This window comes from Pristiophorus japonicus, chromosome 3 (assembly GCF_044704955.1).
Source record: "Pristiophorus japonicus isolate sPriJap1 chromosome 3, sPriJap1.hap1, whole genome shotgun sequence".
Lineage (NCBI taxonomy): Eukaryota > Metazoa > Chordata > Chondrichthyes > Pristiophoridae > Pristiophorus > Pristiophorus japonicus.
The window spans coordinates 323914597-323986685 of record NC_091979.1 but is presented as its reverse complement, the minus strand read 5'-3'; the positions used below and the strand labels follow the sequence as shown (position 1 = coordinate 323986685).

The following is a 72089-nucleotide window of genomic DNA, read 5'->3' as shown; positions in this document are numbered from 1 at the left end:
ATCTCCATGAGGGCCCCCCGGGGTGTTGGGGGTGGGGGGGGGGGGGGTGCGGAATCAGGACCGCTGGTGGGCTCGGCAATTATAGGAGCTAATGTTCAAAAGTGTCCCAGAGCAGATATTGAGCCAGGGCAGCTCTCCCCCAGTCCAGGCTGGCTCACTGTGTAAGTGACAGCAGCCGGAGAGACTGACACAGTCTGGGTAAAGGTAACTGGGCTCCTCATTGCTCAGTCATGCCCCATCCACCAATGTAACCCAAAAGGAGACGGTGTCCAAATTAGACTTAAAAAGGGCGCAGGTTCCGAACCCTGTCCAGATCTTAGCAGGGAATATATGCAAGAATAACCAGCTTAATTTCAATCTGGGAAATTTACGTATTATGTGGATCATTACAATTTAAAATCTATTTAATACTTACTCTTGCCAAAGCAACCAGGCTGTTCCAGCGCTTGCGGCACTGGTCCGACCCCCTTGCCTCATGGGACGCCGATGAGACCACGTCGGCGATCTCACCCCAAATATTCCAGTAGGCCCGGGGTGGAGGATTCCCACGCCCACCCCAGGTTAATTGGGCCCACCGCGAGTGTACCTCCTGGACGAGGGCCTCGTTAGCCTCGTTGGAGAAAGGTTTTGCCCTCCTTCTCCCCTCCACATCCTGGCCACTCTCCACCGATTCTTGCTCCAGGTTGGACATGATGTTGAACAATCTCTCCTGTCTGTCTGTCTGTCTGTATAGAAACATAAAAAATAGGTGTAGGAGTAGGCCATTCGGCCCTTCGAGCCTGCACCACCATTCAATAAGATCATGGCTGATCATTCCCTCAGTACCCCTTTCCTGCTTTCTCTCCATACTACTTGATCCCTTTACCGGCAAGGGCCATATCTAACTCCCTCCTGAATATATCTAACGAACTGGCCTCAACAACTTTCTGCGATAGAGAATTCCACAGGTTAACAACTGTCTGAGTGAAGAAGTTTCTCCTCATCTCAGTCCTAAATGCTTACCCCTTATTATGTGACCCCTGCTTCTGGACTTCCCCAGTATCGGGAACATTCTTCCTGCCTCTAACCTGTCCAAACCCGTCAGAATTTTATATGTTTCTATGAGATCCCCTCTCATTCTTCTAAACTCCAGTGAATACAGGCACAGTCGATCCGGTCTTTCTTCATATGTCAATCCTGCCATCCCGGGAATCAGTCTGGTGAACCTTCGCTGCACTCCCTCAATAGCAAGAACATCCTTCCTCAGATTAGGAAACCAAAACTGAACACAATATTCCAGGTGAGGCCTCACCAAGGCCCTGTACAACTGCAGTAAGACCTCCCTGCTCCTATACTCAAATCCGCTAGCTATGAAGGCCAACATACCATTTGCCTTCTTCACCGCCTGCTGTACCTGCATGCCAACTGTCAATGATTGATGTACCATGACAGCCAGGTCTCATTGCACCTCCCCTTTTCCTAATCTGTCGCCATTCAGATGATATTCTGCCTTCCTGTTTTTGCCACCAAAGTGGATAACCTTACATTTATCCACATTATACTGCATCTGCCATTCATTTGCCCACTCACCTAACCTGTCCAAGTCACCCAACAGCCTCTTAGCATCCTCCTCACAGCTCACACTGCCACCCAGCTTAGTATCATCTGCAAACCTGGAGATATTACATTCAATTCCTTTGTCTAAATCATTGGTGTATATTGTAAATAGCTGGGGTCCCAGCACTGAACCCTGCGGTACCCCACTAGTAACTGCCTGCCATTCTGAAAAGGACCCATTTATCCCGACTCTCTGCTTCCTGTCTGCAACCAGTTCTCTATCCACGTCAATAAATTACCCCCAATACCATCTGCTTTGATTTTGCACACTAATCTCTTGTCTGGGACCTTGTCAAAAGCCTTTTGAAAGTCCAAATGCACCACATCCACTGGTTCTCCCTTGTCCACTCTACTAGTTACATCCTCTATTAGCTACCCTCCAGTCCATAGGAACTGATCCAAAGTCGATAGACTGTTGGAAAATGATCACCAATGCATCCACTATTTCTGGGGCCACGTCCTTAAATACTCTGGGATGCAGACTATCAGGCCCCGGGGATTTATCGGCCTTCAATTCCATCAATTTCCCTAACACAATTTCATGATTAATAAGGATTTCCTTCAGTTCCTCCTTCTCGCCAGACCCTCGGTCCCCTAGTATTTCCGGAAGGTTATTTGTGTCTTCCTTCGTGAAGACAGAACCAAAGTATTTGTTCAACTGGTCTGCCATTTCTTTGTTCCCCATTATAAATTCACCTGATTCCGACTGCAAGGGACCTACGTTTGTCTTCACTAATCTTTTTCTCTTCACATATCTGTAGAAGCTTTTGCAGTCAGTTTTTATGTTCCCAGCAAGCTTCCTCTCAAATTCTATTTTCCCCTTCCGAATTAAACCCTTTGTCCTCCTCTGCTGAATTCTAAATTTCTCCCAATGCTCAGATTTGCTGCTTTTTCTGGCCAATTTATATGCCTCTTCCTTGGATTTAACAATATCCCTAATTTCCCTTGTTATCCACGGTTGAACCACCTTCCCCGTTTTATTTTTACTCAAGACAGGGATGTACAATTGTTGAAGTTCATCCATGTGATCTTTAAATGTCTGCCATTGCCTATCCACCGTCCTCCCTTTCATTCATTCGCCAGTCTATTCTAGCCAATTCACGTGTCATACCATCAAAGTTACCTTTCCTTAAGCTCAGGACCCTAGTTTCCGAATTAACTGTGTCACTCTCCATCTTAATAAATAATTCTACCATATTATGCTCACTCTTCCCCAAGGGGTCTCACACAACAAGATTGCTAATTAGTCCTTTGTCATTACACATCACCCAGTCTAGGATGGCCAGCCCTCTAGTTGGTTCCTCGACATAGGTCTAGAAAACCATCCCTAATACGCTCCAGGAAATCCTTCTCCACCGTATTGCTATCAGTTTGGTTAGCCCAATCTATATGTAGATTAAAGTCGCCCATGATAACTGCTGTACCTTTATTACACGCATCCCGAATTTCTTGTTTGATGCTGACCCCAACCTCACTACTACTGTTTGGTGGCCTGGACACAACTCCCACTAGCATTTTCTGCCCTTTGGTATTCCGCAGCTCTACCCATACAGACTTCATTCTACCAATTCCACATGATCCAAGCTAATGTCCTTCCTTACTATTGCGTTAATTTCCTCTTTAACCAGCAAAGCTACCCCACCTCCTTTTCCTTTCTGTCTATCCTTCCTGAATGTTGAATACCCCTGGATGTTGAGTTCCCAGCTTTGGTCACCCTGGAGCCATGTCTCCGTAATCCCAATTATATCATATTCGTTAATAGCTGCCTGCACAGTTAATTCATCTACCTTATTACGAATGCTCCTCACATTGAGGCACAAGGTCTTCAGGCTTGTCTTTTTAACACACTTTTCCCTTTAGAATTTTACTGTAATGTGGCCCTTTTTGATTTTTGCCTTGGGTTTCTCTGCCCCCCACTTTTACTTTTCTTCTTTCTATCTTTGGCTTCTGCCCTCATTTTACTTCCCTCTGCCTCCCTGCATAGGTTCCCATCCCCTTGCCATATTAGTTTAACCCCTCCCCAACAGCACTAGCAAACACTCCCCCTAGGACATTGGTTCTGGTCCTGCCCAGATGCAGACCGTCCGGTTTGTACTGGTCCCACCTCCCCAAGAGCCGGTTCCAATGTTGCATGAATTTGAATCCTTCCCCCCTGCATCGCTCCTCAAGCCACGTATTCATCTGAGCTATCCTGATATTTCTATTCTGACTAGCATGAGGCACTGGTAGCAATCCTGAGATTACTACCTTTGAGGTCCAACTTTTTAATTTAACTCCTAGCTCCCTAAATTCAGGTTGTAGGACCTCATCCCGTTTACCTATATCGTTGGTACCTATATGCACCACAACAACTGGCTTTTCACCTTCCTCCTCCAGAAGGCCCTATCTCACTCACTCTCTCTCCCTTTGTCTTCTGCGCATGACCCCTGACCTCTCGAATCGCAGGAAACCTTCTTTACAAAACAAAACCTCATGCGCAGAAAGGCCATTGCTAGGGACGCCTTGCCTTCCACATCGCAGAGGCCCATTTCACATCGTTGAGCTATCGCCCCCCGAAAAAAGCCGAAAGTAGCAATGGCTGGAACATCGGCCATTTTTGGGGGCGATAGCCAGCTAAGTGCAAAGTCTAGCCCTATTGTTTGTGTTCTCTTCATAAAGCAAAGATGTTGCAATATTGCAGCCGGCTTCATTCACTCTTAGATAGATCAGCCAGAAAGTCAGTCAGTGCAGCTCCCTTTCCTTCACCCAAACTGGTTGTGCCTCAAGTTGCCCCTGTTTACAAACCTATTGTGATGTCTTATCTCACTGTGATGCACAGTTTAGGGTCAGACTTGGTTTGACCCAACCAGTTAAATGCGCCTCACCTTGATGCAACTGTGTTTGGCCAAAAACCCTTGGGCTTTAGGTTACAATGACTTGATGCGCTAGAATGCAGTAACAGTTTTGCACTTGGTTACGACCCAGAGAACGCGGTACATGGGCAATGATAAGCTTATTTGCCTTCTCCGTGCCCCCATCTCTGGGTGGAGGATGATTCTAGCACTCCAAAGTTCTTCTGAAACAGCACTTGTGTTTCTTGGGTTTTGGAGTGCTGTAGAGCTGGATGCTCAGATCAACAGTGGTGCAGCACACCATTGATCAGGACACACTGATGCTGTGTTGGTGCCAGGGAGACAGAGCTGCTCGTGAGAGCTGCTGCGAGGATGCTTTATATGGAACTGAGGCCAATTCTTGCTGCGATCTACGTGTTGTTGGAGCCAACGCTTTTTAATAAGACTTGCCAAAGGAAGGCCACAGGGGATGAACCAGTTCCTTTAATCTGTTAGGTAGCTGCAGGTAGTTGGGGGTAAATGTTTGTCTAGGACTTTAGAGTGGGACCTAGTAAGAATTTGTGACTATTGCCTATCTGCCAGACTATCCGAGCAATGCCATGGGAGATCTACCAGTGATAAGTGGTTGTCCCTGACGACTACGTGTGCAGGAAGTGTATCTGCCTCCAGCTCCTGACGGACCGCGTAGCGGAATTGGAGCTGCGGGTGGATTTACTCTGGAGCATCCACGATGCTGAGAATGATGTGAATAGCTCGTTTAGCAAGTTGATCTTACCGCAGGTGAAGGGTCCACAGCCAGATAGGGAATGGAAGACCAGCAGGAAAAGCAGTGCAAGGAAGGTAGTGCAGGGAGCCCCTGCGGTCATCCCCCTGCAAAACAGATACACCGCTTTGGGTACTGTTGAGAGGGATAACTCATCAGAGGAGGGCAGCAGCAGCCAAGGTCATGGCACCGTCGGTGGCTCTGCTGCACAGGAGGGCAGGAAAAAGAGTGGGAGAGCGATAGTGATCGGGGATTCAATTGTAAGGGGAATAGATAGGCGTTTCTGCGGCCGCAACCGAGACTCCAGGATGGTATGTTGCCTCCCTGGTGCAAGGGTCAAGGATGTCTCAGAGCGGGTGCAGGACATTCTGAAAAGAGAGAGTGAAGAGTCAGGTGTCGTGGTGCACATAGGTACCAACGATGTAGGTAAAAAATGGGATGAGGTCTTACAAGACGAATTTAGGGAGCTAGGAGCTAAATTAAAAAGTAGGACCTCAAAAGTAATAATCTCAGGATTGCTACCAGTGCCACGTGCTAGTCAGAGTAGGAATCGCAGGGTAGCTCAGATGAATACGTGGCTTGAGCAGTGGTGCAGAAGGGAGGGATTCAAATTCCTGGGGCTTTCGAACCGGTTCTGGGGGAGGTGGGACCAGTATAAACTGGACGGTCTGCACCTGGGCAGGACTGGAACCAATGTCCGAGGGGGAGTGTTTGCTCGTGCTGTTGGGGAGGAGTTAAACTAATATGGCAGGGGGATGGGAACCTATGCAGGGAGACAGAGGGAAATAAAATGGAGTCAGAAGCAAAAGATAGAAAGGAGAATAGTAAAAGTGGAGGGCAGAGAAACCGAAGGCATAAAAACAAAAAGGGCCACATTACAGCAAAATTCTAAAGGGGCAAAGTGTTAAAAAGACAAGCCTGAAGGCTCTGTGCCTCAATGTGAAGAGTATTCGTAATAAGGTGGACGAATTAACTGCACAGGCAGCAATTAATGAATATGATATAATTGGCATCACGGGGACATGGCTCCAGAGTGACCAAGGCTGGGAACTCAACATCCAAGTGTATTCAGCATTTAGGAAGGATAGACAGAAAGGAAAAGGAGGCGGGGTGGCGTTGCTGGTTAAAGAGGAAATTAATGCAATAGTAAGGAAGGACATTAGCTTGGATGATGTGGAATCGGTATGGGTGGAGCTGCAGAATTCCAAAGGGCAGAAAACGCTAGTGGGAGTTGTGTACAGACCACCAAACAGTAGTAGTGAGGTTGGGGACAGCATCAAACAAGAAATAAGGGATATGTGCAATAAAGGTACAGCAGTTATCATGGGCGACTTTAATTTACATATTGATTGGGCTAACCAAACTGGTAGCAATGCGGTGAAGGAGGATTTCCTGGAGTGTATTAGGGATGGTTTTCTAGACCAATATGTCGAGGAACCAACGAGAGAGCTGGCCTTCCTAGACTGGGTGATGTGTAATGAGAAGGGACTAATTAGCAATCTTGTTGTGCGAGGCCACTTGGGGAAGAGTGACCATAATATGGTAGAATTCTTTATTAAGATGGAGAGTGACACAGTTAATTCGGAAACTAGGGTCCTGAACTTAAGGAAAGGTAACTTCGACGGTATGAGGTGTGAATTGGCTAGAATAGACTGGCAAACGATACTTAAAGGGTTGACAGTGGATAAGCAAAAGCAAACATTTAAAGATCACATGGATGAAATTCAGCAATTGTATATCCCTGTCTGGAGTAAAAAATAAAACGGGGAAGGTGGCTCAACCGTGGCTAATGAGGAAAATTACGGATAGTGTTAAAACCAAGGAAGAGGCATAGAAAAACCAGCAAACCTGAGGACTGGGAGAAATTTAGAATTCAACAGAGGAAGACTAAGGGTTAAATTAAGAGGGGGAAAATAGAGTACGAGAGGAAGCTTGCAGGGAACATGAAAACTGACTGCAAAAGCTTCTATAAATATGTGAAGAGAAAAAGATTAGTGAAGACAAACGTAGGTCCCTTACAGTCAGAATCAGGTGAATTTATAATGGGGAACAAAGAAATGGCAGACCAATTGAACCAATACTTCGGTTCTGTCTTCATGAAGGAAGATACAAGTAACCTTCCGATTGTACTAGGGGACAGTAGGTCTAGTGAGAAGGAGGAACCGTAGGATATCCTTATTAGGCAGGAAATTGTGTTCGGGAAATTGATGTGATTGAAGACCGATAAATCCCCGGGGCCTGATCGTCTGCATCCCAGAGTACTTAAGGAAGTGGCCCTAGAAATCGTGGATGCATTGGTGATCATTTTCCAACAATCTATTGACTCTGGATCAGTTCCTATGGACTGGAGGGTACCTAATTTAACACCACTTTTTAAAAAAGGAGGGAGAGAGAAAATGGGTAATTATAGACCGGTTAGCCTGACATCAGTAGTGGGGAAAATGTTGGAATCAATCATTAAGGATGAAATAGCAGGGCATTTGGAAAGCAATGACAGGATCGGACCAAGTCAGCATGGATTTATGAAAGGGAAATCATGCTTGACGAATCCTCTGGAATTCTTTGAGGATGTAGCAAGCAGAGTGGACAAGGGAGAACCAGTGGATGTGGTGTATTTGGACTTTCAAAAGGCTTTTGACAAGGTCCCGCGCAAGAGATTGGTGTGCAAAATAAAGGCGCATGGTATTGGGGGTAATGAACTGACGTGGATAGAGAACTGGTTGGCAGACAGGAAGCAAAGTGTCAGCATAAATGGGTCCTTTTCGAAATGGGAGGCAGTGACTAGTGGAGTGTCGTAGGGCTCAGTGCTGGGAGCCCAGCTCTTTACAATATACATTAACGATTTAGATGAAGGAATTGAGTGTAATATCTCCAAGTTTGCGGATGACACTAAACTGGGTGGCGGTGTGAGCTGTGAAGAGGACACTAAGAGGCTGCGGGGTGATTTGGACAGGTTAGGTGAGTGGGCAAATGCATGGCAGATGCAGTATAATGTGGATAAATGTGAGGTTATCCATTTTGGGGGCAAAAACACGAAGGTAGAATATTATCTGAATGACGGCAGATTAGGAAAAGGGGAGGTGCAATGAGACCTGGGTGTCATGGTTCATCAATCACTGAAAGTGGGCATGCAGGTACAGCAGGCGGTGAAGAAGGCAAATGGTATGTTGGCCTTCATAGCTAGGGGATTTGAGTATAGGAGCAGGGAGGTCTTACTGCAGTTGTACAGGGCCTTAGTGAGGCTTCACCTGGAATATTGTGTTCAGCTTTGGTCTCCTAAGCTGTGGAGGGATGTTCTTGCTATTGAGGGAGTGCAGCGAAGGTTCACCAGACTGATTCCAGGGATGGCTGGGCTGTCATATGAGGAGAGACTGGATCAACTGGGCCTTTATTCGCTGGAGTTTAGAAGGATGAGAGGGGATCTCATAGAAACGTATAAAATTCTGACGGGACTGGACAGGTTAAATGTGGGAAGAATGTTCCCGATGTTGGGGAAGTCTAGAAACAGGAGACATAGTCTTAGGATAAGGTGTAGGCCATTTAGGACTGAGATGAGGAGAAACTTCTTCACTCAGAGAGTTGTTAGCCTATGGAATTCCCTGCCGCAGAGAGTTGTTGATGCCAGTTCATTGGATATATTCAAGAGGGAGTTAGATATGGCCGTTACGGCTAAGGGGATCAAGGGGTATGGAGAGAAAGCAGGAAAGGGGTACTGAGGTGAATGATCAGCCATGATCTAATTGAATGGTGGCGCAGGCTCGAAGGGCCGAATGGCCTACTCCTGCACCTATTTTCTATGTTTCTATGTCTACATTTACAGAGCTTCGAGAGAGCACCAAACTCAAGGGCTAGGAGGAGCCATGCAATAGTGGATCTGAGAGCGGGGCTCAGTAACAATGCTGCAGGCTGCAGACTACCTGTGTGCAATGTCATGGAAGATCTACCAATAACAAAATTAACTATTCCACCCGACTGTGCATCAGTAATACTGCATCTGTTAAACTGTTCATGTTGCTCACTTTGACTTTCACAAAATACAAGATAAACAGGTTAAGACCAACCTTTCAAAGCTCACAACCTTCTCTCGAATCTGCTGGTTGATGATGTTTGTGTTCTGCTTGTTTGTGCTCTCTTCACAAAGCAAAGATGTTCAGATGTTCCAACAGGCTACAATCACTCCTAGAAAGATCAGCTAATTAGTCACAGTCAGTGCAGCTCCCTTTCCTTCACTTAAACCGACGGTGGAGCGGCCTGCTTCAACTTGCTCAGTTTACAAACTTATTCTCCCTGAAATCCCGGTCCTCTGCTTCCCGCGGGCACTCGACACAAAATGGTACAAAAGATGCGCACCTACCTTTGCCTGCTGCACCCACCAGTGATCTCTGAGGCCTTCTCTCCCTGCGTATCGGAGCGCATGCACGTGTGGACGGACGTATGTGGGTGCTGCAGTCACATGGCACTGGGCAGCCAATCCAAGTACAGTATTTTCTCATTCATAATAATGGGAACTCCATAAGTTGGAGTTCTCATTATGATTGAGAAACACGCCACAAACACCCAAACACAATAAAAATAGAAAAAATACATCACATATTTAAGATTAATTTAAAGTAAAGTTAATAAATGTCTTAGAAAAAAATATATTTTTCTGATTTTTAAAGACGTTTTTTAATTCTGGTTTAAAATAAACTTACCTTAATGGGCAGGGTTTTTAACATTAAAATGTGTTTTTTAAATTTTATTTTAATATGTTTTAAAACTCTTATGCCTGTAACAGTAGGCTAGTGTTACTAGACTCAAGAGATTTCAGGACATGCGCTGAACAAGAGATGGATAAATACCGCAATCTAGCCCATGCAAATGTCCTGGCTGTGGGGATATGGAGGATCTGTCAAGCCAGAGCTTGACAGATTGGAAAAGTTGGTTTTCAGCGCATGCGCATTGCACGACGAAAACTGGCTTTTGCAATGCCTTCCCGGGTCCGTGCACACTCCGTACGGACCTGTGGAGGCCAGGATTTCTGCCCCAATGTGATGTCTGATCTCACTATGATGCACTGTGTGAGGGTTCAGCTTGCTTAGTGATGTCATACAATCGTATGAACAATGACGGACAGGTAAAGATCATCTGGCCCATTGAGCCTGTCCCACACAATTGCAATACCTTGTGTATCACAACGTATACACTCCACCCCAGCCCAAATCATGGGATCTTCTGGGATAGGCAAAAAAACAGATATAAAACTGAAGCCAATTTCAGGAAAAAAAATCTGGGAAATTCCTCAGCGACACATCTAGGTAATCAAAACTAGTCTAGGAAATCACCCTGGCCGTGAATCCCCTGCAGTACCTACCTTCTGTAAGAGGTGATCACTGCTGCAGCCAGAACCAAATCCAGATTTCGCTTGAAGGAATTCAGTGAGTCTGCATCCACCACCGGAACAGCAGCTTGTTCCAGAGTCTACGATTCTCTGGGAAAAGAACCACCTCCTGATATTTAACCTAGGAGGGTCGATGAGGGCAGTGCGTATGATTTAGTGTATATGGATTTTAGCAAAGCTTTTGATAAGGTCCCACGTGGCCGACTGGTCATGAAAGTAAAAGCCCATGGGATCCAGGGCAAAGTGGCAAGTTGGATCCAAAATTGGCTCAGAGGCAGGAAGCAAAGGGTAATGATTGATGGGTGTTTTTGTGACTGGAAGGCTGTTTCCAGTGGGGTTCTTCAGGGCTCAGTACTGGGTCTCTTGTTTTTTGTGGTACACATCAATGATATAGACTTCAATATAGGGGGTATGATTAAGAAGTTTGCAGATGAGACTAAAATCAGTTGTGTGGTTGATAATGAAGAAGAAAGCTGTAGACTGCAGGAAGATATCAATCAACTGGTCAGGTGGGCAGAACAGTGGCAAATGGAATTCAATCCGGAGAAGTGTGAGGTAATGCATTTGGGGAAGGCCAAAAAGGCAAGGGAATACACATGAAATGGTAGGACACTGAAAATGTACAGGAACAAAGGGACCTTAGAGTGCAGGTCCACAGATCCCTGAAGGTAGCAGGCCAGGTAGATGAGGTAGTTAAGAAGGCATACGGAATGCTTGCCTTTATTAGTCGAGGCATAGAATACAAGAGCAAGGCGGTTATGCTTGAACTGTATAAAACACTGGTTAGGCCACAGCTGGAGTACTGTGTGCAGTTCTGGTCACCGTATTACAGGAAAGATGAGATTGCACTAGAGAGGGTACAGAGGAGATTTATGAGGATGCTGCCGGGAGTGGAGAATCTTAGCTATGAGGACAGATTGGATAGGCTGGGTTTGTTTTCCTTGGATCAGAGGAGAGACCTAATTGAGGTGTATAAAATTATGAGGGGCCTAGATATAGTGGATAGAAAGGGCCTATTTCCCTTAGCGGAGGAGTCAACAACCAATAAATTTAAAATAATTGGTAGAAGGTTTAGAGTGGATTTGAGGGGAAATTTCTTCACGCAGAGGGTTGTGGGGGTCTGGAACTCACTGCCTGAAAGGGTGGTAGAGGCAGAAACCATCACCATATAGGGCTCAAAATTGGCCAGGAGTTGCTCCGTTTTTTTTGGAGCAACTTGATTTTTCTGGAGTATCTTAAAAATCCCCATTTTGCACATTCAATTTGCGCCAGTGTAAGTGAGTTAGTTCGGATTTTTTTAGTTTAGTTGAGTTTTGTTCAAAAGGGGGTGTTACCAGCCACCTACGTCCGTTTTGCCCATTTCGGCCACTTTGGACAGCTAATAGTTGCTCCAAACTAACTTAGGCCAGCGTATGTGGCCACTTGTGGCCGCACAGAAAACCCTTGCGGAGAGTTAAGAAATCAGCGCAGGTAGGTACATCGGAGGCCAGCAGAACTTAATGACTTGACTAAAGAATGTGAATAGGATCAAACAGCTATACAGGACATCATATGACAAACTTCGCAAAGTTAATTTACTGTACAACAGAAGCATTCATGGAAGCTTAAACTACAAAAATAAAAGAAGTAAAGAGACAAAACATATTTACATAATGTTTTCAAAATATCCAAATAAAAAATAGGAGTACCTCCTGCTCGTAATTCTTATGTTCTCCCAGCCGCTGAAGCTCGCCCACCATCACAGAAATATTTTATACCATATAGCCAGGAAATTTACTGTTTGTTTTATGCTTTTAAATATTTTGAAAATTCAAGCGAAATTATTCCACCATATCTAATGTTCAAAAATTGATTATGATGTATTTGGAAGTATTTTCTATTAACTTGGTTAGGAAAGTATTTTCATCAACAGGGTTAAGTAACGTCTTGAGTAAGCTCATTAAAATTATTGGCTACACAGTTATCACCCCCCCGCCCTCCCCCGGGGATCAAAACTCGACCCTCGCCCCTCCCCCCCAGATCAAAACTCTCCCCCCACCCCTCCCCCCCAATCAAAACTCTCCCCGGCCCCACACCAACCTGTTCTAGCCCGGGCTGGCCTGTGCGGGAGGCCACTCAGACCCAGGATAGGGGCAGGATGCATCGGGTCCCATGCTACAGCACGCACACAGAGGCTAGGGGCAGGAGTTACTGCGCATGCGCGCACACTCCACCACGCATGTGCAGAGCTGCCGGCACTGTTTCTGGCACAGGGACTTAGCTCCGCCCTCTAATCGACTTGCCACGCCGCATCGAGCCCCGGGAGAGGCAACACAGCGGCCAGAACTGGGGGAGATTTTTTAGGTGCCGTTTTCAGCCCACAAAGTCAGCGCATCTCTGGTGAGTTTGCCAAAAAAAGGGATAGGCCAAATTTGAGCCCTTAAAAAGTACTTGAATGTGCACTTGAAGTGCTGTAACCTGCAAGGTTACGGACCTACATCTGGAAAGTGGGATTCGGCTGGATAGCGTCTCGTTGGCTGGCACGAACACGACGGGCCAAAATGGCCTCCTCCCGTGCAGCAAACTTCTATGATTCTATGATCTACTGGCTGCACTAGCAAGGGTGCCACAGAGTCTTGATGCACAACCTCAACTGTTGCTCATGCTTCTCAGCAGCAAACCGAGCTTAGCCTTGGTAGATACCAATGGATGTTCGAGGCAAACAGTGACCATTGGGTCCCAGACATGCAGGCACGGGCTATGGCCGACATTGCAGTGTCCATTGAGCACCAGGCCGATGCTATTGTAGGCTTGCAGACTGTAATGTTGTCAGTGCGTGGTGGTATCAATCAGCTCTGTATTATGCTGCAGATGCCATCAGCCTTAATGCAGAGGCAACTTGATTCCACAGATGCACTGACCGCTGCCATCCTGTCTGAGGGCCCATCACTGCAATGGGGACCCAACCTTGCCCAATGAGGGCAGCAATCTGTCTCACCCAGATTGCTGCAGCTGAGGAGGCTCTGCCCCGGGGGAGTAGCACCGTGTCGGGCCTGTTGGAACGTGATGTCATCTCTCAGGACTGCATAATTCTGCCTTTGCACCTGCAACCCACAACAGAATCCATGCTGAGGTGAGGCAGTCCGCAGCCGGGCCTTCCAGGCCCCGAGCTGGTCGGAGGGTCTTCCTGCTAGGCCATCAAGTGTGGCTGCGGCTCCAAGTCAGCAACCGACTACCAGCCTTGCTGCAGGCCCTGAGACCCCATTGAGGAGGAGCAGTAGGCGTGGGAGGGGGGAGAAGAGAAGGGGTCACATATCCTCACCTTGTTAAGATATGAACTAATGTAACTAGTTGCAGTTGTATGACCCAGCAAACAGTTGCTTGATAGTCAACAGAGATGGCTACCTTGTTGGAAAATGAACTGATGTCAATAGTTGCACTTGGATGTTGTTGAGAATGTTTAAAGGGGTCCTGTGGGTAAGATTATTTTGGGGGGGATGAAGGCATTGTCCTGTGCTTGTTTTCAGCACACCATGGTTTTTGTGCTAAATAAGCAATGTTTACATCCTTCACATTATTGTGCTGCGATTGATAAACATGGAGGGTTGCAGGGTGGGGACCGATGTGTTTAGTCGATGTCAAAGTGTACAGGTTGGCAAATCGGCACGTCTTGTGCCATTCACTGGAATCGATGGGCAATGAGTCTCTGATGAGCAGCCCTTCCAGCCGCAGTAGTGTCAGGCTGCCTCCTCCTTGGCTGAAACTCCTCGTTTCCCTCCTCATCATCGTCTTCCCTCCTGAGGTGGGTCATCCATCCCTAGTGGTAATGGCTGGCCCCTCACAGTGGCACACAATGCTGAAAATGGAGACTCTATCAGATGAGTAATGAAATGCCCCTCCAGAGCAGTCAAGGCAGCAGAAACTCCCCTTCAGGACCCCGATAGTTTGCTCTATAATGGTCCTGGTTACAATATGGCTGCTGTTGTAGTGCTGCTCAGCAGCAGTGGTATCATCAGCCAGGTGGCAACGCCGTATCCTTTGTCGCCAAGGGGCCAGCCGCAGCCTTCATGCGGTAGCTGGAACAGTCATGGCACAGTGCTCTCCCACAGGATGAAGGCATCGTGGCTGTCATGTATCTTACATTATTATATATAACTGTATCCTGACATGCTATACATGACTGTAATAAGATATGACCTTACCACCAGGGATGCACTTGCAAGAGACAGGTATATAAGGACAGGTCTCAGGCAAGTGCAGCATTCCAGAGCTGTGAAATAAAGGTGCAGGTCCAGAGTGACCTTGACTTCACTACATGCCTCGTGTGAATCTGTACTGAGGAGACAGGACTTTACAGTGGCGACAGGTTACGGGATTACAGAATCCACAGAATGGCGAACAACGGAGCAGATGAAAAGTACAATCCGGGAGAACAGGCTCTCGACAGCAGGCAGGAGCCATCAAGGGCCACAGCAACGGCCGTTCACACCTCATCAACCCACAATGCGAGCAATCAACTACAAACTGAGAGAAGCTCCAGAGAGATCAGCCAGACACAGCTCATTCTTTGGGAACACTTTAAACAATAGAACAGGACTGAGCAGGAGGTGTGGGGGTGGGCACTCATCAAGGGGATGTCGATTTCAGCAGGCTGTTTGCAGAAATTGTGAATATACAGCTCAGTTGGTATACGAATCGGATGGGTCGGAAAGCGGACCAGAAGATGGTGGGGACAGTTCCCGGGACACCGATGTACAGCGGGTCAACACGATCAATGGCCGCTGCTCCTACAACAGGACTCCTCCTATAATGATGAGGGTCCCACTCAACAGGATATCTGTCAACATGGAGCTGGATATGGGAGCGAGTCAATCTCTCATGGGCGCTCAACAATTTGAACAACTGTGGCCGCATAAAAGAGACAGACCAAAACTCACAAGGGTCGACACCAAACTAAGGACCTATACCAAAGAAATCGTACCGGTCCTCGGCAGCGCCATGCTCTCTGTCACACACAAAGGGACAGTGAACCGACTTGCCCTGTGGATTGTCCCTGGAGAACCCCCAGCACTGCTGGGGAGAAGCTGGCTGGCAAAACTAAACTGGAAATGGGATGATGTCCATGCCATGTCATTAGAGGAACGGACCTCCTGCTCAACAGTTATAAAGCGATTTGAATATCTCTTTCAGCCAGGTGTGGGCACTTTCAAAGGGGCTAAAGTCAAAATCTACATCACACAGGATGCTAGACCGGTCCATCACAAGGCCAGAGCTGTACCCGATGTAATGAGGGAAAAGATTGAACACGAACTAGACAGGCTTCTGCGGGAAGGCATTATATCACCTGTGGAATTTAGCGACTGGGCAAGTCCCATCGTCCCAGTCATGAAGCCTGATGGATCCGTACGAATCTGTGGGGACTAAAAATCTACCATAAACAGAGTCTCCCTACAGGACCAGTACCCGCTGCCCAGAGCGGAGGACTTATTTGCCACATTGGCTGGAGGTAAACTTTTCTCAAAATTAGACCTCACATCTGCGTATATGACGCAAGAATTGACCGAGGAATCCAAGCTACTCACCACCATCAACACACATCGAGGCCTTTTCATGTATAATCGATGCCCATTCGGCATCAGGTCGGCAGCTGCCATATTCAAGCGTAACATGGAGAGTCTGCTCAAGTCCATCCCGGGGACGGTTGTATTTCAAGACGACATACTTATCACGGACAGGGACACCGACTCCCATCTCCGTAATTTGGAGGAAGTACTAAAGCGGTTGGATCGGGTAGGCCTACGAGTCAAGAAATCCAAGTGCCTGTTTCTCACACCCGAGCTTGAATTTTTGGGCAGAAGGGTTGCCGTTGATGGAATCCGCCCAACAGAGTCCAAAACAGAAGCAATTCGCCTGGCACCCAGGCCCCGGAATGTCTCAGAGCTCGCGCCTTTCTCGGGCTACTCAATTAATTTGGGAACTTTATGCAGAACTTAAGCATGCTGCTGGAGCCTCTCCATGTGCTACTCAGGAAGGGGTGCGATTGGTTTTGGGGGGACGCCCAGGAACGCGCCTTCAATAAGGCACGCAACCTTCTGTGTTCCAACAGTGTTGACTTTCTTTGACCCAGGTAAAAAGCTAGCTCTCACATGCGATACGTCAGCGTATGGGGTCGGGTGCATTTTGCAACATGTCAATAGTGTGGGCAAATTACAACCCATAACTTATGCCTCCAGGTCACTTTCGCGGACGGAGCGCGGGTATGGAATGGTAGAGAAGGAGGCGCTCGCGTGCATGTACGGTGTCAAAAAGATGCACCAATATCTTTTCGGGGCCAAGTTCTCGTTAGAAACCGACCACAAGCCCCTCACGTCCCTCCTATCCGAGAGCAAAGCATAAACGCCAAAGCCTCGGCGCGAATTCAATGGTGGGCACGCATGCTGGCGTCCTATGACTACACAATAAGACACAGACAACTGTGCCGACGCGCTCAGCAGGCTACCCCTGGCGACCACGGAAGGGTCTGATGAACAGGACTGTGAGATAGTCATGGCAATCAATGCTTTTGAGTCCACAGGTTCGCCCATGACGGCTCGCCAAATCAGAGCCTGGACGGCCAGCGACCCCACGTTATCCTTAGTAAAAAGATGTGTCCTAACCGGTAACTGGGCAGAGGCTCGCGATGCCTGCCCCGAGGAATTAAAACCCTTTCACAGGCGCATGCATGAGCTATCACTACAAGCAGACTGCCTGATGTGGGGCAGCCGAGCAGCCATGCCTCTGCGAGGCAGAGAGGCATTTGTCCGGGAACTCCACCGCGAGCACCCGGGGATCGTTCTCATGAAGGCCATAGCCAGATCCCACGTCAGGTGGCCTGGTATTGACGCGGACTTGGAGCTCTGCGTCCGAAGGTGCACCATTTGTGCCCAACTCAGCAATGCTCCCAGGGAGGCTCCACTGAGCCCCTGGCCCTGGCCTACCAAACCGTGGTCGCGGTGCACGTAGACTATGAGGGCCCATTCATGGTCAAAATGTTCCTCGTAGTTGTAGATGCATTTACAAAGTGGATCGAATGCACCATTTTAAACTTGAGCACAACCTCCACTACTGTGGAGAGCCTCGCAACCATGTTTGCAACGCACGGAATCCCTGACACATTGGTCAGTGACAATGGTCCGTGCTTCACCAGCGCAGAATTCCAAGACTTTATAATTGACCACAGCATAAATCACGTCAAGACGGCACCGTTCAAGCCGGCCTCCAACAGCCAGGCAGAGAGAGCAGTGCAAATCATTAAACAAGGCATGCTTAAAATCCAAGGTCCCACACTGCAGGGTTGCCTGTCGCGACTGCTGCTGGCATACAGATCTCATCCACACTCATTGACTGGGATCCCCCCCCCCGCGCAACTGTTGATGAAAAGGACTTTAAAAACAAGGCTCTCATTAATCCTCCCAGACATGCACGAAATCGTTGAGGCAAAGCGTCGTAAGCTGACTGAGTACCATGACAGAAATTTGAGGGGGAGATGGAATGAGATAGGGGACAAAGTGTTTGTACTAAACTATGGCAGGGGTCCCAAATGGCTTGCAGGGACAGTAATGGGCAAGGAAGGAAACAGGCTACTGGTAGTACAAATGGACAATGGCAAAACCTGCCGGAAGCATGTAGACCAAGTCAAAAGCAAATTTACCAACAACACTGCGGAACCAGAGGCAGACTATAATGTGGAACTCGCATCACACCTGGTGGACAGACAGAGGGAACAACCTGAGGAAAGGGCAATCCCAACAGACAGCCCAGGTGAGTCAACAACAATCACACCAATCAAAACAGACAGCCCAGGCGAGATACCAGCAACCACACCCAAAGAAAAACAGACACCAAGGCAAACAACTGAACCACAACTCAGACGCTCCACGCGAGAGCGCAGACCACCTGAGAGACTGAACCTATAAAGACAATAAGACCTTGGGGGAGGGTGATGTCATGTATCTTACATTATTATATATAACTGTATCCTAACATGCTATACATGACTGTAATAAGATATGACCTGTAACCACCAGCATACCTTACCACCAGGAGTGCACTTGCAAGAGACAGGTATATAAGGACAGGTCTCAGGCAAGTACAGCATTCCAGAGCTGTGAAATAAAGGTGCAGGTCCAGAGTGACCTTGACTTCACTACATGCCTCGTGTGAATCTGTACTGAGAGGACAGGACTTTACAGTGGCAGCTGCCAGGATAGCATGCATTGACAGCGAGGATCATCTGCCTGTGATCGCAGACCAGCTGAACGTTGAGGGAGTGGTATCCATGTGATTCCGAAACAGCTCTTCATCTTGGGGCGGGGCCCTGAATGCCACATGCATACAATCATTGGCTCCCTGAACCCTGGGGAAGCCCACTATCCTGGCGAAGCCATGGGAACGCTCATCCAGGTCTTCCCTGGACATGCTGAACTTGATGTAGTCCATTTGTTTGGTGTATGGAGCGTCGGTCACCTGGCGAATGCAGCAATGTACTGCAAGCTGTGAGATGTTGTATATACCGCCTACAGGAGGCTGGAAGCAGCCGGCACGGAGAAGTTGAGGGTTACTATCACTTATACTGCCACTGACAGCGAGGTCCTGTTGTTGATGTCAGCTGCTAGGTATGTCAGCGGGAGGGGCCAGAGCTCCATCACGACCTCTTTGCGGATCCTCAGCCTTCTTAGGCACAGCTCCTCGGCCATGTTAAGGTAAGAATAATGCACACGGTAAACCCTGCGGCCCCTTGCCCCTTCGCCTGGGGTCTCTCCTCTGGTGAGCATCCACATTTGCCATAAGCCGTCTCTGCAACCTTTTAAGTCTTCATCGCAGGACGACCTGGTGTACGATCACTGATCCCGTAATTTTGCAGAGGTTCAGCGAGATGGTAGTTCCAAATTTATCTGGTATTGAGCACACCAATGTCTCCGAGATGCTGGTACTGAAGCTTAGGAGTCAGTACCCTGCTGGACGACAGCTCCTTTCGAACTGTGCGAGCAGCCAACGGAGCACGAACCGCGAGCTTTCTGGGCCAGCTGCAACTCCCTTTCAACAACGCCCCAGACTCATTTCCCCGCCTTATGCACACTAACTTTTTCTAACGTCATCGCTGCCAGCTGGGAAGTGAGGCAGCCTTTGGCGGCACCTGTGCCAAGGAGGTGTTGCACGCGTACTGATGTCATGATTTCCATGGCGGTAGACAGCGGGACGGCAAATCTTTACTCCCTTGAAAAAGGACAACCAAATTTCCCATCAAGCGGCATCCACTCATGACGCTGGTGGCAAGCTGTTCACACCCCTCGCTCAGGCGGTATCAGCTCGGCAGCAAGCAAATTTCGACCCCTAAATGTTTTTAATTTATAGAAACATTTCTGTTTACAGCTTATTTGGCTTTGGACATAGCCAGTCAGCCACCTTGGCTTTTTCTTACCACATTTCCTTCTTTTGATTTTGGGTACATGTTTGTTTCCCACATTTTTAATTTTGTTCATAAAAACTTACCATTTATATTCAGCATCGGTCACATCACCACTGCCAATTTACCCATTCTAAGTCATCTGCCATGTGGGAGAAGTTTGTTCTTCTGAAATCCGTTACGAGTTGCAGGTTCTCAGTACCTTTAGTTCCACTAGTCAGTTGGTACCACATAATGTTGTGATCACTGTTGCCCAGATGTTCCCCCACATGGAGGTCTGATACGAGGTCAGGCTCACTACTGAAAACCAGATCCAATATATGATTATCCCTAGTTACTTCAGCTGCACTGCCCACCACAACAGCAGGTAGACCATCGTGGCATTGAATGCCAGGAAAAGTAAAATCACCCACCAGACAAAGGTGGCATTTTATATAAAACATGAGTGATCTGTTTCCATAATAACTCATTGCGCTAATAAAATAGCTCCGGGGGTGGATGCTCCTTTCTGACCTGCACAACTGTATCCGTGATCATCCATGGCTATCCTCTGCTCTTCCCCAAATCTCCTTTCTTACACAGCTTATGTTCTGTAGCCTCTGATAGGCATTTCAGCCCAAACTATGTTAAACCTGCAAGTTTAAAGCTCCAAGTTCATGCCTCCAGCAGCATGCCTTTGTTCTTTGCATCAGAGCTTACATTGGCTGGATCGCTGAAGAAACATGATTTCCTTCAGTCGTGAACAGGACTTCGTTGCTCCAATGATTACATTGTTTGACTCATCGGCTGTGGCTTTGCTCTGCTTTCTGCCAACTTCAAGTCTTTGCTCTGAATTATTATCTCAAATTGGTTTCCGATGTCCTGGACTTCGGTGGACATCGCTAAACTACCTTTCTACTTTGAACTACATTGGATTACACCACTATGTTTCTGCACTGGACGACACTGGATTATATCGTATGACTACCTGCTGCTTCTCCATCTCTGCTGCTAAAATTTATTTTTCCTTTTATCATAGGCAATCCCTCGAAATCGAGGAAGACTTGCTTCCATAAAAAAAAGTGAGTTTTTAGGTGGCTGAACAGTCCAATAAGGGAATTACAGTCTCTGTCACAGGTGGGACAGACAGAGGTTGAAGGAAAGAGTGGGTGGGGAGTCTGGTTTGCCGCCCTGCCACAGTACCGAAACGGCTCTCATCACAGTCACAAATGATATCCTTTGTGACTGTGACAAAGGCAAACTATCCCTCCTCGTCCTTCTTGATTTGTCTGCAGCCATTGACATGGTTGACCACTCTATCTTTCTCCAACACCTCTCCACCATTGTCCAGCTGGTTGGGACTGCACTCGCCTGGTTCCATTCTTATCTATCTAATCCTGCCCAGAGAATCACCTACAACGGCTTCTCTTCCCACTCCCGCATCGTTACCTCTGGTGTCCCCCAAGGATCTATCCTTGGCCCTCTCCTATTTCTCATCTACATGTTGCCCCTTGGTGACACCATCCATAAACACAGCGTCACTTTCCACACCCAGCTCTACCTCACCACCACTTCTCTCGACCACTCCGCGGTCTCTAAATTGTCAGACTGCTTGTCCAACATCCAGTTCTGGAGCAGAAATTTTCTCCAATTGATTATTGAGAAGATCAAAGCCATTGTTTTTGGACCCTGCAATAAACACCGTTCCCTAGCCACTGACTCCATCCCTCTCCCCAACTTCTGTCTGAGGCTGAACCAGACTGTTCGCAACCTTGGTGTCATATTTGACCCTGAAATTAACTTTCGACCACATATCCGCAGCATAACTAGGGCCGCCTGTTTCCACCTCCGTAACATGCCCGTCTCCGCCCTTGCCTCAGCTCATCCGCTGCTGAGGCCCTCATCCATGCCTTTGTTATCTCTCGACTTGACTATTCCAACTCACTCCTGGATGGCCTCCCACATTCTACCCTACGTAAACTAGAGGTGATCCAATACTCGGCTGCCCATGTCCTAACTCGCACCAAGTCCCTTTCACCCATCACCCCTGTGTTCGCTGACCTACATTGGCTTCTGGTTAAGCAACGCCTCGATTTCAAAATTCTCATCCTTATTTTCAAATCCCTCCACGGCCTTGCCCCTCCCTATCTCTGTAATCTCGTTCAGCTCCACAACCTCCCGAGATGTCGGTGCTCCTCTAATTCTGGCCTCTTGAGTATCCCTGATTATAATCGTTCCACCATTGGTGGTTGTTGCCTAGGCCCTCAGCTCGGGAGCTCCCTCCCTAAGCCTCTCTATAGGGCTAGAGTTTCCTATCAGCCCACCAGCGCCCGATCGCCGCCCAAAAGACCACGAAGACTGGGAATATTATCGCTGGCGAAAACTTCCCCCCCAAAAAAAATTCCGCTGAGTGAAAAACACCCCCATTCTGGGTGAAAAAGTGCAATTTAGGGACGCTTGGGCAGTTCGTAAACAAAATGGACAAAAAATTTTAAAAATCAATAAAAATTTACCCCGAGGCCTAACACCAGAAAACAATAAAAATAATTTGTCAAAAAACATCAGCTAAAAAAGTCAAAAAACATTCCCAAGACACTTTAAAACGAAATCACCACAACACAATTTTTAAAATAATTAGTAAAAAAATAACTGACCTTTTTCTTGCAGAGTTACTCACCTACTGCCCAGCTCCGCTGATCCTTGTGGGCGTTTTTTACAAACTTTTACCTACGGATCACGGCTCAGCCAAATATCGCGCCAGTGCGATCTCAGAGCAGAGGTCCGTTCCCCAGCGGTATCTCAAAACCACTAGCATAACTCAGGTAAGGACATTTTCGCCCAGATAATTACCGCCCACAATGGCCAATAAGCCATTGCAAATTGCAGCCCTCTGACTCTCTCCCTCTCTCTCCTCCTTCAAGATGCGACTTCAAGCCTACCTCTTTGACCAAGCTTTTGGTCACCTGGGCTAATTTCTACTTATGCGGCTGAGTGTCAAATGCTTAATTTCATAATCCTCCTGTGAAGTGCTTTGGGAAGTTTCACTTTGTTAAAGGCGCGATATAAATACACATTACACATTATTGTTGTTCAAGTACCTGACCCAAGGGGCCTATAACAATTGAAGATAATTAATTCCTGCCTGTGAGCTTGGTCCACTTGAACCCAGATAGCTTCAGCTTGACTCCCTTGTTGATGAGCCTGCAGCTTCCTTCTGTGCGTCTGTTGGCATCCTACGAAGGGCCCAAAGAGGCGCTGGTCTCTGCCTCCTTACCAGCAGCAACCCCAACTGCCCCATCCTACCCTCTCGCTGACCTTCACGCCCAGCGTGCCCACTGGGGGCTAATCTTGGCATTCTCCTCCCTGTTCAACTACCCGTCCAGCACTGACCCTGTGGATGCTGGCAATGGGGCAGCCATCACCGACCTTCTCCGCATCTCCCTCCAGAATGTCCGTTCTCTGGTGAACAAGGCTCTTGGCATCCATGAGCTTATCGTGGATGGTGGCATCAACATCATGGCCCTGACGGAAACCTGTTTGAGGGGCGATGACACCTTACCCTTAAATGAAGTCTCCCCGCCTGGCTATACCTTCCATCACTTGCCCTGCTCAGACCGCCGTGGTGGCAGTGTGGCTCTCATCAGCAAATCACACCTTGGTCTGTCCCCCTACTCCTCCATTATTTTCTCCTCCTTTCAGCATCTCATCTTATTCCACCCCTCTCACCTCTCATTTAAAATTCTCATTCTCTACCGTCCACCCAAGTACCATAACAATGTTATTACCAATATTTCTTCACTACTTTCCTTCCTTAGCCTCTGCACCGAACGACATCTCATCCTCGGTGATTTCAACCTCCATCTCAATTCACCATGTTCTCTCTCCTCTGAGTTCACTACCCTCCTGTCTTCCCTTAATCTCTCCCTCCATGTAAATTCCCCAACCCATATTCACGGCCAGTCCCTCGATCTTGCCATCTCGCGTGGCCTCACTATTCCCATCGTGTCAATCACCGATAAGGCCATCTCTGACCACTTCCTCGTATCACTCTCCACCCACATCCCCCTTCCAACCGCCCCCAACCCTACCTCCTGTGTCCGCCCCTGGAATAAACTCCCTCCTAACTCTGACAGCTGTACTTATCAACTCCCAACTGTCCAGCTTTTGGCCCTCCATTCACCATGACATTCTGCAGCTACCAATCTGCTCAATCACACTCTCACCATCACCTTTGATGCCCTAGTCCCTGTTAAAACAATTACTCTCTCTCACCATGGCCATTCCCACCAGTACAGCCCTGATCTTCACTCCCTTAAGTCCAAGGGACGCAGACTTGAACGGATATGGCGGACAACTGGTTTAGCCATTCACCGCCAGATCTGGCTGGAACACATAAAGCACTATCGGGTCCTGCTCTCATCTGCCAAAATTACTCAAAGATAAACCCCGGCTTCTATTCTCCACTGCCAACCATCTTTTTAAACCCCTCTCCCCAGTCTCCACCCTCATCTCCGATAATAAGTGTGAGGAGCTCATGGACTTCTTTGTCTCCAAGATTGAGACCATCAGTTCTGGCTCCACTGCCTCTGCCCTTCCTTCCCCTAGGCCACCGGCCAAACTTCCTCAAAGGATCCCCCTGCCCTAGCCCTGACCTCACATCTTTCTCCAGTTTCTCTCCAATCTCCCCTCGACATTTCGAGCTCATCCTGTCCATGAGACCCACTGGCTGCTCCCTTGACCCAATTCCCACCAAACTGCTGACCACCCAACTTCCTTTTCTGGCCCCCATGTTAGCCGACATTGTTAACAGTTCTCTCTCCTCAGGTACTGTCCCCCTCTCCCTCAAATCTGCCGTCATCACCCCACTCCTCAAAAAAACAACCCTTGACCACTCCGTCCTTGCAAACTTCCACCCGATCTCCAACCTCCCTTTCCTCTCCAAAGTCCTTGAACATGTTGTGGTCTCCAATTTCGTGCCCATCTTTCCTGCAATTCCATGTTTTCCGGTTGCCGTGGCTGCCACAGTACGGAAACAGCTCTCATCAAAGTCACAAATGACATCCTTTGTGACTGTGACAAAGGCAAACTATCCCTCCTCGTCCTTCTTGACTTGCCTGCAGCCTTTGACATGGTTGACCACTCAATCCTTCTCCAACGCCTCCCCACCATCATCCAGCTGGGTGGGACTGCATTTGCCTGGTTCCATTCTTATCTATCTAATCATAGCCAGAGAATCACCTACAATGGCTTCTCTTCCTGCCCCCACATCGTTACCTCTGGGGTCCCTCAAGGATCTATCCTCGGCCCCCTCCTATTTCTCATCTACATGTTGCCCCTTGGTGACATCATCCGAAAACACAGCATCACTTTCCACACCCAGCTCTACCTCACTACCACTTCTCTCAACCCTTCCACAGTCTCCAATTTGTCAGACTGCTTGTCTGACATCCAGTTCTGGAGCAGAAATGTTCTCCAATTGATTATTGAGAAGATCGAAGCCATTGTTTTTGGAACCTGCAATAAACTGCGTTCCCTAGCCACTGACTCCACTGACTTGAGGGAGTGCAGTGAAGGTTCACCAGACCGATTCCAGGGTTGGCTGGGCTGTCATATGAGGAGAGATTGGATCAACTGGGCCTTTATTCGCTGGCGTTTAGAAGGATGAGAGGGGATCTCATAGAAACGTATAAGATTCTGACGGGACTGGACAGGTTAGATGCGGGAAGAATGTTCTCGATGTTGGGGAAGTCCAGAACCAGGGGACATAGTCTTAGGATAAGGGGTAGGCCATTTAGGACTGAGATGAGGAGAAACTTCTTCACTCAGAGTTGTTAACCTGTGGAATTCCCTGCCGCAGAGAGTTGTTGATGCCAGTTCATTGGATATATTCAAGGGGCAGTTAGATATGGCCCTGCCAGTTGGGGGGATAAAGTGGTATGGAGAGAAAGCGGGAGGGGGGTGCTGAGGGAGTGATCAGCCATGATCTTGTTGAATGGAGGTGCAGGCTCAAAGGGCCGAATGGCCTACTCCTGCACCTATTTTCTACGTTTCTATGTTTCTATCTTCTGAGCCAATATCGTTTCTCACTAACGCACTAATCTCATCCTTTATTAACAGAGCTACCCCAACTCCTTTTCCTTTCTGTCTGTCCTTCCGAATTGACAAATACTCCTGAATATTCAGTTCCCAGCCTTGGTCACCTTGCAACCACGTCTCTGTAATGGCTATCAGATCATATCTATTTATATCTATTTGTGCCGTCAACTCATCTATTTTGTTACGAATGCTGCGTGCATTCAGATAAAGAGCTTTTTTACCATTTCTTCGTGCTTTGACCCCACTTTCTGATTCACCTTTATTATACACTCTGTCCCTTCCTGTCACAGTCTGGTTATAATTTTCCCCAGTGCTACCCTGCTCTATTGCATTCTCCTTGCTCTTTCATTTTTTTAAATTTCCCTGCATCCTCCCCCCACTATTTAGTTTAAAGCGATCTCTACAGCCCTAGTTATTTGATTCGCCAGGACCCCAGTCCCTGCATGGTTCAAGTGGAGCCCGTCCCAGCGGAACAGCTCCCTCTTACCCCAGTACTGGTGCCAGTGTCCCAGGAACCAAAACCCATTTCTCCCACACCAGTCTTTGAGCCCCGTGTTTAACTCTCTGATCTTATTGACCCTGTGTAAATTTACTCGTGGCTCAGGTAGTAATCCAGAGATTATTACCTTTGTGGTTCTGCTTGTTAATTTAGCTCCTAGCTCCTCATACTTCCTGAGCAGAACCTCTTTCTTTGTCCTATCTATGTCATTGGTACCTGCATGGACCACGACAACTGGATCTTCCCCCCCTCCCACTCCAAGTTCCTCTCCAGCCCAGAGGAGATGTCCTTAACCCTGGCACCGGGCCGGCAACACAGCCTTCGGGACTCACGCTCTCGGCTGCAGAGAACAGTATCTATCTCCCTAACTATACTGTCCCCTACCACTACCATGTTTCTATTTACTCCCCCCACTTGAATGGCCCCCTGTACCACGGTGCTGTGGTCAGTTTGCTCATCCTCTCTGCAGTGCCTGCTCTCGTCCACACAGGGAGTAAGAGCCTCGAACCTGTTGGACAAGAGCAAGGGCCGAGGCTCCTCCATCACTACATCCCGAGTCCCCATACTTTCCTCACTTGTAGCCACACCCTCCTGTCCACCTTCACTCCCTCGCTGCTTCCCTTCCAAGTCCACCTTACCCAAGTCACTGTTGTAATATAGGAAATGCAGCAGTCAATTTATGTATAGCAAGATCCCACAAATGACAATGTGGTAATGACCAGATAATCTGTTTCAGTGATGTTGATTGAGATATAAATATTGGCCAGGACACCAGGGAGTTCTTCCCTGCTCTTCTTCAAAATAGTGCGAGGTGACCATTTATGCCCTCGTGAGAGAGGAGACGCGGCCCTGGTTTAATGTCTCACCCAAAAGACAGCATCTCCAACAGTGCAGCACTCCCTCAGTACTGCCCTGACGAGGTAGTCTGGATTAAAGTCTCTGAATAGGACTTAAACCTACAAGCTTCTGACTCGGGCGAGAATGCTATCCACTGAGCCAGGGCTGACCTCAGAATGTCAGTACAACTTGCACCTTCAGTCTCTGCGGTGTATCCCCACACACCTTGCAGTGCAGAAGAAATTTTCGCAGCACTCTGGGGGTGACTGAGGTAAGTGGCCAGGCAGCACAGGAAGTTTCAATCCTATCCGCATTGCTAACTCTCCAATTTATCAAGTGACACTCGATGTTTAATGAAAATTTAGCCTCACTCATGATCTCGCAATTCAGCTCTCAAAACGCATGCTTTTTTTTCCTACTGTATTGGTCTGCTGAAACGTCAAATCTTCATCAGGCCTCCTGTGATTGGCTGCTGCTGGGACATGTGGGTTAGGGCAAGGCCTATAAGAAGGCAGTTGTTTCAACTTATGGTGGGATGCAGTGGGAGGGCAGATCCTTTTTTACACATGGGTCTGGATTTTACCAACCTCGGGGGGTGGGGGTGGGGATCCGGAGCGGGGGCCAGGGAAGGTAATGTCTGACTAACTTGATTGAGGAGGTAACCAGGAGGGTCAATGAGGCAGTGCGTATGATGTCCTGTATGTGGATTTTAGCAAAGCTTTCACTAAGGTCCCACATGGCAGACTGGTCACAAAAGTAAAAGCCCATGGGATCCAGGGCAAAGTGGCAACTTGGATCCAAAATTGGCTCAGAGGCAGGACGCAAAGGGTAATGGTTGATGGGTGTCTTTGTGACTGGACGGCTGTTTCCAGTGGGGTTCCGCAGGGCTCAGTACTAGGTCCCTTTGTGATGTGCTTTAACACTTCTCAGATCCTCTGGCTGTTGTGGCGAACGTTGTTATATCTTTAGATGCTCTGCCTCATGGAGTCATTATCAAAGTATTGCACTTGAACTGTAGTGACCTTAGTCCATTTAATGTAACTCCAGAGTGAGGATCACACATGGTGGCCTGCCTTTTATACTAGGCCTGGTACACCTGTATAGGTAACCTACAAGTCTCCCACTGCAGTGCCCTCTGGTGGCAGACCTGAGTGACCATACAGCTGGTGTACAAGTTTCCTATAGTAGTGCCATCTGGTGGCACATATGTAATAGTACAAGCAGTAAACATGTCTGGATACATGACATCACTCTCCCCCAAGTCCTTAGTGCAAATCACCTTCATACATTGACTGTGCTCTAGGCTTAGCTCAAGGGTTGACTCTTGGAGGGTCGTTTCCATCTTGGGTGTGTCAGTGGTGTTTCATTGGCAGTAGAGGTGCTGGTGATTTCTGTTTGTGTGTCCATGACCACTCCATTCTCTCCCCCCCACATATAGATTGTGCTGGTGGCTCATTACATTCATACACATGCAAGTCCAGAAAAAAAAATTTCATTTACATCATTACAGTTGTGGTACAGTTGTGAGGCAAGTTCATTTGACTGGTGAGGTGCAAACTTGGCACATACTTGGAATCAGTACTGGTGTGTGAGGACAGACTAGTACCAGAACTGCTGGATGGTGTCCAGGTAGTCTGGTGGTGGCGTGGTGCCCAGTGCTGGCAGTGGGAACCCGGTTGGCTCAAGTTGCCTGCTCCCGGGCCCTTTGCAGTTGCTCCTAGTGTCGGGCAGGTTCACAGATGCCTGTGACCTCTCTGTTCTCTCCTTGCGCCCCGCGTTGCTGCTTGAGCAGTGGTGCAACAGGGAGGAATTCAAATTCCTGGGGCATTGGGACCGGTTCTGGGGGAGGTGGGACCAGTACAAACCAGACGGTCTGCACCTGGGCAGGACCGGAACCAATGTCCTAGGGGGAGTGTTTGCTAGTGCTGTTGGGGAGGATTTAAACTAATATGGCAGGGGGATGGGAACCAATGCAGGGAGACAGAGGGAAACAAAAAGGAGGCAAAAGCAAAAGACAGAAAGGAGATGAGGAAAAGTGGAGGGCAGAGAAACCCAAGGCAAAGAACAAAAAGGGCCACTGTACAGCAAAATTCTAAAAGGACAAAGGGTGTTAAAAAAACAAGCTTGAAGGCTTTGTGTCTTAATGCAAGGAGTATCCGCAATAAGGTGGATGAATTAATTGTGCAAATAGATGTTAACAAATATGATGTGATTGGGATTACGGAGACGTGGCTCCAAGATGATCAGGGCTGGGAACTCAACATTCATGGGTATTCAACATTCAGGAAGGATAGAATAAAAGGAAAAGGAGGTGGGGTAGCATTGCTGGTTAAAGAGGAGATTAATGCAATAGTTAGGAAAGACATTAGCTTGGATGATGTGGAATCTATATGGGTAGAGCTGCAGAACACCAAAGGGCAAAAAACGTTAGTCATTAATAGGGATGTTGGGGAGGGCATCAAACAGGAAATTACGGGTGCATGCAATAAAGGTGTAGCAGTTATAATGGGTGACTTTAATATGCACAGAGATTGGGCTAGCCAAACTGGAAGCAATACGGTGGAGGAGGATTTCCTGGAGTGCATAAGGGATGGTTTTCTCGACCAATATGTTGAGGAACCAACTAGGGGGGAGGCCATCTTAGACTGGGTGTTGTGTAATGAGAGAGGATTAATTAGCAAGCTCATTGTGCGAGGCCCCTTGGGGAAGAGTGACCATAATATGGTGGAATTCTGCATTAGGATGGAGAATGAAACAGTTAATTCAGAGACCATGGTCCAGAACTTAAGGAAGGGTAACTTTGAAGGTATGAGGCGTGAATTGGCTAGGATAAATTGGCGAATGATAGTTAGGGGGTTGACTGTGGATGGGCAATGGCAGACATTTAGAGACCGCATGGATGAATTACAACAATTGTACATTCCTGTCTGGCGTAAATATAAAAAAGGGAAGGTGGCTCAACCGTGGCTATCAAGGGAAATCCTGGATAGTATTAAAGCCAAGGAAGTGGCATACAAATTGGCCAGAAATAGCAGCGAACCTGGGGACTGGGAGAAATTTAGAACTCAGCAGAGGAGGACAAAGGGTTTGATTAGGGCAGGGAAAATGGAGTACGAGAAGAAGCTTGCAGGGAACATTAAGGCGGATTGCAAAAGTTTCTATAGGTATGTAAAGAGAAAAAGGTTAGTAAAGACAAACGTAGGTCCCCTGCAGTCAGAATCAGGGGAAGTCATAATGGGGAACAAAGAAATGGCAGACCAATTGAACAAGTACTTTGGTTCAGTATTCACTAAGGAGGATACAAACAACCTTCCGGATATAAAAGGGGTCAGAGGGTCTAGTAAGGAGGGGGAACTGAGGGAAATCTTTATTAGTTGGGAAATTGTGTTGGGAAAATTGATGGGATTGAAGGCCGATAAATTCCCAGGGCCTGATGGACTGCATCCCAGAGTACTTAAGGAGGTGGCCTTGGAAATAGCGGATGCATTGACAGTCATTTTCCAACATTCCATTGACTCTGGATCAGTTCCAATGGAGTGGAGGGTAGCCAATGTAACCCCACTTTTTAAAAAAGGAGGGAGAGAGAAAACAGGGAATTATAGACCGGTGAGCCTGACCTCAGTCATGGGTAAAATGATGGAATCAATTATTAAGGATGTCTTAGCAGTGCATCTGGAAAATGGTGACATGATAGGTCCAAGTCAGCATGGATTTGTGAAAGGGAAATCATGCTTGACAAATCTTCTGGAATTTTTTGAGGATGTTTCCAGTAAAGTGGACAAAGGAGAACCAGTTGATGTGGTATATTTGGACTTTCAGAAGGCTTTCGACAAGGTCCCACACAAGAGATTAATGTGCAAAGTTAAAGCACATGGGATTGGGGGTAGTGTGCTGACGTGGATTGAGAACTGGTTCTCAGACAGGAAGCAAAGAGTAGGAGTAAACGGGTACTTTTCAGAATGGCAGGCAGTGGCTAGTGGGGTGCCGCAAGGTTCTGTGCTGGGGCCCCAGCTGTTTACATTGTACATTAATGATTTAGACGAGGGGATTAAATGCAGTATCTCCAAATTTGCGGACGACACTAAGTTGGGTGGCAGTGTGAGCTGTGAGGAGGATGCTATTAGGCTGCAGAGTGACTTGGATAGGTTAGGTGAGTGGGCAAATGCATGGCAGATGAAGTATAATGTGGATAAATGTGAGGTTATCCACTTTGGTGGTAAAAACAGAGAGACAGACTATTATCTGAATGGTGACAGATTAGGAAAAGGGAAGGTGCAACGAGACCTGGGTGTCATGGTACATCAGTCATTGAAGGTTAGCATGCAGGTACAGCAGGCGGTTAAGAAAGCAAATGGCATGTTGGCCTTCATAGCGAGGGGATTTGAATACAGGGGCAGTGAGGTGTTTGCTACAGTTGTACAGGGCCTTGGTGAGGCCACACCTGGAGTATTGTGTACAGTTTTGGTCTCCTAACTTGAGGAAGGACATTCTTGCTATTGAGGGAGTGCAGCGAAGATTCACCAGACTGATTCCCGGGATGGCGGGACTAACCTATCAAGAAAGACTGGATCAACTGGGCTTGTATTCACTGGAGTTCAGAAGAATGAGAGGGGACCTCATGGAAACGTTTAAAATTCTGACGGGTTTAGACAGGTTAGATGCAGGAAGAATGTTCCCAATGTTGGGGAAGTCCAGAACCAGGGGTCACAGTCTGAGGATAAAGGGTAAGTCATTTAGGACCGAGATGAGGAGAAACTTCTTCACCCAGAGAGTGGTGAACCTGTGGAATTCTCTACCACAGAAAGTAGTTGAGGCCAATTCACTAAATATATTCAAAAGGGAGTTAGATGAAGTCCTTACTACTCGGGGGATCAAGGGTTATGGCGAGAAAGCAGGAAGGGGGTACTGAAGTTTCATGTTCAGCCATGAACTCATTGAATGGTGGTGCAGGCTAGAAGGGCTGAATGGCCTACTCCTGCACCTAATTTCTATGTTTCTATGTTTCTATGCTCCCTGAGGAACAGTCGTCTAGCAGTGTACAGGGAACTGCTGACTCGCTGGCCTGGGCGTTGTTTGGTTTGGGATCCTGGCTGGTCCCGGTCCCATTTGGGAGAACCATTGTGGGTGACCCTTCATTCCCGGGTGTAGCCTTGGTGATGATGGGGTCTGGGGTCTGCACCTTAGCGCAGTTTGCTCTTTCATGCTCGTGGCCGCTGGTGCCATCGGGTGCCTGAGAGGTGGAGCCGATCGGGGGCAGGGTATCGATACCGGTGCCGTTGCCCTCCTGAGATCACTTGCTCTGCAGCTTGTATATATTAGCTGCTTGTGGCCATACTCTGTGGTGCATCACTCTGGTCCCAGGGACGCAGGCTACAGCATTGGGTAGCCCGCTGGACCTGTGTGCTCCCGTGGGTGTTTGCCCGCTACGTTAACTAAATGCAGTTTAAATCCTACATCGCTCAGCGTTTCATTACTCATTGTAGATAAACTGTAGCTCCGATCGCAATCGCATGACTTTTCTTTGCTTATTACATGTATAAAACTCTGATCATCAATTACAAGCTTTACTTTTAACTCACAGTTGCCGTTACATTGATTGAGTGTGTGGAACTGTCCCTTTAAGTGTGTTGAGTTGCAGGCCTCCTTTAAGAGAGCCTTGCTATCTTTACCCCAATCCTCTTCTCCGTTTGGTGCCAGGTGTTGCTCCATCAGCGCTGCACCTCGTGGTCTGGCTACTGTCATCTTTTTCTTCAGCGCCTCACCTCGTGATTCAGGGGCCATCTTTCCTCCATCCACGATGTCGACTGCGGTGGTCCTCTTCTCCCCCGGTTCTGCCACCGAGGCTGGGAAGTCGCCTTTGGATCCGATTTTCTTCCTCCGGGGTCCTGTCACTGAGCCTGAAAGGTGCATTCGGGTCGTCCCAGCTGGATCATCTCCACGCAGTCGTGCTGAGCAGTCTGTGCCTCGGGTGCTGTGCTGGTCTGCTCTCTGGTGCCGGATCCAACCTCAGGTGGGGGCTTGCTTTGCCTCTGAGCGCGGGGGACGTCAATCGCTGGAGGGATGAAATCTTCCCAGCTCCAATGGATCTTCTCCATCCACCTTCTTCCGAGTAGCATTGGTCCATCACCTGCAACAATCCACAGGGGTAACTTGTGCACCGCGCCATCATGGAGTACCTTTACATCCGCACTACCAACGACTGGATAAGTTCATTGGTGTAGGTGCGCAGCTTTGCCTGAACTGGGACCAACTTGGGTCGTTCAGCCTGATTGTCCCATAGCCTCTCAAAGGCTTCTTGATTCATTACTGACTGGCTCGCCCCCGTGTCCACTTCCATGAAGACTGGAACGCCATTTATCTCAACTTCCATCCTCAACAGGGAACATTCGGTGGTGCAGGTAAACATGCCATACACCTCATCGTGGGGCTGAGCTGCCTCTCTGATCACTTCTTCATAATCCGCGCTGGATTCATGGCCATCTGCAGACTCTTCATCAACACAGTGAGTCCTATTTCTTTTGCACATTCGCTGGAGGTGGCTCTTTGTGCTGCAGCCTTTACATACATAGTCTTTAAAGCAGCACTGGTGAGCCCTGTGAGTCCCTCCGCAACGCCAGCATGGTGCTACTCGATTAGCCCCCCCTCGGTGGACTCAGAGTTAAGGGATTCGGGGGCCTGTTCTCTCTCCCCTGAGGAGATTCACATTCTACAGTCCAGCCTCTAAAAGGCGCCAGTCTGTGTACAGTATTTGCCGGTTTTGAGTCCTGAGGATGAGTCATCCGCCTAGAGCCACAGGTCGGGGTCATGAATGCCTGGCTCATGGCGATGGGCTTCTGCAGTGTGACTGTGGTATCTGCGGATAGTAGCCTGTGAAGAAGGCCCTTGTGGCCGATTCCGATGACAAAGATGTCCTGCAGCGCTTCGGTGAGGTGGTTGCCGAAATCACACGGTGCCTCCTGAGGCCTGCAGCATATTCTGCAATCTCCTGGCCTTCGGGCCGTCGGTGGGTATAAAACCAGTGCCTGGCTGTGAGGATGCTCTCTTTGGGCTTGAGTTGTTCTTGGATCAATGTTACAATCTCCTCGTACGTCTTGGTCATTGTCTTTGCTGGTGCCAGCAAGTCCCTGACGAGGCCATAGATGGTGGGCCCACAACTGGTTAGCAGGATAGCTCTGCATTTATCAGCCAGTGTGGCCGGAACATCTACTGCCAGGTCGTTTGCTGTGAAGAAATGGTCGAGCCGCTCCACAAAGGCATCCCAATTGTACCCATCGGCGAATTGCTGCAACGTACCAAAGTTAGCTATTTTCATGTGAAAGTCCGTAATCTCGTCGGCAATTGTTATGTCTTTCGATGCTCTGATAATGACTCCATGAGGCAATGTATTGTACTTGAACTGTAGTGACCTTAGTCCATTTAATATAACTCCAGAGTGAGGATCACACATGGTGGCCTGCCGTTTATACTCGGACTGGCACACCTGTACAGGTAACCTACAAGTCCCCCACTGCAGTGCCCTCTGGTGCCACACCTTCGTGACCATTCAGCTGGTGTACAAGTTTCCCATAGTAGTGCCCTCTGGTGGCACGTCAGATGTAATAGTACAACCAGTAAACATGTCTGGATACATGACAAATGTTATTTTCTAAATTTGAGTCCTGACAGTTGTGCACAGGATGCCTCTGTGCAGCTTCTGGTTCGTTGGCAGGAGCCACTCCGAATGTGAAAACGAGTACAGGTTGGACCTCATTTATCCGGCACCCTCAGGACCTGGCCTGTGGCGATTAAGAAATGTTGCCAGACGCGGGGAGGTCAGCGGCCTGAGGTCCGGTGGGGGGGGTGAGGAGGAGGAGGAGGAGGAGGTCGAGGAGGAGGAGGAGGTCAGCGCCCCGGGCAGGCCCAAAGTGCTGGCGGGCCGTGAAGGAAGTGTCGGCGGGCCGGGTTTCGGAGCGGCCGGAATCATGCCGGCCGAGGGGTGGTGCGGGATAAGGGAGATCCAACCTGTACATGCAATCGCTGGTCCTTATCTGCACTGCCGTCAATATCTGCTTATTGACACATGCAGTCTGCCCGTGACCAAATCCACCGCCTTTGTTCCACAAGGCTGACTGACTGCACGCAATACATTTAAAGGAACAGCTTGTGCAGCAAAATAAATAGAAGTGGTCCCTGAAAGTTACTGGTACCTCTTTAGTGTCTCGTAAACACACAGCCCTGCCCGTGGACACGCTGGCTAATATCCTCCCGAGTTACATGCATACATTAAATCAGCCAATTCAAATCATGTCTGAAGCAGTGGCAGGTCAAATAAACCCGTCATTTACAGAGTACTTCGAATCAGTAGCTTTCTGCAGACCTCCTAACCAATGAGAACATTATTTTTTTATATCTTGTCCAAGTATGTGCAACTATTCAAACGTGCATTAACCCATGCAGCAGCATTACATTGTGCATTACAGAGTGGGGTCATCTTTCTCATCACATGACCTTCAGAAAAAAAGGTGTTTTCAGAAATGTTTAGTTGAACCTCGCCCATTTTCCAATTCTAAATAACTTACTGGCCCGTACGGGAATCCAGCCTATGGCCTTGTCGTTATTAATATCACGCTCTAACCAAGTGAGCTAACCGGCCCCAGTCTCGCAGTGCTAACTCATAGAATGGTTACAGCACAGAAGGAGGCCATTCGGCCCATCGAGCCCGTGCCGGCTCTCTGCAAAAGCACTTCAGCTAGTCCCATCCCCCGCCCTTTCCCCATAGTCCTGCAATTTGTTCCCTTCAGGTACTTATCCAATTCCCTTTTGAAAGCCGCAATTGAATCTGCCTCAACTACCTTTTCAGGCCGTGCATTGCAGATCCTACCCACATGCTACGTGAAAAGGGTTCCCCTCGTGTCGTCTTTGGTTCTTCTGCCAATCACCTGAAAGCTGTGTCCTCTGGTTTTCAACCCTTCCGCCAACGGGAACAGTTTCTCTCTCGATCTACTCTGTCTAGACCCCTCATGATTTTGAACACCTCGATCAAATCTCCTCTCAATCTTCTCTGCTCTAAGGAGAACAACCCCAGCTTCATCAGTCTAGCCACTTTAAGGACAGCCAACATTTTGTAGTACCTTCTCTTTATCAATTTTTCGCCCAACCAGTAACGGGGTGCACCTTCCGTTTTTTAAAAGTTTTTAAAGGTGCTCTCGATATTCGGCACTTTGGATGGTTTGTTTTGCTCGGGCGGATGTAGTTGCGGCTGAGAGGTGGCGGTGCCCTTGCAGCGGGTCATCCTCTCCGATGCCTCATCAGCATATTGCCGACGATGTCAGCGCAACGCGGATGACGTCTCTTCCCTTCGGTTAAAGGGGAGGGCCACTGTGAACTCTGTATATTTTTAAGTTTGGTCCACTGGGCCGCCAGGGAGGGTTTCGGCCGGGCCAGTGGCCTGGCACCCAAGAGGGGGTTGCCAGGCTGCCTGTTGGCGGCCCGGCCGAACCCGGGGGCACAATTGTCGGGCCGACCTGGCAGTCAGCCGACCAAAAAATAAAATGGTGTCGCCGGCAGTGCCCCCTCCCCTTGGACCAACAAGGAGTGCACCGACACAAAAAGCTGTTGGGGGCACTGGCCGCAAAAGCGATATTTCCCGCGGGGCAATTTCAGGACGCAGTCGCCGCCGGTTGGTAAGGGGTCGGCGCCTTCCCGCCGCGGCGGGAAAACGGGCGGAGCGGTTACCCTTACAACGCTCCACCCCTGATGAAGGGCAATTTTCAAAATGGCGGCTCCTCCGTGGAGAGTCAGTGGTCATTCCGCACCGCCCTCTGGCCGCCGCTTTCAGGCGGCCAGAGGCTTTATCGGGAGGGGCAACTTCAGCCCCTTAAGTTTTACTGGCTAGGAGGGGAGCTCTGGGCAGGGCAACTGGAATTGGAGTCAGGCAGTGAAAATTAGGTACTGCCGACTGGAATCCATCTCCGTATAAATTTACGGTAAAGTTACTATTTACAATGAATGATATTAGTTATGCTGATAGGGTTAGATGAAGTAGAGTAGAAGGAGGCTCATGTGGAACATAAACAATGGCATAGTCCTGTTGGGCCGATTGGCCTGTTCCTGTCCTGCGCTGTGCTGTGCTGTGCTGACTCCATTCAGGACAAAGCAGCCCGCTTGATCGGCACCCCATCCCCCACCTTCAACATTCACTCCCTCCACCACCAGCGCACCGTGGCTGCAGTGTGTACCATCTACAAGATGCAATGCAGCAACTCGCCAAGGCTTCTTCGGCAGCACCTCCCAAACCCGCGACCTCTACCACCTAGAAGGACAAGGGCAGCAAGTGCACGGGAACACCACCACCTCCAAGTTCCCCTCCAAGTTACACACCATCCTGACTTGGAAATATATCGCCGTTCCTTCATTGTCATTGGGTCAGAATCCACTGCGAGTTCCTTCACCATACGGACTCCAGGTGGCTCACCACCATCTTTTCAAGGGTTAGGCCATAAATACTGGCCTTGCCAGCGAGACCCACATTCCATGAATGAATAAAACAATTATATAATACTCCTACATTGTAGATGTTATTTATTGCTAAAATATTTTGGTAAATTTGTTTTCTTACTCCTTTCAGTTACAGGGAAGAAGCCCAAATGGATGGGCCTTGGTTTATGCTACGCGTTGTTATCCTGTGTATTCTTTTCAGTCATTTCACTTTTGGTGAAGAAAATTGAAGGAGTTCATGCTCTGGAAATCAGTGGGATGCAATGTTTATTTTAGTGGATATTTACATGTCCCATCATTATATACAAGGAGTACATACAAAATAAACATCTGTGGCTTGCTAAATATTGCCTGTATTATGTTTGGAGTTACATAGCATAAAGTAATAAGTATCCAATATGTGAAAAAGTGTATTAGAAGGGGCGTATTATTAATTTCACAACTCAAAATTCCATAAATGACCACACTGTCCCTTTTAATTCCCATTACTATAAAGTTATATTTGTTTACCTACACTGTATACCTGTGCCGTTATCAAATTCAACCAATTGATTGGTTAGCTACAAGCTGAGACTTTAACTGCTAAAGCATCAATTGATTTTCAATTGTTTCTATCTGTGTGTAATGTTCCTGTCGACAATGTTCATCTTTTATCTTCATATTTTTACCATGTATGTAATTCAAAGCTCTGCTGATGCGTTAATGGGGTAATTGTTCAGATTGGGTATTTGTACTTTAATCTGTGATAATTAAGATCACATGACATTATTTTGAAGCAGAGCAGGGGAGTCCTGGCCAATATTTATCCTTCAATCAACATCACTTGGGAAGAAAAAGAGATTATCTGGTCATGATGTTTGTGGGATCTTGCTGTGTGTAATTTGGCTGCTGTGCGTCATACATTACAACAGCGACTACACTCCAAGTTCTTCATTGGCCCTGAACTCGCATCTTTCTCTAGTTTCTCTCTATCTCCCCTGATGCCTTTTCTGAGCTCATCTAGTCCATGAGACCCTCCTCCTGCTCCCTCGACCCTATTCCAAGCAAATTGCTGACCAACCAGCTTCCCTTCCTGGCTCCCATGTTAGCTGATATTGTTAACTGTTCTCTCTCATCAGGTACTGTCCCCTCCCACTCAAAGCTGGCACCATCACACCTTCAAAAAATTAAATCTTGATCCCTCTGACTTTGCAAATTACCACCCCATCTCCACCCTCCATTTCCTCTCCCAAGTCCTTGAACGAGCTGTTGCCTGCAAAATCTGTTCCCTCCTTTCCTGAAACTCCCTGTTTAAATCCCTCCATCAGGTTTCTGCCCCAGCCACAGTACTGAAAGGGCCCTTATCAAAGTCACAAATAACAACATCCGATGTGACTGTATCCCTCCTCCTCCTCCTCCTTCTCGACCTGCCTGCAACCTTTGACATGGTTAACCACACCATCCTCTCCACCGTCATCCAGCTGGATGGGACTGCACTAGCCTGGTTCCATTCTTATCTATCCAGTCATAGCCAGAGAATCACTTGTAGTGGCTTCTCTTCCTGCTTCCGTTACCTCTGGTGTCCCCCAAGGATCTATCCTTAGCCCCCTCCTATTTCTCACCTACCCGCTGTCCCTCGGCGACATCATCCAAAAACACAGAGTCAGTTTCCACATGTAAGCTGACGACACCCAGCTCTACCTCACCACCACCTCTCTCGATCCATCCACTGTCTTTAGACTGCTTTTCCGACATGAGCAGAAATTTCCTCCAACTAAATATTGGGAAGACCGAAGCCATTGTCTTCAGTTCCCACCACAAACTCCGTTCCCTAGCCACCGACTCCCAGACAGTTGTCTAAGGCTGAACCACACTGTTCGCAACCTTGGTGTCATATTTGAACCCGAAATGAGCTCCCGATCACAAATCCGTACCATCACCAAACCGCCTACTTTCACCTCCGTCACATCGCCCGACTGAAACCCTCATCCATGCCTTTGTGACATCTAGACTTGACTATTCCAACGCTCTCCAGTCTCCCATCTTTCACCCTACTTAAACTTGAGCTAATCCAAAACTCTGCTGCCCATATCCTAACTTGCACCAGGCCCCGTTCACCCATGACTCCTGCACTCGCTGACCTGCATTGGCTTCTGGTCCAGCAACGCCTCAATTTTAAACTTATCATCCTTGTTTTCAAATCTCTCCATGGCCTCGCCCCTCCCTATCTCTGTAATCTCCTCCAGCCCTACAACCCTCCGAGATCTCTGCGCTCCTCTAATTCTGGCCTCTTGTGCAATCCCCTGTTTTAATCGCTCCACCACTGGCGGTGGCTTTTAGCTGCCTGGGCCCTAAGCTCTGGAATTCCCTCCCTAAAGCTCTCCACCTCTGTACTTCTCTCTACTCCCTGAAGACCTACCTTAAAACCTACCCCTTTGACTAAGCTATTGGTCATTGTCCTAATACCTCCTTATGTGGCTACGTGCCAAATTTTGTTTGATAACACTCCTGTGAAGCGCCTTGGGACATTTTTGTTAAAGGCGCTATATAAATGCAAGTTGTTGAAAAGCACTTTGGGACATCCTGAAGCCGTGATGGGTATGTGCAACGTTTTCTTGCTTTCTTTGTCGTTTTCTCTCGCTTTCTCACTCTGTTAATGGAATAGTTGAATCTGGAAGCAACAAAGGCATTGGTTAAGAGTTTCATCAGCACATGGGCTGAAGTAGGAGAGAACCGGGGGGTAAAGGTGCGGAGTTTGTGGCGGGGGCCGAAGATAAATGGGGGGGGCCGAAATTGCTCACTGCCCGAAACGAGTCGCATCTATCGCTCCTTGAAGTGTTCCGGCGGCCCCAATACATGGGGCCGCCAAACCGGAGATTTTCAGAACTTTGTGCTTTTATTTTTTGGAGCGGGGCAGAAGTGGCCTCATCATCGGGGTGGAGATGGTCGTCACTCGCGGGGGGGGCGGAAGTGGGGGCGGGGCAGAGTGGCCGAAGCTGTAAGCCATCAGCGCCGCACTGGCGCATCACAACGTCCCTCCCCATCCGTTAACGGGGAGGGCTGCTGCGAACTCTGCAGCCACCTTAGTGGCAAACATTGGGCCACCAGGGAGGGTTTCAGCCAGGTCAGTGGCCTGGCACACAGTCGGCTGACAAAAGAAAATAAGATGGCGTTGCCGGCCCTGGCACCGACCGGCAGCGGCGGCGCTCACACGGGGCAATTTTCGAAAGAGACAATTTCCCACACGGCAATTTCGGGAAGGGGTCGCCGTGGCAGGAAAATAGGTGGAGTGGTCCCCTACACCGCTCCAAAACTGAGGAAGAGCAATTTCAAAAATGGCAACCCATCCGCGGAGACTCGGCGGCCATTCCGCACCGACCCCGTGACCTCCTCTCTCAGGCCACGGGCCTTTAGAGAAAGGGGCAATTTCGGCCACAAAGGCTTTGGTCTTCCTGTTAGTTAACTGGAGGAAATTGCAGCTCCCCCGAGACTGGATGTTGGACCACACTGAGGTAGTGGAGGGGATGGGAGAGACGGTGGCTAGGTGGAGCTGGGTGCCATCAGCCTACATGTGGAAGCTGACCCCATGATGTTGGCAAGGGGGCAGCTTGGAAATGAGCAATTGGAGGAGCCCAAGGCCCGATCATTGGGGACTCCAGAGGTAACGGTGCAACGGTTCCCATTCACAATCTTGCAATAAAGCTACGTTACTGCTCCTTAGAGTTTGGGGAAAACTCTGGTCTTTGTAGCTTCTGTTGCTGCCTGCTTTGGTCCAGAAATGCGGCCCCATCAGAAGCACAATTATAACGTTCCTGGGGGGAGGTTTTCACTGGCTCCACAGGTGTAAACCGGGTGGGAGTGCCTCAAAAATTGCAAGGGAAAACTTACCGGCCTTGTACTGTTCCCCATCCAGCTGGCCCCACCCTGAAAGAGGCCTAATGGAAGTGCTTCTCTGGACGCCACAAGAATAATATGGGCCAGCACCGCCCCGACTCCCACCGTGACCCCCGCACCACGACCTCTTCGTTCACCCTCCCCCTGACCTACCTTGCTGCCAGGTCAAAACCCCCCCGAGCCATGGCGGAAACCCCGTTTTCTGTCACAAACCGCGGGCGACATGGTTATACGGTCTGACCCTCTCGATGGACTTGTCCTCCTGCCGGCCCCATCGGGTGGACAGCTGGTACGACCCACCGATAGTTTAAAATCTATCGTTGTCTCCGACCGGAGACCAGCTCTGCTGTACAGGCCTGGTGCGCACAGATATTGAAGTGTGGCCCGTGCTGCTCCTGGGCCCTCGCCTCTTCTGGGTCCCGAACTCAAGCCTCTCCTGGGCCCCGATCACCTTGCCACTGGACAAAGACCTCGCTCTGTCAGGCCCGTGTGGTGGCCGGTGTGCAACAGCCACCACATGTTAAAAAAATCGACGCACAGGCATCTTCCACCCTTCAGCATCTAGTTCGGGACCTAGAATATTAGGTCCTTCATTGGAACACCTGTGGACTTATTCCCTTTTTGGCGTGGAAGCAAGTCATCCCCGATGGAGGATTTCCTGGAGTGCATAAGGGATGGTTTTCTAGACCTATATGTCGAGGAACCAACTAGAGAGCAGGCCATCCTAGACTGGGTCTTGTGTAATGAGAGAGGATTAATTAGCAATCTGGTCATGCGTGGCCCCTTGGGGAAGAGTGACCATAATATGGTAGAATTCTTCATTAAGATGGAGAGCAACACAGTTAATTCAGAGACGAGGGTCCTGAACTTAAAGAAAGGAAACTTTGATGGTATGAGACGTGAATTGGCTAGGATAGACTGGAAAATGATATTTAAAGGGTTGACGGTGGATAGGCAATAGCAGACTTTTAAAAATCACATGGATGAATTTACAACTATTGTACATGCCTGCCTGGCGTACAAATAAAGCAGGAAAGGTGGCTCAACCCGTGGCTAACAAAGGAAATTGGGGATAGTGTTAAATCCAAGGAAGAGGCATATAAATTGGCCAGAAAAAGCAGCAAACCTGAGGACTGGAAGAAATTTAGAATTCAGCAGAGGAGGACTAAGGGTTTAATTAGGACGGGGAAAATAGCGTTTGAGAGTAAACTTGCAGGGAACATAAAAACTGACGGCAAAAGCTTCTACAGATATGTGAAGAGAAAAAGATTAGTGAAGACTAATGTAGGTCCCTTGCAGTCAGAATCAGGTGAATTCATAATGGGGAACAAGGAAATGGCAGACCAGTTGAACAAATACTTTGGTTCTGTCTTCACGAAGGAAGACACGAATAACCTCCCGAAAATACTAGGGGACCGAGGGTCTAGCAGGAAGGAGGAACTGAGGGAAATCCTTGTTAGTCAGGAAATGGTGTTAGGGAAACTGATGGGACTGAAGGCCGATAAATCCCATGGGCCTGATAGTCTGCATCCCAGAGTCCTTAAGGAAGTGGCCCTAGAAATAGTAGATGCATTGGTGGTCATTTAAAAAAATTCGATGGACTCTGGATCAGTACCTATGGATTAGAGGGTAGCTAATGTAACCCCACTTTTTAAAAAAGGAGGGAGAGAAAACAGGGAATTATAGACTGGTTAACCTGACATCAGTGGTGGGGAAAATCCTGGAATCAATTATTAAAGATGTAATAGCAGCGCATTTGGAAAGCAGTGACAGGATCGGTCCAAGTTAGCATGGATTTATGAAAGAGAAATCATGCTTGACAAATCTTCTAGAATTTTTTAACTAGTAGAGTGGATAAGGGAGAACCAGTGGATGTGGTGTATTTGGACTTTCAAAAGACTTTTGACAAGGTCCCACACAAGAGATTGGTGTGCAAAATTAAGGCACATGGTATTGGGGGTAATGTATTGACGTGGATCGAGAACTGGTTGGCAGACAGGAAGCCAAGAGTGGGAATAAACGGGTCCTTTTCAGGATGGCAGACAGTGACTAGTGGAGTGCCGCAGGATTCAGTGCTGGGACCACAGCTATTTAGAATATACATTAATGATTTAGACGAAGGAATTGAATGTAATATCTCCAAGTTTGCAGATGACACTAAGCTGGGTGGTGGTGTGAGTTGTGAGGAGGATGCTAAGAGGTTGCAAGGTGACTTGGACAGGTTAGGTGAATGGGCAAATGCATGGCAGATGCAGTATAATGTGGATAAATGTGAGGTTATCCACTTTGTTGGCAAAAACAGGACGGCAGATTATTATCTGAATGGTTAGGAAAATGGGAGGTGCGAAGAGACCTGGGTGTCATGGTACATCAGTCACTGAAGGTAGGCATGCAGGTACAGCAGGCAGTAAAAAAAGCAAATGGCATGCTGGCCTTCACAGCGAGAGGATTTGAGTATAGGAGCATGGAAGCCTTACTGCAGTTGTACAGGGCCTTGGTGAGACCACACCTTGAGTATTGTGTGCAATTTTGGTCTCCTAATCTGAGGAAGGATGTGCTTGCTATTGAGGGAGTGCAGCGAAGGTTCACCAGACTGATTCCCGGGATGGCAGGAAGAATGCAGGAAGAATGTTCCCGATGTTGGGGAAGTCCAGAAGCAGGGGTCACAGTCTAAGGATAAAGGGTAAGCCATTCAGGACTGAGATGAGGAGAAACGTTTTCACCCAGAGAGTGGTGAACCTGTGGAATTCTCTACCACAGAAAGTTGTTGAGGCCAGTTCGTTGGATATATTCAAGAGGGAGTTAGATATGGCCCTTATGGCTAAAGGGATCAAGGGGTATGGAGAGAAAGCAGGAATGGGGTACTGAAGTTGCATGATCAGCCATGATCATATTGAATGGTGGTGCAGGCTCGAAGGGCCAAATGGCCTGCTCCTGCACCTATTTTCTATGTTTCTATGATACGAGGGACTGCCTACGATGATGATGATGTCTGCTACAGTTACACTGCAGCACCACATGCTGGCAGATTCCTTCTTGCACAAGGGCAGGTTTTTAGAGATCTGCTTCAGAATGTCAGACTCTGATATCGGTTCTGAGAGACATTTAAAACCAACTGTTAATTTATTCCAACAGTTGGCGGGGGCAAGGAATTAGTTCTTCTCGAATGTTGAGAGGTTTTACAGATGCAAGGTCATACCTCGCGTAGGCTTGTATTCCCTGGAATATCGAAGGTTAAGGGGTGATTTGATTGCAGTGTTTACTATTTTGAAAGGAATTGATATGGTAGATAGAGAGAACCTTTTTCCCCGGGTGGGGGAGTCTGGGACAAGAGGAAATAACCTTAAAATCAGAGCCAGGCCATTCAGGAAAGAAGTTAGGAAATACTTCTTCATGCAAAGAGAGGTACGTGTGGAATTCTCTCCCACAAAAAGCAGTGGATGCTAGCTCAATTCATCATTTAAATCCGAGATCGATAGAATTTTGCTAGACAAGGTTATAAAAGAATCTGAAGCCAAGGCAGGTGGATGAAGTTAAGATGCAGATCAACCATGATATCACTGAGTGGCGGAACAGGCTCGAGGGACTGAATGGCCTACTTCTGTTCCTATGTTAGATTAATAGTTTTATGATTATTTATCAGCTGAATATTCAGTCACGAAACCCAACCCTTTTCTCACGTCACAGTGTGGGACTACTGTAACTGCTTCTCTCAACATTTTCAACATTCCAACTTCCATTCCGCATTCCTGTAGAACAGGCGTATGACTCCCACATTTTGGGGCCGAAATTCACCCCCACCAGAAATGGGGCACACCTACCGTTTTTGATGTGTTTTGGCTGCCGCAATGGATGCGGCGGCCCAACCCTGCAAAATTCAGCTATTTGCCATTTTTTTGAGAGCGGGGCAGAAGTCAGTCATAATGGGGGCAGAAGTTCGTACTTAGTAGCTTGCACAGCATGGACCCTGACTGCATCAAACTCCTCCTTAAGCTTCTCCAATTCTGCCTTCAAGACCCTATTTTCAGCCTGTGTCTGAGCATGCTTTCTCCTCAAGACGCCCATATCCAGACAAAGCCCTTGCAATAGGAATGCACTCTGTCTACTTTCCTTTTGTTTCTGCTGAAACAGGAACATTTTCTACCTACTATCTTTTTGACTCTGCAGACACGCATTCTCCAGTGCCTGTTCAATTTTCTCCCAGCTCCTGTTTAAAATTTCCTTGGGAAAAACTGTAAGAACCCCCATTACTTTTAATCCGGTCAGAAATTTTCAAAGGGACCAACTTGGTCGAGAAGCTGACTATGTTGAATGATTCCATCCGATGCCCTAGATCGCGATTCCCAGGAGCTAGTTATACCTACTATCGATATTAATTCATACTTACCGTCCGCATATTCGACAGACAAGTTCACAGCACCATTTCTTAAGCAACCTCTGGTTCACAACAACACGTTTCGAGTAAGCAAGAGACGTCATAGTAGAGTATACGGAAAGACTTTATTGATGCACAGTAAAAAGGTGATCGGCCATTAACTGTATACAGAGAGTGGATATTTGGTTTCCGTATCTTTTGAGTACCTTCTAAGATACTATTGAAAACCATGATCCTTTACATATTTTGACTACATCAAAGGAAAATGTCAAAATGACATATCTATTTCCTAAATCCTCTGAAAACAGACGACGTAAACAGTTTGCAATTGTTTACCTCAGTACCACTTCCCTTAAAAAAGACTTCCTTTGCCGACTGTTATCTTAGCAAATGGACTCGTTACTCCTGTTTTATTCGCCTAAAACAAAACCACTCGTGGGTGACGTCATTACTAACACTTAGGGGCCAAAATTGCTATCCGCCCGAAACGGGGCGCATGCACTGCATTTTAGCATGCCTTACCGCTGAGATGGATGGAGTGGTGTTATTAAGAGGGACATACTGCTTTCTCGGGCCCATAACGGTGTGGAGTGGTACTGACTGGGGTAATGGGCTGGTTTCAGCGGTGTGCCAGCAGAGCGGTGTTTGCACAATGCAATTCCACCCCAGCCAATTGATGCTAACGGTGCAGCTGCTGGGTTTGCAGCTGTGTCACGACTTCGTTCTCACCTGTATCCGAGGAGATGGCTGCAAGGGAAGGGTTGAGGAGGGCCTGCCGCTTCAGCGACGCAGAGCTGGAAACTAATGGAAGCTGTGGAGGGAATGAGGCGGCTGCCTACTCTTCCCTGAAAGTGGTAGGACACCAAGTCGGAGCGTCTTCACAGATGCCTGGAGGGAGCTTGCAGAGGAGGTTTCAGGGACCTCAATTCACCAGCTCACCCCCAACCTATGCAGGAAAAGGCTAACTGACCTTATTCGAGTGATGAAAGTGAGTACATCTTTCACTGAGTCGTCACATTATATCTGCCACACTCCTTCGCCTTAACTTGTTTCTCACCAACACTACACAGTAGCTGAAGTAGCTGTTGATTGCTCGGCCTGTATGTGTGCATGCTCACAATGGAGGATCCCGAGCATCTCAGAATCACAACTGCATGTAATGGACCCAGGCCGAGGCCTCTTGAAACTGCCACTTACCAACCCTTTGTTGCTTTGCAGGCCAAGGTGGTGCACATCCGTGCTGACACATCATCATAGGCAGTCCCTCGGAATCGAGGAAGACTTGCTTCCACTCTTAGCATGAGTTCTTAGGTGGCTGTACAGTCCAATATGAGAGCCACAGTCTCTGTCACAGGTCGGACAGATAGTCGTTGAGGGAAAGGGTGGGCATTGAGTCTGGTTTGCTGCAAGCTCCTTCCGCTGCCTGCGCTTGATTTCTGCACACTCTCGGCGACGATACTCGAGGAGTTCAGCGCCCTCCCGGATGCACTTCCTCCACTTAGGGTGGTCTATGGCCAGAGACTCCCAGGTGTCAGTGGGGATGTTGCACTTTATCAGGGAGGCTTTGAGGGTGTCCTTGTAACGTTTCCTCTGCCCAGCTTTGGCTCGTTTGCCGTGGACGAGTTCCGAGTAGAGCGCTTGCTTTGGGAGTCTCGTGTCTGGCATGTGAACAATGTGGCCTGTCCAGCGAAACTGATGAAGTCTGGTCAGTGCTTCAATGCTGGGGCTATTGGCCTGGACGAGGATGCTAATGTTTGTGCATCTGTCCTCCCAGGGGATTTGTAGGATCTTGCGGAGACATCGCTGGTGGTATTTCTCCAGTGACTCGAGGTGCCTCGAGGTGTCTACTGTACATGGCCCATGTCTCTGAGCCATACAGGAGGGCGGGTATTACTACAGCCTTGTAGACCATGAGCTTGGTGACAGTTTTGAGGGCCTGATCTTCAAACACTCTTTTGCTCAGGCGGCTGAAAGCTGCATTGGGACACTGGAGGCGGTGTTGGATCTCGTCACCAATGCCTACTCTTGTTGATAGGAGGAGTCGCCACCACCAGCAAGCCACTGGTGGTGGTGATTTGCAGAATGTGCCGCTCACAGATCTTGAGGTGCGGGTGCAGAGGCTAGTGGGCGCGCACATTGAAGTCCCTGTAGCTGGTGGTTGCTCCAATGTCGCTGGGGGCAGCATGGGTAAATGAAGGCCTTTGTGCAATGCCATCTCTCCCTCACAGTGCAAAGGCCTACCTGGCTATTGCTAAGGCTGCTGTACAAGCTGCTTGCTGCATGGTGCAATGTGGCTCCTCACACTTTGGCACCCCTGCTCTCTTTTAAGATTCCAAATGAGACCCAGAGTATCATCAGGAACAACACAGAGACCCTTGACGCGACTGGCAGCCAGAGTCAGGAAGAGACAGTTGACACCCTCGAAGATGTTGGTGGCATCTTGGATGAGGGTGATGGAGAGAGGGGGGGCTCTGCCAGAAACACCGCATCACTGCTTCCTACAGTCCCACGCACCAGCTCAGATACTGGGAGTCTGCAGTCGGGTAACCTAGAATTAGGAGAGGGGTCTGCCCTGGGTGAAGCACCGGGGCCCAGCGGGCTGCAGCATGGTGTAAGGCTCAGGGAACCTCGGGTGCCATCTCTCCGGGGAGCGGGAGCACAGCCGAGTCTTGCTGAGGAGGACTCAGACCAGCCCATCGATGTTTGGGCTTTTGAGCAAAGGGTGGAGGCCATGCAATCGGAACTCTTGGCGGCAATGCAAGGGGTGGCGGGAGGCTGTTGCAGTGGCCAGGAGCGTGGGGGAGTCTGCCTCCCGCATTGTGGACAGCTCTGTGCGCACCGTGGGGACCATCATTGCCAATGTGCAGGCGATGGTGGAATCTCAGAGTGAGCATGCAGATCCAGCTGCGATGATGCGTCTCTTGGCCGAGGTGACAGTTGCCACTGCAGCACTGGTGTGAGGGAGCGAGCGAGACTCTGCTTCTTTGGACAGGATGGCCGCTGCCCTGGAAGCTCAGAATGCTCTCATGCACTCTGGGCAACAGGACACGGAGCGTCTGATTGCTGTCGTTTCTGATGGCTCCCAGTGGCTCTCATGCAGTCTCAGCTGGGGGCTACGTGAGATCGGACTGCTGCCAATGCGACTGGGTCCACTGGGGGCCGAACGGGGCCAGCACAACCCCGGCGACCTGTGCTCCAGCAGCTTTGTGGGGGAGGTGGGGAGCTGCCCCCGGGGGAGTGGCGCTGGCTCCTCGGACCAGGAGACTGATGTGGGCTCTCCGGGTCACAGCAGCCCCGAGCCGAGACACTCCACAATTGCGGCCATCCGTGGATTCGCCCCAGCTGCTTCTGACTGACGGCGCACAGGAGGATGCGGGCCCCAGTCTGCAGCCGGCCCTTCCAGGGTCAGAGCTGGTCGAGGGCGTCCGAGAAGGACATCTGTAGCTTCCTCTACAGACACATAGCCGCCTTTGCAAAGCCATGAGGCAGGCACAGCGGAGACACTGTGGCATAGTGTAAGGAGACGTCAGCATAACAGGTAATAAGGAGTTGCGCAAGGATGATAATTAATTATGTGAATGTTTTGCAAAACCATTGTTTGGGTTCTAATAAATCTTTATTTTGTGTTTGGAATTTGTGTTAAGGTCTCTCATTTGACTGCGGGACTGATGCGTGAGAGGGCTCACAGGTTGGCTCATGGACATGCCCAGATGCAGGCCCAACTGGGCATTGAGTTACGTGAACCGCGCAGCTATCAGACAGCTTTGTGCTTCCCTTGCAGGGTCACGATGGCGATGCCACCTCCTGCGTGGCTGCCCACCCGTGTTCTGCTCCTCCTCCTCCCCCACACTTCCCCCTTGTCCTCCAGTAGCTGCACCCTCATGATAGCCAGGTTGTGGAGTGTGCAGCACACCCCCACAAATATGGAGACACGTTCAGGCGAGTTCTGCAGCACACCCCGAGTGATCCAGGCAACGGAATCTCTGTTTGAGAATGTTAATTGTGTGTTCGATGATGGTCCTGGTGGGTGTCAGACTCTCATTGTACGCGAGCTGCCCGTCAGGTCTCGGGTTGCGCAGAGGAGTCGTGAGCCAAGTGCTCAGTGCGTAGCCCTTGTCACCAAGGAGCCAGTCGCAACCTTCATTGGGACCAGTGAAGGGGCGTGGCATACCGCTCTGGTGCAGTGTGAGTCGTGGCTGCTGCCAGGAAACCCGGCATCCACTTCCATAATCTTTGTAGTCGCAAAGGTTGTCGTCGCAAACAAGTTGAACATCGAGGGAGAAGAACATTGCAGTTTCTGAATAGCTCGGGAATTTGTTGGGGTGTCCGGAGACCGATATGGGTGCAGTCAATTACCCCCTGGACCCTGGGGAAGCCCACAATGCACAGGAATCCAGTCTGCTGCTCGAACTGCTTGTCCCTGGTCATGGGGAATGAGATGTAATTGGCCCTCCTCCTATACACAGCATCTGTGACGTCCCGTATCGATGTATAAGCTGCAAACTACGAGACGTTGCACATGTCCACAGTGGCAGCTGGGAAGGACCCAGTCGCATAAAGGTTCAGGGTGATAGTCACCTTGGGCACCACGCTCAGGGCTGTCCACACCCCATGTTTGGGGCTCTAATTCTGCCTGCAGGAGATTACAGAGCTCAGTCACAACGTCCTGGCGGAATCTTAGTCTGCACAGGCATTGATCATCATTCATATCCCTGCATGAGAATTTCTGCCGGGAGACCCTTTGTCGTCATGGCCTGGCACCCCCACATCTGTGCAGCCATCTTGCTCTGTGCTGTGGCTCATTGGCTTCTCCCTGCTGCTCTGCATCCTCCGCCTCTGCAGGCTCCTGCTGCACAGCTGCAGGCTCCCCTGCAGGCTGTGTCCTGGCCTACTGGCCCAGTATCTGGTGTGGGGGGGTCCGCGTACCTCACTCTCCTCCTTAGGGGATGCTGAGGGCCTTACTGTGGCAGCTCTCTGGCCTGTTCTCTCTCACCCACCTCTCTAGCCCTCTCTATGATGGGCAGCAATGGTGCCTGCGGCCATTGCCCACTGCCTCTGCAGCCGTTGCCCCAGGCGCTGGCCTTTCCTGCGTGCCTCGGTGGCACACACAATGTGCAGGAGACGGCCTGCCTGCACTGTCCCCATTTCAAAGCCCCCCCCGCCAAGCCCAGTCTCCTCGAGGTGGCCTCCCTGTTCTGCAGGTGGAGGTGTCTCCAGCGCTCGCAAAGCAGCACGCTCTGTGTATCCTTGCACTGTGCGTGAAACAACGGGAAACAGTCGCCGACACAAAATCAACGCAAAGCAGCAGACCTTCAAGGCACTCTGGCGGTGTGCAACAGGAGTTATGCACCACCCAAAACAACTTACTCTTGGCACCGCCGAGCGGTCGGACGACTTTTAGAGCGGAATTTCACTTCCGGCCCAGGACGCATTTAAGAGTGCGGGCCAGCACCGCCACTGAACTGGGGGAGAAGCGGTGCAGGAATGGTCACTGCCGCGGAAGGGCAATTGGGCTATCGGCAGCCGTTCCACGACAAGTCCACTCCACTCCGCCGCATGGCCGCCGATTTCTGGTGGTAAGAGGCCTTAAGAAACGGGGCAGTTTTGACCCCTTCGTCCCTAAGCACTTGATATTTCAGAAAACAAGCAGTGCCTTCTCACGACATTTCCAAGTCATCCTGTTTATAATCGAAAAGCTTGGAAAGCCTCTTGCTTTAAGATGCAAAGAAATTCAACTGTTAACATTTTAACTCCCCAGGATGTCCAACATGCATCTCTCCAGAACAGTGGGGTTTGGAATTAAGATGGGGAGAGAGTTGGGAAAGATGATTGGTGATCCCACGTCGCCCATCGGGAGCAGTGCAGGTACGGGAGCTGCGGGAAGCACACCTTCACAATCGTCCGTCTATTCATTTGAAAACGAATGGAAAAGTCGGCCCGTGTACATAAAACTTAAGCCTCAAAATAGTTCCTATTTCATCTCTTTTAACTAAACTAAGAACCAAAAGTAAAATAAAATGTATTAAGTGTAAGAGAAACACGTGCACTAAATGTTAACGCTTTAATCTGTCAAATTGCTTTGCAGACTGGACATTCTGGGACCACGGGGCCAAAGAGGTTTGCTTCTCATGCGAGGGATCCTTGGTGCTTCAGCCAGGATCCTGCTCTTCTATGCCATTCAACAGATGCCTTTGGCTGACGCCACTGTCATTCTATTTAGTAACCCGGTCTTCGTTACCATAATTGCATGGATTTTCTTGAAGGAAAGATGCACTTTGTGGAATCTCGTATTCACCATCTTTACTTTAGCTGGGGGGGTCCTTATCGCCAGACCTCCGTTTCTCTTTGGCTCTCAAGTTTCTGGATTTGAAAGTGACTACAGGGACCATACAAGGGGGACTGCCGCTGCTTTCGGAAGTGCAATCTGTGCAGCATTGATGCTGATCGTGATCCGGAAAATGGGCAAATCCGTCAATTATTCCCTTTCCATCTGGTACTACTCGGTGATCAGATTAGCTCTGTGCGTGATTGTAGTCTCAATCATTCAGGAATGGAGCCTGCCCCACTGCGGTGTGGATCGAGCATTTCTAATCCTGATCGCCATCTTCGGGATTGCAGGCCAGGTCTTTATCACCAAAGCTTTGCAGTTAGAGAAGGCTGCACCCGTGGCTGTGATGAAGACATCGGAAGTGATCCTGGCATTTATATTTCAGTATTTTTTCCTGAATCGTACCCCTACCTGGTGGAGTTTGGGAGGAGCACTTTGTGTGACAGTTGGCACCACCGGAGTTGCTTTCCAGAAATGGTACACCAGCACCAGAAAGGCGAAATAAAGTCAGAACGAACCCTGGCCTATGATGATTTAAAATTTAGAGGGTCTGCTCAGGAACATAGTTGAAATTTGAATGTAGTTGCTGGTAGAACATTTAAACAACTCATTCTAGGCCAAGGCTGGACACTGACCTGCTTTGTGAATACATGACTGAATACTCACACCCTTAATTAAGGTTTTCTCAGGATGATGCAGTCATTAGTAAGAGCAATTATTTAAAATGTGGATTTAAATTTTTTTTTAAAAACCAAAATAAACATTTTTGTAATATTTTATGCTTCCGAAAATATTACAAAAATGTTTATTTTGATGAAACCTAGTTGCGACAAAGTTGTCTGAATAGCAACGTATGAGACTTCGCACTATGTACTAACTTCAGAGAGTGCATTCATGCTCTTTCAGACCTCAGGAAACTGTCCTTGAAACACGCGGGTGTCAGTCGTGGCTCAGTGTCACCTCTGTGAGTCAGAGAGTCATGGGATCAAGCCTCTCTCCAGAGACTTGAGCACATAACCTGGGCTGACACATGAGTGCAGTGCTGAGGGAGTGCTGCTTGTTGGGGTTGCCATCTTGTGGATGAGACTTTAAACCAAAACCCCGTCTGCTCTCTCAGGTGAAGTGAACGTAAACGATCCCACAGCATTATTTAAAGAAGGGCAGACGAGTTCCCCTCGTGTTTTAGTCAACGTTTAACCCTCAACAATCATCACCAAAGACAAATTATCTGGTCATTTATCTCATTGCTGCTTGTGAGACCTTACTGTGTGCAAATTGTCTGCCGCCAATGACTACACTTCACATGTAATTCATCAGTTGTGAAGCTCTTTGAGATGTCCCGAGGTCATGAAAGATGCTTTATAAATGAAAGCTATTTCTTTCTTCGTATCCTGATGAGGGCTCTAGAACAATACTGATCACAAGTACGTGTGGTGAGCAATTGTTTCATAACGCTTTGTTTACTCAGTTTCTAAAGTTGCACTTTAGCTTTTTTCTGTTTAGCTGTGTGATTTTATTCAATTATAATTCAGTTCAGAATTATTTATTCTTCAAACGTTTAATAAAAGTAGATCCTTCTGTATTTTCTCATTTCCAACATTTAAAAAATACTTCAGTACAGTAGACGTCAGAAGGTGAAATATATTACAGTTTAATCTAGAGTAACCAAGTTAATTTAGTTTACACAAACAGGAAATTAGGGGTGCATGCAATAAAGGTGCAGCAGTTATCATGGGTGACTTTAATATGCATATAGATTGGGCTAACCAAACTGGAAGCAATACGGTGGAGGAGGATTTCCTGGCGTGCATAAGGGATGGTTTTCTAGACCAATATGTCGAGGAACCAACTAGGGGGGCAGGCCATCTAGCCTGGGTGTTGTGTAATAAGAGAGGATTAATTAGCAATCTCGTTGTGCGAGGCCCCTTGGGGAAGAGTGACCATAATATGGTGGAATTCTACATTAGGATGGAGAATGAAACAGTTAGTTCAGAGACCATGGTCCAGAACTTAAAGAAGGGGAAATTTGAAGGTATGAGGCATGAATTGGCTAGGATAGATTGGCGAATGATACTTAAGGGGTTGACAGTGGATGGGCAATGGCAGACATTTAGAGACCGCATGGATGAACTAAAACAATTGTACATCCCTGTCTGGCGTAAAAATAAAAAAGGGAAGGTGGCTCAACCATGGCTATCAAGGGAAATCAGGGATAGTATTAAAGCCAAGGAAGTGGCATACAAATTGGCCAGAAATAGCAGCGAACCCGGGGACTGGGAGAAATTTAGAACTCAGCAGAGGAGGACAAAGGCTTTGATTAGGGCAGGGAAAATAGAGTACGAGAGGAAGCTTGCAGGGAATATTAAGACGGACTGCAAAAGTTTCTATAGATATGTAAAGAGAAAAAGGTTAGTAAAGACAAACATAGGTCCCCTGCAGTCAGAATCAGGAGAAGTCAAAACGGGGAACAAAGAAATGGCAGACCAATTGAACAAGTACTTTGGTTCGGTAGTCACTAAGGAGGACATAAACAACCTTCTGGATATAAAAGGGGTCAGAGGGTCTAGTAAGGAGGAGGAACTGAGGGAAATCCTTATTAGTCGGGAAATTGTGTTGGGGAAATTGATGGGATTGAAGGCCGATAAATTCCCAGGGCCTGATGGACGGCATCCCAGAGTACTTAAGAAGGTGGTCTTGGAAATAGCGGATGCATTGACAGTCATTTTCCAACATTCCATAGACTCTGGATCAGTTCCTATGGAGTGGAGGGTAGCCAATGTAACCCCATTTTTTTAAAAAGGAGGGAGGGAGAAAACAGGGAATTATAGACCGGTCAGCCTGACATTGGTAGTGGGTAAAATGATGGAATCAATTATTAAGGATGTCATATCAGCGCATTTGGAAAGAGGTGACATGATAGGTCCAAGTCAGCATGGATCTGTGAAAGGGAAATCATGCTTGACAAATCTTCTGGAATTTTTTGAGGATGTTTCCAGTAGAGTGGACAAGGGAGAACCAGTTGATGTGGTATATTTGGACTTTCAGAAGGCTTTCGACAAGGTCCCACACAAGAGATTAATGTGCAAAGTTAAAGCACATGGGATTGGGGGTAGTGTGCTGACGTGGATTGAGAACTGGTTGTCAGACAGGAAGCAAAGAGTAGGAGTAAACGGGTATTTTTCAGAATGGCAGGCAGTGACTAGTGGGGTACCGCAAGGTTCTGTGCTGGGGCCCCAGCTGTTTACATTGTACATTAATGATTTAGACGAGGGGATTAAGTGTAGTATCTCCAAATTTGCGGATGACACTAAGTTGGGTGGCAGTGTGAGCTGCGAGGAGGATGCTATTAGGCTGCAGAGTGACTTGGATAGATTGGGTGAGTGGGCAAATGCATGGCAGATGAAGTATAATGTGGATAAATGTGAGGTTATCCACTTTGGTGGTAAAAACAGAGAGACAGACTATTATCTGAATGGTGACAGATTAGGAAAAGGGAAGGTGCAACGAGACCTGGGTGTCATGGTACATCAGTCATTGAAGGTTGGCATGCAGGTACAGCAGGCGGTTAAGAAAGCAAATGGCATGTTGGCCATCATAGCGAGGGGATTTGAGTACAGGTGCAGGGAGGTGTTACTTCAGTTTTACAGGGCCTTGGTGAGGCCACACCTAGAGTATTGTGTACAGTTTTGGTCTCCTAACTTGAGGAAGGACATTCTTGCTATTGAGGGAGTGCAACGAAGGTTCACCAGACTGATTCCCGAGATGGCGGGACTGACATATCAAGAAAGACTGGATCAACTGGGCTTTAATTCACTGGAGTTCAGAAGAATGAGAGGGGATCTCATAGAAACGTTTAAAACTCTGATGGGTTTAGACAGGTTAGATGCAGGAAGAATGTTCCCAATGTTGGGGAAGTCCAGAACCAGGGGTCACAGTCTAAGGATAAGGGGTAAGCCATTAGGACCGAGATGAGGAGAAACCTCTTCACCCAGAGAGTGGTGAACCTGTGGGAATTCTCTCCCACAGAAAGTTGTTGAGGCCAATTCACTAAATATATTCAAAAAGGAGTTAGATGTAGTCATTACTACTAGGGGGATCAAGGGGTATGGCGAGAAAGCAGGAAGGGGGTACTGAAGTTACATGTTCAGCCATGAACTCATTGAATGGTGTTGCAGGCTCGAAGGGCCGAATGGCCTACTCCTGCCCCTATTTTCTATGTTAATACAGCCACTCTGTACATGTTCGCCAGTTATCCAGCAATGTATAATATAAATGCACTGATAAAACTATGACTAAAAGGACTAACCCACAAGCCTTCTGTCGCATATCCCAAACAGCAATCAGAAGTGCTGAGTAAAGAGTTGTTTCAGCTTTCTCCATACAAAGCACAAAACACATTGCATTCGAAATGCAGCATATCGTATTCAAAATAATCAATCAGGCCACTGTGGCCCACATAGAAAAGGGCAGTTTCATTTTCAAAAGAGCCACTACTTTTGGTCAATTCTACAACTACATTTTGTAGCAAACACCAAAATGTGCATAATATTTGAAGCCAGTTATATTTACACATAAATACTTGCACTAAATTGCTCGTTTATTATTTCTTATGCTAAATAACCTCAGTTCATGGAGCATGAAAGAGATTTGTGCAAATTACAGCAATATATGAAGGTTTCAAACTGCTAAAGGACCTAAAAGTACTGCACTATTGTTTTGTTGGGTTTTTTTCAATTTGACGTGAGCTAGCAATGACTGGGTTTGACATTATCATACAGACGCTTAACACATTGTATCAAATTCCTCTCCACTATTTTTAATGCAAGTGTTAATCCTTTAAAATAAACAAATTAATACCTTCATTAAAATAACAGCGAGAGAAATTTGATACGAGTTCACCCTCAGTAACTTCCAAGCTTTGGTCTCTGTATCTCCTGTCATAGTCTGCCACAAACTAATTCAAGTACAGGCTAAGCTAGAAAACAGTTCCCATATTTAGGAGATAGACGAGAGATATGTGATGAACTTGTTGAGAGAAGCAAGGTCTTATTTACCAAAGATTATAGACGTGCTGTCAAATTTCCGGCCACATAGAGTAATTACGTATTGTTACATGACATAGTTTGCGGTTTGTAGTGAATTTTGTTGTACGAACCTTTTGACTGTTGAACTGTTTACTGGTGTTACTAGTCAAGACTTTAACTTTTCACAACTATATTAAAAAAAAACATCTGCTTGCCTGGCTGCCTTTCCTATTTCCTCAGCCACGTTGTTTCTGCAAAGTATCATGTTGCACATGGCATCAAACACTCTGCTCCCCCAATTCCAGCCTCTTGCACATTCCTGATTTTCATCGCTCCACCATCGGTGACCTTGGCATCAGTTGTATAGGTCCTAAGCTGTGGAATTTCTTCCCTAAACCTCGCTGCCTCTCAACCGCCCTCTCCTCCTTAAGTCACTCATTAACACCTACCTCTTTGTCAAGCTTTTGATCACCTGTCTTAAAGGCTCGGTGGAAAATTTTGCATGATAATCGCTCCTGTGAAGCATCTTGGGACTTTTTACTAGTTTAAATGCACTATATAAATACGATTTGTTGTTCTTGCCTGTCTCTCCTTCACAGTCTAGTTCGTGCCCAGGTGGCCTGAGAGAGGGAACATGTAAACTTGGGGCCTTCCAATACCGGTGCTCACTGCAGGGAATAATGTCTATTGACACCGATAATACATTATGAGGTTATTTAAGTTTGATTAGATTTTATGTTTAATTATATGAGTGATGCCTCCTCAGTTTGAGGGGTCACCTGTGCAGTTGCCTTTCTGTTAGTGACACTGAGGCAACCCAGTGTCCATCCTATTGGTTCATTTAAATTAGGCAACAGAAGCCCCTCCTTCTCTGCAAATTCCACAGTTAAATCACAACTGGTATTTTCATGTCAAGCTTCCCAGCAACCATTAATGCACAGGAGCAGGCTCGAGGGGCTAGATGGCCTACTCCTGTTCCTAATTCTTATGTTCACATGGAAATAGTTAACGGGGGGAAAAATACGGAAAAAAAACTGCCTTGCTGCAAAATGTTAAAATGTGTGGTATAAACAAGATGTTCATTAGAGACTCGAGCTCATGACATGTACCACATGTACCTAATGCCATTCAGTGGTTAATTTTCAGTTAGATGTTGAGTTACACTGTGAATCCTGTATTTAGCCGTGCAGCTTCCAACAGGCACAGCAAATATATTGCCAACACTATTTCTTAGCGACATTTGTTTCCTTACGAATTATCTGATAAGACTGCCCCCTATTAACCAATCATTTAGCAATGATATTTTACCCTATAGGAGCGGTAAAGATTTGCACACTCCCAGCCCATGATTTTGCATCCGTTAACTCCGTGGACAGAAAATCATGGAATGGGATTGCGCAGTTTCCCGATTTTACGCACCCGGTGTGCGCCAGTAGCCGATACAGTGGAAATTTTACCTCCTAGTTCTCTCTGTCTCTCTGTCCTGCAACAATGATTGAACTTGATACAAGGCAGTTGTATTTTTACCCATTTATTTAATCTTTTATTGCCACATTTTCCATAAATCCAATGAATTGCGAGCAGGAGTAAGAGTTTATCAAAGATACAAAATGCTTTGTCAGGGAATAAAAAGGGAGGTATGCCAGTATCCACCAGAACTAAACTGTCGACATTCAGTCCACATGCACTGAAGAAATCATTTTAAAATTCACCTTGTATTTTGAAGTGCATTGTTCTCCCAGTTTCTGGATCTATGTGTAGAGCTCTTGCCGCTAAAATAGCTCAGTGGGCAGCACTCCTGCTCTGAGTCAGAAGGTTCTGGACTCAAGTCCCACTCCAGAGACTTGAGCACAAAAATCTAGGCTGACTCTGGAGTGCAGTGCTGAGGGAGTGCTTCACAGGCGGAGAATCCCATTCCATGTCTTTTGGATGAGACGTTAAACCGAGGCCCCGTCTGCTCTCTCAGCTGGGCGTAAAAGGTCTCATGGCACTATTTTGAAGAAGAGAAGGGGATTATCCCCGGTGTCCTGAGCAATATTTATCCCTCTATCAACATCACTAAAACAGGTTATCTGGTCATTATCACATTGCTGTTTGTGGGAACATGCTGTGTGCAAATTGACTGACGCATTTCCTACATTACAACAGTGACTACACTCCAAAAGCATTTCATTGACTGCAAAGCACTTTGAGACATCCTGAGGTCATAAAAGTTGCTATATAAATGCAAGTCATTCTTTATTTATTTATTTTCTACCCACTGCTGCTAAGTAACGCTTAGTGAGCGTTCTACAAAGCGAGCCCTTTCTCTCTCCCAGCATACTCTCCTCTGTCTCAAAGTCTTCTCCCTTTATTGAGCAAATTGACAGACACACTCACTCTCACCTCTTCTCATGTTGTTTTACGTAATAGTTACGACTTGATTTACTGTAAACCTGTATTTTTACCCCTCCTCTGCTTGCTGGCCTGCGCTGCTTTCTGTTTGTTTTTCTCAAGGACATGCTTCAGAATATAATTCAATTAAATTGGGGATTAAGTGACTCACTCTCAACATTAGATAAAATCAGTGAACTTCTGATTTTATTTAAATATTTTTCCCCTGTGAAAAATCCAACATGGCATCAGTGTAGGGGCGATGTTCACCTTTGGCAGTGGTGGAAAACTGGCTGCCCATTATATAGTCTGTCTGATTTTCCTTTCCACTTAAGTCATGGAAAGGAGAGTTGGGCTGGGTCTACAATGGGTGGCTGAATCACATGGATTCTGTGATCTGATTTGCCCGTGTTAACCACATGATTCTGTTTGCATGGCCAGCACAGACCAACCAGCAACAGAAAGAGATGCTACAGCCATATATCTCTGGGATGGGGGGAGGTCATAAATATTAGATAGTCACTAATAAATCCACCAAGGAATTCAAGAGAAACTTCTTTATCCAAAGAGTGGTTAGAATGTGGAACGCGGTACCACAAGGAGTAGTTCAGGTGATGAGCATAGATGCATTTAAGGGGAAGCTGGATAAACACAGGAGGGAGAAAGGAATGGAAGGATATGCTGATAGGGTTAGATGAAGTAGGTTTGGATCATAAACACCGGCATAGACCAGTTGGGCCGAAACATTTGTTTCTGTGCTATAAATTCGATGTAATATCTCCAATCATATAGTCATTCAATCTTACAGGTACAAAATGTTATTAATGCTAGCAAATCTAAGCTAGCAGATCAAGATGGACACAAAGGGGTGAGGAAGACGACGGGCTTGATGGAAAATGGGGGGGTGAGACTGATCAGAGTGGAATGCTCCATGAGAAACCATGGAGACACAAGGCCTGAGAGTAGGACTGGGAAACTGAGCGGAGAATAGGATAGCAGAGGACAAAATGGCTGTATGCTGTGTTTTAGTGGATATGATTGGTCTGTGTTGACCATGTGACTGATAGCGTGGTAATCACACATCCACTCCAATTTTACAATATTACACTCTTATAGAAAGAAAGCTTTTACTCGTTCCCTATCTTTCAGTCTCGACGATGAAAGTTATTTTAAGGTACTTCCAACAGTTCGTTTTTAATCAATATATTTTCAAATATATTTTTGAGGAAAATGTGAGGTACCGTATATACTCGCGTATCATGCGACTTTTGAAGACCTAAATTGTAACCTAAATTTGGGGGGTCGCATGATACGCGAGATATAAAATTTGCGGGTGTGAAGTGCTGGTCAAGATTAGGCTGTTAGGCTGTTAAGCAGACCGTATCCACGCTGAATCTCGGCAGGTATCTCCTGGGCTGGATTGCAGCCTCTATTGTCACTTGTACTGTATCTTTGCTGTGGTCTAGAGATCGCCACCCACAACTCCCTCTGAAGTTTGCTGCATTATTAGAGGCTTTAACAATCAAATCTCCATCTATCTCAGCCCATGCTTCTTTTACCCGCAAACACAGTAGAGGCAAATCCGGAGCCTTCATATTCCCTCCCTTCGTAAATGATTTCTCTCCTTCCATCATCCAGTCATTCCATTTCTTTCTTATATTGTCTTTAAATGGCTTATTAATGGATACGTCAAGTGGCTGAACGACGCTAGTCAAGCCAGCTGGAATGATTGCTATATCGGTGTTCGATTCGCGAACAGCTTTCACAACAGAATCCACTCGATGTTTCATGATTCGGTTGTTAAGGTCTGTATTCGATCGTTGTTATGTGTTAGGGTACTTGTTACGTGTTGGGTACTTGTTAAACTTGTTTGAAAGCCTAGCCTAGTGGCATCTGGTATCTCAAAAAAGTGACTCGCATGATACATGAGATATATGATAAAATCATGTTTTGGGGACGACAATTTAGGGGTCGCATGATACGTGAGATCGTAGGATACGCGAGTATATACGGTACTTTAATTTAACACAGTTTGTTAGAAGACTTTATATTTGAATAAAACGTTTCAATACGAGAAGCCTATTTCTAATTACTGGGTATAAATGCCTGTAATAAATTGTAGTTGTGTGTATTTTTCTCAATAAAATTGGAACATTTATAGCAGACATTATGTGGTTGATTTGGTTGCTTTGTTTGTGGAATGGTACCACATGGTCGGAATAGAAACAGAAAATAGGTGCAGGAGTAGGCCATTCGGCCCTTCTAGCCTGCACTGCCATTCAATGAGTTCATGGCTGAACATGCAACTTCAGTACCCCCTTCCTGCTTTCTCGCCATACCCCTTGATAGTAGTAAGGACTACATCTAACTCCTTTTTGAATATATTTAATGAATTGGCCTCAACAACTTTCTGTGGTAGAGAATTCCACAGGTTCACCACTCTCTGGGTGAAGAAGTTTCTCCTCATCTCGGTCCTAAATGGCTTACCCCTTATCCTTAGACTGTGACCCCTGGTTCTGGACTTCCCCAACATTGGGAACATTCTTCCTGCATCTAACCTGTCTAAACCCATCAGAATTTTAAACGTTTCTATGAGATCCCCTCTCATTCTTCTGAACTCCAGTGAATACAAGCCCAGTTGATCCAATCTTTCTTGATATGTCAATCCCGCCATCCCGGGAATCAGTCTGGTGAACCTCCGCTGCACTCCTTCAATAGAAAGAATGTCCTTCCTCAAGTTAGGAGACCAAAACTGTACACAATACTCCAGGTGTGGCCTCACCAAGGTCCTGTACAACTGTAGTAACACATCCCTGCCCCTGTACTCAAATCCCCTTGCTATGAAGGCCAACATGCCATTTGCTTTCTTAACCGCCTGCTGTACCTGCATGCCAACCTTCAATGACTGATGTACCATGACACCCAAGTCTCGTTGCATCTCCCCTTTTCCTAATCTGTCACCATTCAAATAATAGTCTGTCTCTCCGTTTTTACCACCAAAGTAGATAACCTCATATTTATCCACATTATACTTCATCTGCCATGCATTTGCCTACTCACCTAACCTATCCAAGTCATTCTGCAGCCTCATAGCATCCTCCTCGCAGCTCACACTGCCACCCAACTTAGTGTCATCCGCAAATTTGGAGATACTACATTTAATCCCCTCGTCTAAATCATTAATGTACAATGTAAACAGCTGGGGCCCCAGCACAGAACCTTGCGGTACCCCACTAGTCACTGCCTGCCATTCTGAAAAGTACCCATTTATTCCTACTCTTTGCTTCCTGTCTGACAACCAGTTCTCAATCCATGTCAGTACACTACCCCCAATCCCATGTGCTTTAACTTTGCACATTAATCTCTTGTGTGGGACCTTGTCGAAAGCCTTCTGAAAGTCCAAATACACAACATCAACTGGTTCTCCCTTGTCCACTTTACTGGAAACATCCTCAAAAAATTCCAGAAGATTTGTCAAGCATGATTTCCCTTTCACAAATCCATGCTGACTTGGACCTATCATGTCACTCTTTCCAAATGCGCTGATATGACATCCTTAATAATTGATTCCATCTTTTTACCCACTACCGATGTCAGGCTGACCGGTCTATAATTCCCTGTTTTCTCTCTCCCTCCTTTTTTAAAAATTGGCGTTACATTGGCTACCCTCCACTCGATAGGAACTGATCCAGAGTTATGGAATGTTGGAAAATGACTGTCAATGCATCCACTATTTCCAAGGCCACCTCCTTAAGTACTCTGGGATGCAGTCCATCAGACCCTGGGGATTTATCGGCCTTCAATCCCATCAATTTCCCCAACACAATTTCCCGACTAATAAGGATTTCCCTCAGTTCCTCATTCTTACTAGACCCTCTGACCCCTTTTATATCCGGAAGGTTGTTTGTGTCCTTAGTGAATACCGAACCAAAGTACTTGTTCAATTGGTCTGCTATTTCTTTGTTCCCCGTTATGACGTCCCCTGATTCTGACTGCAGGGGAACTACGTTTGTCTTTACTAACCTTTTTCTCTTTACATATATATAGAAACTTTTGCAGTCCGTCTTAATGTTCCCTGCAAGCTTCTTCTCGTTCTTCTGACATTCTATAATATCACATTTGCCATTGTAGCATTTGTATGCTGCACCCCCCTGTGCGTCACTTCCTCTGTTTTAGCTTTATGACCTTAGAAATGAAACCTCTCTGGATGAAGCAGCCTATGTAGTGGACCATTTAGCCTCTCAAACCTGTTCTGCCATTCAATGAGATCATGGCTGTACTGTGACCTAACTCCATGTACCCGCCTTTGCTCAATATCCCTTAATACCTTTGGTTAATAAAACTCAATTGGTCTAGCATCAATTGTCGTTTGTAGAAGAGAGTTCCAAACTTCTACCACCTTTGTGTGTAGAAGTGTTTCCTAATTTCATGCTTGAAAGGTCTGTCTCTAATTTTCAGACTAGCCCCCTAGTCCTCGATTCACCAACCAGCAGAAACCGTTTCTCTCTATCTACCCTCTCTGTTCCCCTTAATATCCTGAAAACTTTGATCAAATCACCCCTTAACCTTCTAAATTCCAGGGAATACAACCCAAGTTTGTGTAATCTCTCCTCGTAACTTAATCATTGAAGTCCGGGTATCATTCTGGTAAACCTACACTGGACTCCCTCTAAGGCCAATATATCCTTTCTATGGCCCGGTGCCCAGAACTGCTCACAGTGCTCCAGGTGTGGTCTAACCAGGGCTTTGTACAGCTGCAGCATAACTTCTGCCCCACTGTATTCTAGTCCTCCAGATATAAAGGCCGGCATTCTATTGGCCTTTTTGATTATTTCCTGTACCTGTTCATGATATTTTAATGATCTATGTACCTGGACCCCAAGTCTCTTCAGCCCCCCACTGTTTTTAGCTTTTCACCATTTAGATAGTAACCTGTTCTATCCTTTTTAGCTCCAAAGTGGATGACCTCATATTTGTCTACATTGAAATCAATTTGCCAGAGTTTTGTTCATTCTTTAATCTATCAATATCTCTTTGGGATTTTATGCTTTCATCTACAATGCCGCCTATCTTTGTGTCATCAGCAAATTTGGATATATGACTTTCTATGTCATCATTGAAGTTATTAATAAATACTATGAATAGTAGAGGCCCCAAAACAGATCCCCATGGGACACCACTAGTCACATCCTTCCAATTTGAGTACCTACCCATTATCCCTACTCTCTGTCTCCTGCTGTTCAGCCAATTTCCTTCCCAGGTCAATAATTTTCTTTCAATTCTGTGGGCCTTAGTTAACAGTCTGTTATGAGGGACTTTATCAAATGCCTTCTGGAAGTCCATATAAATAACATCCATAGACATTCACCTGTCCACTACTTTAGTCGCCTCTTGAAAAAATTCAATCAGGTTTATCAGGCATGACCTGCCCTTTACAAATCCATGCTGGCTTTCTCTAATCAACTGAAAATTTGAGGTGTTCACTAATCCTAACCTTAGAGACTCTAGCAATTTCCCAACATCAGACGTTAGGCTAGCTTGTCCCTGCTTTCCCTTTCTCTCCTTTCTTAAATAGCAGAGTGACATGCGCAATTTTCCGATCTACAGGAACGGTTCCTGAATCGAGAGAACTTTGGAAGATTATAGTTAGGGCATCTGCAATGTTCTCATCTACTTGCTTTAAAAGCCTGGGCTGGAAACCATCTGGTCTTGGGGATTTGTCACTCTCTCCTGCCATTATCTTCTTTATTACTATTATTTTGCTTACATTAATTTTGGTAAGCTAATAAGTGGCCTGTTGTGTAGGCATGCCTGTTCACTGTGTAATGTCTGTAACACTGCCATGCAACATTGAATGTACCCTTGTACTGTACACACCTTACCGGTACACTAGAGGGTGCTGTTGCTGGAGACCCAGGGATTGCCTGCACACGGCAGGTAACCCAGTATAAAAAGGATCACACAGCTTGTTGTGAGCACTCAGGAGCTGCTAATAAAGGACTGCAGGTCTGCACAGTTTAAGTACCATACCCTGCCTCGTGGAGTCATTACTAAAGGTGCCTACATACACCACAACTGGCGATGGGAATATGGGATCGCGAACTACACGCTCAACATGTCTAACTTCAGCAACTTTCAGCATTTTACAGAGGGGGAACCTTGGGATGCCTTTGTGGAAAGATTGGAACACTTCTTCATAGCCAACGACCTGGACGGGGACACACCGGCCACACTACCGAACAAACGCAGGGCCATCCTGCTGAGCAGTTGTGGGCCCACCATCTGCGGTCTCGTCAGGGACTTACTAGCCCCGGAGAAGACATCCACCAAGAGCTATGAGGAACTTGTAACAATCATACAGGAACAACTAAAACCAAAAGAAAGCATCCTCACAGCCAGGCACCAGTTCTACACTTACCGGCGACCTGAGGGCCAAGAAATTACTAAGTATGCTGCACACTTAAGAAGACTAACTGCACCATGTGAGTTTGGTGACCACTTTAATGAAGCACTAAGGGACATATTTGTCATCGGATTCGGCCACAAAAGCCTCCTACACAAATTGCTCTCTGCTGACATTACGGTCACCCTGCAGAAAGCAGTTCAAGTGAGCCAGGCCTACATGGTTTCGGCCAGCGACTCCAGGTGAATATTGACCCAGGACTCTAAACCAGCGAGCGCAGTGCACCGCATGGACACTTCTAATGGCAGAAATGCTGCCCCGAGTCCCGCAACCCTGAGTCCGCCACATGGGGCAAACTGGATGGCGCCGTGCTGGCGCTGTGGAAACCACAGGGCCCACCAGTGCCGCTACAAAGACTATGCATGCAAAGGTTGCAAAGAAAAAGGGCATCTTCAGAGAATGTGCAGAAAAGGCTGTACTCACTATGTCTTTGATGAGCTGGCTGATCACCGGGACTCTGACACAGATGAAGATGAAGCTGCTCTGACCCTGGGAGAGGAGTATGGAATCTTTACCTGCTCCACCGGAAGTTCTCCGTGGATGATGGAAGTGGACATCGACGGGGTCCCAGTATCCAAGGAGATCGACACAGGGGCGAGCCAGTCTGTGATGAGCCAAAAGACCTTTGAAAAAATTTGGATTAATCCTGCCACTCGACCAAAACTGTCTCCTGTCCAGGCAAAGCTGCTCACCTATACCAAAGGTAAAATCCAAATCGTTGGCAGTGTAAACGTCCACGTCTTCCAGGGCGGTGTGTTGCACAAACTCCCCCGGTGGATTGTAGCCGGCGATGGTCCCACGCTGCTGGGCAGGAATTGGATGAACCGGGTCCACATCAGGCGAAGTGGTGCTGTGGAAGAAAAGAGCACCACAGCATGCCTGCAGCAAGACCACAGAATGGCTGCAGCACCACAAGTAGCAGACCTGCATTCAAAATGGCCTCCTCCATGCCATGAGTCAACATGGAGAAGCAGCATGTGACATCGAGCGGCCAATCAGATTTGAAAGCTCCTTTAAAGGAGACCGGTAACCAAAAAAATTTAAAGGGGAAGTTCCAACTATTTGAGTACACGGACTTTAAAGCTAAAGATGCAATTAAAGGGTGCCAGTATGAAAATGTATGCAATGTAACCATGAATTGTGATACTGGTTTAACTAATGTGACTAATGAGATGAATGCAGGTGTCGGTAAAGTTAAGAACAAGTTTATTATGCTTAACAATAATGATAGAGATTGTGAAATGCCGAATGTAACCATGTCTGTTGAAACCAGGACACCCAAAAGTGATGCAAGTGCTAGAATGTATAATGCAGGCTCGACTATGTGTGATCAGAGCCAAGATGTCATGTATACCGGTAGGACACTTTAAAGGACATTGGGTCCTACAGGGACCATGCTAATGCCAATGGAATCCCCCTGTGGGAGACCCCTAGGTCCAGCAGGCTACCTGACCACGTAGCCTGGACCTTTGGAATGAATGTGATGCCCCTTGCAGGACACACACACAGCCAGTGGGAGCAGACCCACTACAGCGACAGTGGTCAATGGGCAGCCCAGCCACCACCAATGGCAACCTGCACCAGACCAGCCCTACAGTCCCTGGCCACCAGGGTCAACACCAGAAGCATGAGGCCAATACCCTCCAGCTTCCCTGGCAAACCCTGGGTTGACCTGATCCTCATCCTCATTGGTGGACAAGGAGCCCACCCAGTCTTGTGGCCCTGCCCACCACCCCACAACTACCCACATCACAGTGTATACACACCACCCACTGCTGCCGTGGCTACCTCCCCGAGGGATCCCACAACAGTAACACCCACTTGCTTTGTGTGTGAGGGAGGGGAAACTTACGAAGCCAGCCTCAAGCACAGGGGTCACACCTGGCAACCACACAACCCTCACCACAACCTCCCATAACCCACCACCTATCACCTCCCCTGGTCATGACAACTAGGATATGAAAAATGCTCAGGGGGCAGTACTGTTGTGTAGGCATGCCTGTTCACTGTGTGATGTCTGTAACACTGTCATGCAACATTGAATGTCCCCTTGTACTGTACACACCTTACCGGTACACTAGAGGGTGCTGTTGCTGGAGACCCAGGGGTTGCCTGCACACAGCAGGTAACCCAGTATAAAAAGGATCACACAGCTTGTTGTCGGCACTCAGGAGCTGCTAATAAAGGACTGCAGGTCTGCACAGTTTAAGTATCATACCCTGCCTCGTGGAGTCATTAACAAAGGTGCCTGCATACACCGCATGGCCTGCAGAATTAAGGCTGCAACCCTTTTAAATATTTTCTGCCCTGTGGTTCCATCCTCTCTTTAGAACACTGGACTCTGGAGCCTGTTCCAACTCGTCATACTTTTTACATTATTTAACCTTTATGCCTTTTAATGCTCAGATTCACTGGATCGTGTCTGGACTTCACCAGATATTCGATTAACATTCTCCGATGTACTCATAGCAGACGCGTTGTGACAAACTCTGCGACCCTTGTGGCAAACTCCTACCATAACTTCAGGCTGCAGATTAAATGAGGGCCCGGACCCGCCAGGCTCCGTCATTTCCCCAGAGTTTCCGATTTGCGGCCAGCCCAAGCAAGGCCTTTGACACAGGAGAGGTTGGGCCTGGGGTGGGGGGTCACCCTATGTTGACTACCTCCTCAGCCCACCGACGGACCCCATGGGGCACTGGAAGTGGTACAGCCTGGCCTAAAGGTGCAAGTGGACCCCAATTCCCCTCATAATAGGAGGTGGCTACTGGGGGCACTTTAAACTTATCTCCAGGGGAGGACCCAGTGTCCCCGCCCCACCCCGCCTGGAGCCAACAACCTCCCCTCGGGGTTTTCCAGTCCATGGGACGCGGTAGGCTCTCTAGCTGCGCCCCAGTGTTGCAGGCCCCTACTATTGTTATTAAAATAAATAGCCTCCTCACCCCGCATAGCTTGATGGTGATCCCAGGTCTAGTATTTACACCAGGATGTGTCATCTGCCCCACTGTACGCCTTTTGATTCCATCCAAACTGTGAACCTTTCTTCAGCCTTGTGTCAGTTTGCTGCTCCTTGTCACTTTTCCTCGTCTATGCTGCAAATTAGTGCTTCTTTTGGCTTTGTTATAGTGGTGATGTAATTGTCAGCTTGGCTCAGTTTGGTAGCACTCCCATCGCTGAATCTGCGGCTTGTGGATTTAAGCTCGACTCCAGGACTTGAGCCCATAAATTCAGCAAATGGTGAGAAGTGGTTCTTCCACAAGGATCGGTGATGGCACCAGTGTTGTTCACCATTTACATAAACGATTTGAACTCGGGAATCGGAAGTACAGTTTCAAAATTTGTGGCTGACACCAAATTGGAGCGGGGGGCGCGGGCGGGAGTGATGTAGTCAATGCCGAGGAGCACTGCGACAAAAATACTGGACGACATTAATAAACTTGCAGGATGGCCGTGTAATTGGCAACTGAGCTTCAATAAAGATAAGTGTGGTGCGAAGAATAAGGAGCCCAGATGCTCCTTATAAATAAAATGAGGCAGGAAATTTCTGTACCTGGGTGGGTTGGATGCGGGCAATCGCCGTGACAGGTCATGACCCCGTTCCAGATTCCATGACGCTCCTCAGATCGACCTTGTGTTAATGGAGCCTATTAAGGCAGCCCTGCGTGTTTTCCGGCCCAATTAAATGCGGGTCTGATAACGTCAGCAATGACATGTTTTCAACCAGGCTATTGAAAGGAGCCCTGGCCCCATTGCGTGTGAAGTTCATCTAGGGGTGTGCAAGCAGCACACTGCACAATTGGACTGCTGCAAAGAGTGGCAAACATAACTGCACTGAGACAGAGGGCTGCACCCAGGTTCTCCGATGACTCCTTCCATATGCTTGTGGAGGGAGTGAGAGCACACAGGGAGGTCCTCTTCCCTTCTAATGGGTGGAAGAGACCTCCACAGGAGACCAAAAGAGCCTTCCTCCACATAGAAGAGGAGTTAAACAGCATGAATGTGGTCAGGAGGACCTGGGTGCAGTGCTGGAAATGTTTCAATGATCTTGTTAGATCAGGAAAGGCGAGTACAAAGCCACACTCAACTTCACCCTGCTGTGCCTCTCATCACATCCCCACCACTCTGCCTTCCCACTCCTGCTGCTGCACATCCTTACTCACACCAACATACCTTCCACGCTCACCATCCCTCTCTCTCGATCTACATTATCACATAGCCATCTGACTGATCACCCCAAACACTCACCCGCATCCTAGTGCAATCGTACCAACTAACAACACACAGGGAGGCCACTTGGCAATTGCACCCCACTCCATCATAGTCACCCTCTAAAGATGTAACCCATCCATTGTTTACACTCGGTACATCACTCTCACTCAACCTCTTCTTTTCCTCCTTGCAGGAAAAGAGCCCACAATAAGAGGGAGAGGGATAGAACCAGAGATGGCACTCCATCATTGGCGAGGCTAACATCAGCAGAGCAGGCTGCCGTGGAAGTTTCGGGAGTCACTGAGCAGCTGGAGGCGGCAGACAGAGAGGGGGACATCTCAGCAATCTGGTGACAGAATTACATATCATACAGCTACATGGTATACATCACTCACGGGAGCACATGGTCTCTATGTACACTAGATGGTAGACGGTCATAGACCTCCTCTCTAGGAGGGACATCAATGCAGACGTGGGTCGTCGTGGCCCCACTGATGTGCAGCAAGGTGCTCTCCAGGTCCTTGCTAGCAGGGAAGTGCAGCTGGCCCATGAGAAGGATGATGGTGAGAGGAGGCACGCAAGTAGGGGCTCCTCCCAAAGTGCTCACACTTCTCCCCCGTTGCCACCCCCAGTCAGGGTTCCAGATGCCTTCTTGGATCACGATGGCTGAGTCTGGTAGAGAAATGGGGGATCGTGGGTCCAGATACACAAATCAATAAGGGGCCAAAATTGCCCCTTATCGCCCAGTTAGTGCCTCCTGGACACACAATGGCGTTTTCGCCCAGGCAGGTGGGCGCTACCGCCTCCTGGGAAATTGTCCCGGAGGTTTGGGGGTGGGGGGGTGCGCTGTCCCGGTAATACTGCGCCCTGTAATTAGCACACCGGGTTAGGCGCACAACTGCCGATGACATAATCGCCATGGGCGCCGACCCCTCACCGCCCATCCCTTTGCACCCCGCGGGGTAAATTGGCCCGCGGGTCGCGAGGCTGTCACGGGCAGAGATCAACACCGCTGGGGCGCCTCTTAAAGGAGAGGCCTCGCGTCGACCAGGCCGCCATCATGCAGCCCAGCACTCCATTTTGGGTGCCGGGCTCCTGGAGCGGTTGATCGCGTCCTTGCTGGCCCAGTGGCGGCCACCATAGGGCCTGCAGACATCGCAGTGGCCTTCCCCTTTAATTGAAGGGGCAATGCATGGTACTGCATCAGCGCTACGTGGATATTCCATGTAGCGCTGGCCTCCTAAGCCTGGCTCTGGACTCAGTGCCACGCTGCTGCCCCGGGAGCGCCCCTCCAAGGAAGCAGAGCGGCGGGAGACAGCATTCCGCTTCCTTGGAGGGGTGCATAGCCCAACTCCGCATCGGGGGCAGGACTTTCGGGCTGGGCACCGGAAGCTCACCGCCCTCAATCGGGGCGAGGGGCAATTGCAGCCCTTAAAAATAGCGACACAAGTTAATAAAGCCATAAAAAAGCAAACAAAGAATTATGGTTAATTTCTAGAGATTTGAATAACAGAGAAGTTATGTTAAACTTGTATAGAACCTTGGTTAGATGACACATGGGATAGA

The 72089-nt window shown here is 47.8% G+C and overlaps 1 protein-coding gene across 1 annotated transcript; it reads left to right on the top strand.

Moving 5' to 3' along the window:
• The first annotated feature begins 35081 nt into the window (after positions 1-35081).
• On the top strand, positions 35082-52962 carry slc35g1 (solute carrier family 35 member G1). Its single transcript, XM_070874204.1, is given in 3 exon segments — positions 35082-35346; positions 38012-38192; positions 52215-52962. Coding segments are annotated over 3 exon segments (1194 nt in total).
• The last annotated feature ends 19127 nt before the right edge of the window (positions 52963-72089 follow it).